Genomic DNA, 72,089 nt, shown 5'->3' on the forward strand with positions numbered 1-72,089 from the left:
ATTTCTTCCTTAAATTGTGTGGAGACTTCTTAATCCCTTTCAATTTTTTTGTATTTAATGATACAATTGATAATATTTCTGTTCTTGAAAATAATAAAAATAAAAATTTTTTTTTTCAAAAATAGTTTTTTTCTATTTATATTCTATAGAACAATTTTTGAATAAAATAACACGTTTGGTATCCACACAAAATCATTATTTTCAGAATAGAAAATAAAAAGAATAGGAATGTGTTTAGTACAAAACATTACAGAATAGAAAAAGAATTTTTTTGTGCCATAAAATTTCTTTTAATTTTTAATAATTTTTTTTTTTTTTTTTTTTTTCTTCATTTATTTCTCTTCTTTCTCCTCCTCTAACCGGAAGTAGCAGCGGCCGGCGGTGATGGGCAGCAAGTCTCCACCAATCGATTAGAAGACAAATAATAAGAAAAGGAAAAAAAAAGAAGAAGAAGAAGAAAGAAAATGATTTATTTCTAAAAATTGTTTTCTAGAATAAGAAACTACTTTCTTTTACTTTTTGTTTTCGTTCTAAATCTATTTCCTAACCACTTAATTAACTAACGTTACCAAATGGATTTTGATTTTTTTCTATTTCAAGGAACAAAAAACAGAAAAATTGAAACATTACCATGCATACCCTAATTTATGCGATTTGGTTCAATCTTAAGTCATCTAACAATTAATTCCTCTAACTTTCTCAATTTGTACAATCAAATCATTTGTTAAGTAAATTGTCAATTAATTACTACGCAGAAAAGAAAAGAAAAAACAAAAAAGTATTCATTATAGTGGGTATATCAAAGACAAACAATTGATTAAATAAATAAGGAAGTTAGAGGATTTAACTGCATACCACAAAACTTATTCAGAAAACTAAAGGACTCGATTGTGCAAAATAAATGCAAAAAATTCAAATCACACAAATTCTAAAACTCAAAGGACAGAATCTATATTGTACATATTTTTCTTTCTTTTATAATAATTGGCATAAATTCCACAAAGTCTTATGAATATCATAATACTAGCATCATGCAATACTAACCTCATATTTTTCATGGCCTTACCAGTACCGCGGAGCTTGACTTCTCCCCCTGAATCCTAATTAATAAAGTGAGGGTTTGGCAACAACAAACGCAGGAATTTTGAGCGCATGCTTGTTTGGCTCCTTGTTGGCGAGGTCGCTCTCATTGATGGAGGGGTAATCGACCATCCTAGTGCGTCTGCCTCCTAAGTATGCCCAACGCGAGTCCTAGCCATCATCATAATTGAGAGATGGTTCATGATTTCCATGATCAAATTGTTGAACAGTTGATGATTTAGGAGATGGGGCCCCCATGAGTGTGGAGCACGGAGCACACCCCTTCACAAAGCTTCGAGCGAGCAACTAAGACCTTTGTCTCGAAAGAAGGCTTGGAACAAGCGACATGGCCGAACGACATGGCCGAGCATTCTCGGAGTTAAGAATAATAATAATATGCTGAAGAGAAAACATGTGACCCAACTCAAGAACCAATTACATTGAACTCGAACCATGTTGGTTGGTTTGAATTTTCAATTTGTTCATTTCTTTTTATCCCATATAGCGGATATTGATTCAAAACAACTTTCCTCCTCCTCCACTTTGATAATTTACGCCTTCACTCACCAAATTCCTGAACTAAAAAGAGCAACATTCATACATTGTCCACCAAGACTCTCAACTGGATCAAGAGCTGGACAAGTTTAGAGGCCCCATTCCCATCTTTTCACAATCTTGATCTACATCATACCTCGCAAGTCTCCGTTTAACTTTGAAGTCAATATATATAAAATAATAATAAAAAATCCTAATTTTCTATTCAAGAAAGTGAGAAGCTCTCAACAATGTTATATATGCTTAAACGCTTGAATGATCTACATGTGAAGAGGGTACACGATCTCCTCATTTTAGGAGCATTGATTCCCTTTTTGATTTAATGGTGCAGCTCAAGTAATGTGGGATAATGGTGTCAAGACACTAGGTGATATCAAAGTTTGATTTTTCCTCACTGCGTAAGGGAAGTTCTGATACTATCTTTACCCTTTCTATCACTTTCTTTTTGTCTTTTTCACAATATTTATTCAATATTAATCTCTTCCATTATTATTATCATGTTATGCAGGAGGGGTAGTAACATACGTACAGATAATATCAATATAGCCAGAAGAGTAGCCTTTTTTGCTATGGAATCTTATCAGAATACTTTGCTCGTAAGAATTCAGAATTTTCATTATTCAATTTTAAGCTCTTAATGATTGAATGCCGCCTCCACCATCATCATCGGCTATTGTTCTTGTCATCATCAGCCCCAACCAACACTAATATCTTCTTTCCCTTTCTTTACATCAACGACGATTCCCCGTACTCAAGTTCTGTATCCCTGTTCAGCCTCCGATTGGTTAGTATGGGTTTTTGAATTCTCGTCCTGACAAAGAAGACCCCAAATATTCTCTATAAGTATTCTAGTTCACGTTGTTAATATTAACAGACTCACTGGATGTAGTGAATGGGTCATGGCCCAGCTTTGCGCTGGTATCGGGGCTCAGGAAAGTCCCCGGGCCGTGATCTGCAGAGATGCAGCCTCGAAGACGAGGAGAGACTTTGAGAGCCGGAGTTCCATTGCGCCCCGACGGCGCGTTGAGGCTGAGACGCGTGCGGAGCCTCCGTGAATCGTACCTCGAAAGTCCGACGGGCATTGAATCACTTATAAATATAATCTGAACTGTGAAATTGTCAAAATGGACCTTAGAGAAAAAGGAATCACAAAATAGGTGATTTGCTTCTGGTGCAAGGGGCGAATCGAATCGGTTTTCGATCATTGGACATGGTGTTAGGCTCGGGTAACGTGGGGGAGAGTTGGCGTAGAGACGCAGGATGGTGTCGGGTTTTGATTTCATTTCGTCTTCTTAGGACCACCACCAAAACCACGACGTTTTTTTTTTTTTCGCTGGGGGGAGGACTTGATTTCATGCCTGCCGATATCCATTACATTCTTCTTCGTCTTTTCTGCTATTTTTAATTGAATATTAATCTGTTGTTCATCGACGTTCTAATTGCCATTCTCCTCATTCGGCCCCGCACCTCTCTGCCCATTTTATTTTGTGCAGTGGATATATAAGAGAGAAATTATTTAATTAATCTTAAACCTATTCTGCAGATACTAATTCCGTTCCAAAATTTTCAATTTGATCAGTCTAATCCTAAATCTTTTCACGGGAACTTCTCTCTCTATGGACAAATGCGCACTTGGTTTTTCTTTATTCTTTTTTTGAGATGTAGCTTGTTGCGTTAGAGGACTGCTGGTCGCACTTATATTTCTTTTCCACTATATAAGTCCTCATAAATTAAGACAAGTAGAGGGCGCAAGTTTTTACAAGCGTAGGAGATAAGCTGTGACATCAGAAATGATCTCATCATATTTGAGGGAGGGTAAAGAACAATCCACTTGAGAAAAAGGAAACACTGGAAATGCTACTTCAATCAGAAGAGACGGGAAATCAATACCTTCTGTTTGTGCTTGTTTTTGCAGGCAAACGGTATCGATTCTACTGTTTCAGCCGAGACGGTATTTTTCCCAGGAATTGAAGAAGCTGCAGGCAGAGCAGTTCAAGCCTTTTGAGCAAGTTACTCTCGAGCCCTTTGAGCGAGACCAAGCCCTTTGAGCGAGACCAAGAGCCCTTTGAGCGAGACCATGCTTGTATTGTCGGTGGCTATAGCATGCCAAAGAAACAGAAAGCTGCTCCTGCATCATTAAAAGTCCCAGGCCACCTTTGCTGTTCAATCTTCACGTATGTCTTTATTAGATTGGAACTTCAATGTATTCAAGGTTTTGGTGGGCTCTTGTAATGGACCAATATTCTGAAATGGGTTCAGATTTATTTCACCTTAAGGCCGGTAATTCAGTCGAAACTTTTCAAGTCCAATTATCTGAAATGACAATTTACTGCATTGTTTGAATTATCAATTTCTAATTTTTTTTTTTGCTCTGACAACATCTAATTGAATAGACTTCACACTTGCATTTCAAATTAATGGATGCTTATCAAAATTTTCCAAAAAGGGCTAATGATACTCATGATTTTCTTTATATAAATGAGAACTTATTGATCAGTGTAAATCAAATCGAGATTGCAGAGGATGACTAGGTATGGTTATAATACTTGTGTTTCACAAGGTGTGTAGATGAGGGTAAGCAATAAACATGTCTGGGCTCAACGATAATTAATTTGAGCTTGTATGGAATGGAACACAATACACAACCCAATAAATTTTCTCAGATTTTTATCTTTTGCATCCAAATAAATTGCTTATAGACAGCAAAAAGGAATTCTTTTTGCAAAATTTCTAGTGAAAAGACAATGCCAAGCACCATGAAAATTTTTACGGATCATTTTTGTTGAAATACTTATTTTTATGCATGTTCATGATTAAAAGATACGCAAATCGAACTGGATGAGCTGGAAATTCAACTAGATATTTCATAATATAACAGAATAATCACGAAAGATTGCAATGAGCGCTTGGTACCCAGGAGATAGCTCCTTCCTATCCCTCCTTGTACAGGCAAGTCCAATTGTATCCTCAAAATGCTGTGAATATATATGTGATTGAAAACATATGTCAACAATTTTCAGTTGGTAAGGGGGCCAACTAAATTGCTCCAAATTATTGCCACACCATCGGCCTAGAGAGTTGTAACATTCTCAATTGAGGCACTTCACAACTCACATAAGAGTTCACTCTGCTTTCGTGTTCACAAGAATAATTGGAACTTATATTACATGTAATAAAGTAGTTGGTCTGCATGGATAAATTGTTCATAGTGACCGCAGTTACAAATATAACTTCGGGAGTCGGAAAGGATTATGTGATTTGCTTCTCAAATTCCTGCTCTGCCCCTGGATGCATTGTACATGAAACGGTTCACGGAAGAAGGAATGCATCGAGCTGTCGTCAATTTAAAAAGCTACTTGCAGTTCTTGCAAGCTGAAAATTGAGTTTTATTGAATGACAGACAAGATTGAGTCCTCATTTTGAGCCGTGGCCAGGATCGGAGAAACGTTGCCGTTCCCTGGATCTACTATACTAACATAGCATGCACCCCCACTCCCCTCCCCCTTTTCTAGGGCTAAGTATGGAAGAAGCAAAAGAAAAATTACTGGAATTGCAGAAACCAACGCCAAGAACTCCCGAGTTCATATAACCTGGAAGAGACATGTAGATTCATTCGTTCGTTCAGCAAAGTTGATATATTGTCTATTAAAAGCATACTCCTAATAAAGCTGCATAAATGTCCTAAAGCCATCGCAATTGGTGAGATTGCAAATGCATATGGCGAATATATTTAAGGTATGGGGTCTATGATTAGCCTCTCATCCGCTTTGATCACGATAATTTCTTGATCAGGAGAATTTCCTCATGCTGCCCATAGAGTTCTAACAATGATTCTACAGGTTTAATTCTCTAATTCCGTAATGGGATGCATGTAATTCAGTTGGTGGTCTCCTTTTTTTATTCACACAAAGCCGGAAAATTGAGGAATTGTGGGCGCATTTTTGAGTTTATCCACATAAGCAAGCACATGAATGCATGCTTATCGTTGCATATATGGCAATGATCTGGTCGTTGAAGGGAAAATAAAATGCAGAAAAGCCATTGATCTTATATATTACCTATCCTTGGAAACCGGCTGCATGAAGTTTATCCCTGATAAAATGTAGCTGAGCTTCGACTTTTGTGATGTTCATCCGCTCTCTGCGTGCTTGGACCGAGCAGGCGACTCCAATTCTATAAACCATCTCCAGAAAATCGCGAGCTGCATCACCTCTGCCCATGCCCTTGTGGCTCTCCATTTCTTGAAGTAGAAGAGGATCAGTAATCTCTAGGAGTTGTTCAGGCAAGGCTTCCTTGACGAACTTATGAAGGTTAAAATTTTCTCTGAACATTTCATTTGTTGGACTCACGCCTGTGAACATCTCAAGCAAGAGAATGCCATAACTATAAACATCACCTTCTCTTGAAGCCGTGCTTTCCATTCCATATTCTGCGCTTCATTCAAATTGCAAATAAAAGATAAATAATAATAGCAGAACCAGTTGAGGTAGATGGAAATAGCGCGCAAGACTTACCTGGAGCAGCATAGCCGATAGTTCCTCTTACACCAGCAGAGCTCATACTCGCTTTAGTGTCATTGGGAGATTCAATCATGATCTTCGCCAAACCAAAGTCTCCAACATGTCCAACCATTTCAGCATCTAGTAGGATGTTGCTTGGCTTCAAATCACAATGGATAACAGGGCTTTGTAGGTTGTTATGGAGATAATCTAATGCTGAAGCAACATCGATGGAAATATTTATCCTCTTGATGAGACTCAATTTTTGCACATTCCCATCTACATTAGCTGGTGATGGGCTTGGATGTAGCCAATCTTCTAGGCTACCATTAACCATGAACTCATAAACCAACGCCTTAAACTCATTGCCACTATAATCAGTGCTTGAGCATACTGTTAGGACTTTCAAAAGATTACGGTGTCGAATGTTCCTTAAAGCCTCGCACTCTGTTATGAAGCCCCTCACAGCACCATGAAGCATCAAATTAAGCACCTTCACAGCAATCACGGTTCCATTCTCATCAAGGACGCCCTTGTAAACAGATCAAAAACCACCAACCCCGATCAAGTTACTTGAAGAAAACCTGTCGGTTGCTTTAATGAGAGTTCGATAAGATAGACTCACTGATGAATCATCTTTGGAATTTGAAGGTAGCTCTGTTCTTTTCTTCTTCTTCAACCAACCAAAGTACATAAAAGCAAGAAGAAGAGCTATACCAAGAACGCCGAAGGAAATCAAGATGGTGAGCTTCCACTTAAGGAATAGTTTTCGGCCTGAGTTTCTAGAGTTGCATTTCAGGAGACGAAATTCGGGCAATCTTGCGCAAAGCTTGTCATTTCCAGAGACAAAAGTAGCGCTAACAATATTAAAGATTCCTTTAGTCGGCAATGTGCCTTCAAAGTTATTGTATGACAAATTTAGGTTCTCCAAGAAGTGAAAAGCCTCAAAAAACTTTGGAATCTGACCAGATAAATTATTGTGTGAAAGATCTATCTCATTGAGATTCCTCAACATACTCATAGATGAAGGAATGGTGCCTCGGAAAGAATTCTCTTGCATTTTGAGCACCTCCAATCCAACACAACTGCCAAGACTAGTCGGAATGTGGCCATCCAACATGTTTTTGGAGACATCCAGTCGAGCCAAAAGATTCAATTTCCCGATTTCCTCAGGTAGGACACCGGTGAGATGGTTTCGAGACAAGTTCAAAAGTATAGATAGTGATGAGAGGCCTATGGACTTTGGTGGTATAGTTCCATTTAAGTTGTTACTAGATAGATCAAGTTCCACCAAATTTCGGCACTCCGATAGACATGAAGGAATGTAGCCATGAAAGTTATTGTGATCGAGATGGAGTCGTGCTAGGTTTACTAGGTTTCCCAATGAAGAAGGAATTGCTCCGAAAAACTTGTTATACGATAGTTTCATTTCCACTAAATTATTAAGATTTCCCAGAACGGAGGGGAGCGTACCTGAAAACCTGTTGTGGTCCAAAAAAAGCCTTTGCAAGTTGATGAGATTTCCGACTATTTTGGGAATCATGCCAAATAGTAGATTCCTGCCCAGCCACAATTCTAAGAGAGTATTAGAGAAATTACCAATACACTCGGGCAACGTCCCGCCATAGCTATTGTTTTGTATAGACAACACCACTAGAAAGGTGGTGTTAGTCAATGAGCAAAAGAAGCTTGAATCACTATATCCTCCACTTCCAAGATAATTATTACCGACACTCAATATTTCGAGCATGTTTAAGCGGTCCAAAGGAGGCATTTTCCCCGAGAGTATGTTCCCATCTACTTGTAGCCACCTTAAAGTGGTTGCATTAGACATTGACTGAGGAATCAATCCAGTGAATCGGTTATCCCCAATGGTGAAAATCTCAATGTTTGGAAGAGCAAAGCCTATATTGGCAGGAAGATTCCCTCCTATATCATTAACACCGATTTCGAACACCTTTATGGAAGAAAGATTGAAGATAGATGGAGGAATTGTGCCTGACAACCTATTTACTTCAAATTGAAGCACTTTGAGTTTGGTTAATTTTCTCAGAGCTTGGGGTATGTTCCCACCCACCTCATTCCAAGCGAGACCAAGACGCTCTAACGATGACATGTTTCCAATGGATGAAGGAATAGTTCCCATTAGATAGTTCTTACCTAAGCCAAGAAGCTGAAGCTTCACTAAAGAACCGAACTCGATGGGAATTTCTCCAACCAGCCGGTTGTCAACAAGGCAGAGCAACCTAAGGTGAGAGCAACTCGACAAGTTTCTTGGGATTTTGCCTTCTAATGTGTTGATGGATAATTGCAAGACACGTAGACTATGCAAATGGCTGACTTGTTGTGGGATTTCATGATGAAAACTATTGTTGATGAGCATCAGGACTCTCAAGAAGCTCAAATTTCCAATATGAGGGGAGATGGATCCTGAAAGCTTTAAGGCTTGTAGGTCTAATCTTGTGACTCTGCGGTGTAGGCGACCACACATGACACCGTGCCATTGACAGTGGTCAGTTGTATAGTTCCATGAATTCAGTGCCCCAAAAGGGTCCATAGTTATTGCAGCCTTGAATGCAAGCAACGCGAGCTTATCCGTCATATTGTTAGCTGAAAGGACTTGGCTAATGCATGGCAAAAGCACTATGCAAGTGAAAAATAGACGACATGATGACGAGAACTCAAGAAAAGACAAGTTGGGAGGCTTCATAGTACTAGAGGTGAAATCTTAATTGGTACTTGAAGAATATAAGAAAATTGAAGAGAAGGAATTTTTGGAAGCACAAACAGGTTTTGTTGTAATTTGAACGTACATGCTCCGACGGAGAATATATATGTTAAGGAGGCCTTTGTAAGGTGAAAAGTCAAGAAAAAGAACCATCTTTTAACTTTTAAAAAAGAAACCCTCTTTTTGAAAAAGGTTTCTTTTTAACTATAAAAAATCTCATTATGATCTCACCTAATCTGTTTCTTTTTGACAATGGCTTAGTTTGGATAAAGTTTTAGTGCGGTCAATTGATTAATACATAGGAATTTATAGATACAAATATGTTAGTATTTCAAGGTAGAATAACAATTTGCAAATGGCGCAATATGTGGGTCCTAATAATCCCAGTATGTTTGTGGACAAAAATGATTTCATAGACCAATTTGGGCAATAATTTACGAAGAAGATGATCCACTAATCTTTAACTGACATTTATGTCTTGAAGAAATCAAGAATAGGGCCATACAAACATATCCCTATTCTCCGAAGGTGGGATTCTTGTCATAGATCAAGGCTCTTCTTCCCCTTAGTGTAGTTTGTAACACAAAACAATCGGAAAATTAGTCAACACCCGTTTTGGGTGTTTTGACCCCATTGTCGGTTAGTAGGTTATCTAATAACAAAACTGACAAAAAAAAAAAATCACGGAAATTTTAGTGAAGTACCGAAAACGCTTGAGCAAGTCCTATAGGGATTTGATAAATGTAAACAAAACATAAAGAAAAATAAGCACATGAATGAAGTCACCAATAAATTATGAAGTCATCCACTTAAAATAGACTCGTATTCCACTATCCACAAAAACATAATTAAATAGTTATCACTCTGGAAATGCACTATATGTACATAAGATATCAAGACAAAAAATAAAAATACCTTGAAAATCAAGAGGATTCCACATTGCACGTCGAAAATCATACCGCTCTAATGAATATGTCAACTCCAACTAATCACGCAAATTCAATAATCTGATTAGATAACTTAAAAGTTCAAATATTTGATAAGAAATCAACCTCATTTCCACCTACGTACGCGCCAAGAATTTGACCCTTCCAAATCCAACAAGCAGTTGTTTTCAACTAAAAGTTAAACTCATTGATGTGAAGTCAACCGACCTCGACTCCGCATTGGGAACTCACGGCCACTTTTTTAGCAAATACTTTTTATCAATCTAATTCACGATAAATTGGCTCAATCGCAGCCCTTGATAGAACCTTTCTTTCTCATCCACTCAGGAGGGGACAGACACACCGAGGCTACAGGTGACTATTATGTTTTCTATTTTTCAATTTCATTCGAAATAGAAGTATTAGGCAAGAAACTTTTGTTGAGATTTTCAAGATAGCCTTTTAATGAGAACTTGGGCTTTAAAAGTGAAAAGTTCCGTCTCAAAAGGTACCTTCAAAGATCACAAACGCTATCTTTCCAATCTGTCCGTTTATGTTTTCTACATTAGGATGGAGAAAAAGACTTAGATCATGCGTACCAAGAAGGAATTGATTGGGAATTTTCCAAACACTGGACAAGATATAATCAAAGTCCCCTCTTTGTTCCGTCACAACAAACAAACACATGAATTGTAGTGCCTATTTTATTTCATTCCTTCTTTTATTCCACTTCATTTTATCATACTAAATATAGTGCTATGCTACACATGATGTATACTTTCTTCCTCTCATATGTGACGCAGAGTTTGTCCATATTGGAATCAATAATTTTGCGATAGAAATGGAGTAAACTTGATTTACCTAATTGTTATTCTGCATCCAATTAGCAACTTGTACTACGCAATTTTATTGGAAATTATCAAAAACCACCATTAGTTTTGCCGCTATTACCAATAAACACCATTTTCCTAAATTACCACCTAGCCCCTAGTTTTTCATTGGATATGCCAATTGGCATGTCATAGTAGTCAACAAGCTCAACGTCCACGTTGGGCTGCAAGAAAGGGAGAGAATTAAAGAAAAAAGAAAGAGCACATAAAGCGAAAAATCAGAAATTGGAGTGGGAGGCGTGGTCAAGGGTAGCAGTGAGAGTGATGATAGAGCTCGATAACCATTGACGTTGTCCAAAGGTTGCCGGGTGGCATCCACCAGTAGCTGGTGGTGGTTGGTCGAGAGCACTAAAACTTAGTGGGTTGGGGGCTCATTGAGGGCTAACACATTTATTGGGTTAGTGTTTTTGGGAAGGGATGTGGGATTTTGTCATGATGTGCAAAGTAATATTTTTAAAATATAGAGGATGAAAAGTGATTAAAGAGACTGGCTCTCACTCATCAATGAGTAATTGACTATAATTTATTTATTTAGAAACGTAAATCACATTGTGGGTTGGGGGCTGATTGAGGGCTAGCACATTTATTGGGTTGGTGTTTTCTAGAATGGATGTTGGATTTTGTCATGATGTGCAAAGTAATATTTTTAAAATATAAAGGATGGAAAGTGATAAAAGAACTCATCAGTTTCAAAAGAGTAATTGATTGTAATTTGTTTAGAAACGTTAATCACTTTGTGAGTTGGGAGCTCATTGAGGGCTAGCACATTTATTGGGTTCGTGTTTTTTGGAAGGAATGTGAGATTTTGTCATGATGTGCAAAGTATATTTTGAAAATATAGGGGATGAAAAGTGATTAAAAAGACACCACCGCCCGCAGTGGCGCAGCTGACTTGGGCTATCTCCCCCTCACAAAGGGGAGAAGTTCGAATCCCATAAGCGTCATTAGGGGTGATGGGTCATGTAGTCGCTCCCTCAGGGTTTGCTCGCCGGCTATCAGCTTACGAGGTTTCCTAGGTTACCAAAAAAAAAAAGTGATTAAAAAGACCGGCTCTCACTCATTAGTGAGTAATTGACCGTAATTTATTTAGAAATGTAAATCACTTTGTGAGTTGGGGGCTTTTTGAGGGCTAGCACATTTATTGGGTTGGTGTTTTTTGAAGGGATGTGGGATTTTGTCATAATGTGCAAAATAATATTTTTAAAATATAGAGGATGGAAAGTGGTAAAAAAACTCATCAATTTCAAAAGAGTAATTGATTGTAATTTATTTAGAAACATAAATCACTTTGTGGGTTAGGAGCTCATTGAGGGCCGGTACATTTATTGGGTTGGTGTTTTCTGAAAGGGATGTGGGATTTTATCATGATGTGCAAAGTATATTTTTAAAATATAGGGGATGAAAAGTGATTAAAAAGACTGACTCTCACTCATCAATGAAAAATTGACCGTAATTTATTTAGAAACTTAAATCACTTTGTGGGTTGGGGACTTATTAAGGGCTAGCACATTTATTGGGTTGGTGTTTTTGGAAGGGATGTGGGATTTTGTCATGATGTGCAAAGTAATATTTTTAAAATATAGAGGATGGAAAGTGATCAAGAAAAACCTCACCAGTTTCAAAAGAGTAATTGATTGTAATTTGTTTAGAAATGTAAATCACTTTGTGGGTTGGGGGCTCATTGATGGCTAACATATTTATTGGGTTAGTGTTTTCCAGAAGATGGGATTTTATCATGGTGTGAAAAGTAATATTTTTAAAATATAGAGGATGAAAAGTGGTCAAAAAGATTGGCTCTCACTCATTTTCAAAAGAGCAATTGATTGTAATTTGTTTAGAAACGTAAATCACGTTTAGGAGATGAAACCGAAAATACCCGAAGAGTAATTTTGATGCGATTAAATGGTTTTCAACTATTAATTATTTTGTTGAGACTCCTTAATTCTTAACTGAATAAGATAGGTCATGGAGGTTAAATTTGATGGAGTAATGTTAATTGATTGGAGCTTCTTCTCATTTTAGTTCCAAAACCAAGAGGAACAATCATGGTGGGAGGTAAAAACAGAAGCAAGAAGTATCTCAGCTTTATTTTATTGTTCCACCTATCTACCTGCACTTCTACTCATATTAGGGTACAAAAATAACATTCTACTAGTTTCACAAATCTTCAAACTAATTTCCTCTACTTGATGTGAATCTTATTGATGGAAGGGATTGAGTTATCACAATGGTCTTGCTTAAAAGCAAGATCAATCTACCGGCTATTGATTCTGTCACAACCCCGACTCCACCTCTAAGGTCTTGAGCAGCAGAGGCTATTTTCGCGACGTCCCAGGCGCATCGCTGTCATGTTTCTTTTTATCTTTTCATCAAGCATATGTGGAAGCGTTACAAATAACACCTAGACAACAACCAGTAGCCAGGAAAACAGTAATTTACAAACACACAATTACATCAACTACGTTTACAAGCCATTTTATACAGGCCGTTATATTTACAACCACCATATTTTTTTAAAGGCCGAAGTAAACCTTAGCTCCTCTAGCGAGACTGCAACTTCCTTGTGCCTACAATTCTAAAAAATAACAGAGTGAGTCATGGACTCAGTAAGTAAAAATCCTTAATTCTCTACTAGGAGAATATCTTATCATCAAAATCTCTACTAGGAGAATATCTTATCATCCAAATCTAGTAAGTACAATACTTGCAATGCAATGTCGATGGCAGTCGATGGCAAATTAATAGCAAACTTATTGCTATCATCAACTATATGCAGATGTCCATTATCGCATACTTCAATGCATGCTTACTTTCAGCATATCAATGAACACATCAACATATTATGCTTATACATATACTGGCACTCATGCAAATTCATTTATCGCCGTCCTAACTCAACTAGTTCCTCTCGACTCAACTGAGGCATCCAGCTTCATGCTAAGTATCCTAGCTCAATTGGGACATCCCAGCTCAACCGAGACATCCTGGCACTAGCTCACCAAGGCATCTGGGCTCAACCTAGGCATCCTGGCTCAACCAAGGCATCTCGGAGCTAGCTTACCCGAGACATCCGAGCTCAAAGCTAAGTATCCTAACTTAACCAGGGCATCCCGTTCAATGAACGATGTATCGCCGCCAACGCTATGTGATGACATACGCTTTTTCCTCTTAAGTGAATTATATATGTGCATCACACAAGCCAGTTCTTCATCTTTCATTTTAGTTGATACATACAACGCCTGAGGGCGTGCTCATTCAAGTGAGTGTGCTATGACCCTCTATCACGCCCCAATCATCGGGCACGCACACATCCTTTTAATTGGTCGATTTTATAATGCAATATCTCAGGACTATGTATCGCCGACCCTTTACTCTTTAATAGCACATGCAGAAGCAGTTATAAATCCCCAAACAATAAAATAATGAGATAGAAAAGCAAGCCATATTTTTCATATTGAAATTCACAACCAAACTTTTATACAACCACACCTCAAAGTATTTTACCATACTATTAACAAATGTCTAGTCTCACACTCAACCACCTATAAACAAGGTTCACAAAAGGGGGTGTGATCTCAGTCCTCATCCAAGTCGTACTCGGGATCATCATCAGGGTTCTCCTCCAAGTACTCCTCTTCGGGTTATTTCTCCTCAGGCTCCTCATCAGGGTCCTAAAATATTGTCCCACAACCAGGATGAGACTACGTCTTAGCAAGTTCTATTCCCTAAGACCCGATTAATAAACTAATATGCTATCCGGGCTGCCTATGCACGCACGGGTCAAAGGACTTACCTTGGTCTCAGATTCCACCTGCATATTAGCACAATTCAATAGGCACCCAAGCAATCACCTCACAAATCGATATCTCGATCAATCAACCTAGTCAATTACTTGTCAATCAGACCATTCAAGGTCATTTATACTCAATCAGTCAATTCACGACAACGGATCAAATCATTGATCAATCAACCTAGTCGATTACATATCAGTCGAACCATTTCCAAGTCAAATCACTCCTCAATATAAAACCTCCAATTGTACTTTCAGTCACAGAGCTACAGTAATACTCTTGGGCGTCGTTTTCGCCAAAGTGACATATGCAATGGACAGCACTCATGCATTCTTTAAGGCACCGTTTTCACCAGTGATATCCTTAATCACCGAACCACGTATGTCCATAATGATGCGTGTAATAGACAGCACTCGTGCGTTCTTTAAGGCACTGTTTTCACCAGTGATTTCCTTATCACCGAACCACGTATGTCTATACTAATGCAGGTAATAGACAGCACTCTTGCGTTCTTTAAGGTGCCGTTTTCACCAATGATTTCCTCATCATCGAACCACGTATGTCTATACCTCGTACTTGATCGATCTTAGCTAAGAGAATTTCCAGTTTACTCTCGCAATTCTTTCCGATTTACAACTCATCAAAGCATTATAAATGCTAAATAACCATACTTGACCATCTACCGATCAATCATTTAATTTCACTCAATTTCAATCAATTTAGAAATAATTCCTCAAATTGCACAATTAATTTAATTCAGCACAACGTAGAGCTCAAATAAATAAACGGACTGCACCACGACAATTAGCACGAAAATCCGATCGTCGGCTATCCCTGCCTAATTTTCGAAAAATAAATAAATAATTAATTTCAAAAAATCATAAATAAATATTAAAAATCCAATTTAGGCTCGTAATGCCTAATTGAAGCTTGATAAGGATCGGGAAAAATTTCGAGATGCATTCAATAAATACTAGTACATGTCTACTTGCTAATTGCTCAATCCAATTGCCTAACATGCATCATAATTATCTAATAATCACTAATTTACACTAATCTAACCATCTAGTTGCACTTAATTAAATCTAATAAACCTTAAGCATAATTAGCAAACTAAGAAAGTATTAGTGAGTAAAACTCACTTGATTAAAAGCGGAGACCAAAACATTGCAACGGCGGCCGAATTCCAAAATTTTGGCAGCGACGATGAACTCTCAGGCCGGGCCTAAAATGGGCCCAACAAATCTCAGCCCAACTGAGATTTGTTCTTGATTTTAGGTTGGACCTAAGTTGGGTTGGGCCTGCTGAAGATAGGCTTCAAGTTGTGGGCTTGAAGATGGGCCGAAAACTAGGCTTGGGCTGTTGCGAACTAGGCTTGTGAAGAGTTAGGCTTGAAGATGCCAAACTATGGGCTGCTTGCTGGTCTCATGGACTTGCTACTGGGACGTGCTGGGCTTCTTGGTCTCATGGGCTTTGCTAGCCAAACCATGGATTGAGTGCTGGGCCAAGGACACACGGACGAAGGGAGCAGCAAAGGAAACAGATCGGCTAAATTGAACTGCCGCAGGTTTCGCTGGTCTTCGAGCTAGGGGATTCGGTAGCCTTCCGTTGGCGTGCACTGGCCACATGAAGCAGCTGCAAGGAGATGGGCTCGGAATTGGACAAATCGTTTTGTTGACTCCAGCTCGTTGGACTGAAGACGCGCGGTAGCTAGCGCACGAACGTTGGAGAAAGAGATGGGGATCGGTGGAGTTGTTTTGCTGGTTTGTTCAGTGAAGGCAGCAGCGAAGCTGAAGTTGGCGGTGATCGAACCGAATGAAGACTTGGGTAGCAGCTGCAAGAAGCAGCTTCGGTCTTGGCAACAAGAGGTGACAAGCGGCTCACAAAGGGAGATGCTCGGTCAAACAAGGGCTTTCGTGGGTGGAAATGTTGACCAAGCGTGAGCGTGCTAGTGCAGCTTCTTCGCTGCTGGCTTCGTGCAAAGAAACGGAGCGGTGGACGAAGCAGAACCGAGGAGGGGCAATCGCTAGATTTATGGTATTCTTCAGCTGTGGGCGTAGCATGAAATGGGGAGGGAGAGAGAAGGATGTCCGGTTGAGGTGAGAGGAAGAGAATGGGGAGAGAAGAGATAGAGATGAGGGGTGAGGGGTGAGGGCTCCGCATGGCCTTCTTTTTCCACAAAAAAATATCTTCCAAGCCTTGCCCAAGAAGTTTCATCACTTGGCTACAATTTGACCACATAAACACACTACACAACTCCTCAAATGGTCCAATTTTGATAGGCTTAAGGGGGGTTACGAATTTGAAGAATGAGGCTTCAATTGGAATTAATTCCCTCTTGATTCTCTCTCAATCGGCTCTCATAAAATCAATTGATGTTTCAATGCCTCAATTGTTATTTTTCCCCATCCAACAATCCCTCACGCTTCTCAATTTTACCACCAGAATTAATCCCCGGCTTCAATTGAACAAAAACGGCCTTAAACTAACTTTTTTTCCAAAAAGTCTCGGTTGTCAGAAAATTTTTCTAAGATTAAGTTGTGGATCCTAGAATTTATTGTGACATAACAGAATCGTCAATTTTTGAAATCAAACTTGAATCGGCAGTTAATCTCTAGTCAGCGCGTTTTTAGTGTAACCTAAACCACCGGGTAGTTTTCAAAACTTTTTAGGGCAAATGACTCGTGGTCGATTTTCTGCGAGCCACATTGGACCCATTCGGCACATTGACAACCCTCGGTTATTGTGAGAATCTCGAGGATTCAATTACGGACACAGGGTATCAAAACGACAGTAAAATTAGATTAATATCGATCGACGAGAATTTTCTAATTTAGTGGAGTCACTCACGATCGACCACGCATTTCAATCGAATAGATTTATCTCTAATCTCAAATTGATTTTTAACGGTGCTGTAACGGCTTCTAAAGATAAGCACGGTCGAGAAGCTAATTTTTGGTCGAATTCTCTAGTCTATTTGTCTTAAAATCCTTAATAACTTCCCTAAATAGTCTAGTTATTTCGAGAGTGATCAGCTCTGAGAATAGCCTTATAGACGTGTCAATGAAATGCACAATTACTTTAATAGAAAACGGATTTAAAAATTCAGGATGTCACACCATCAACATCATATTACAAAATATGTCAAAAACGATTCTTGGTTTGTGACTTGAGTCGCATGCTTAGGCCATCATGATTTGATGTCGATTCCAAGTCAAGCGAACCTTGACCTTGTCCTGGGGCATGAACACACTCAAGCATGCAAATATGAGCAAACACACAAAAGAACATTACATCATACATACGGCTTACAAAGGTGAGCACACCACTAAACTCGATGATGTAGGCTATCGTCCTAGCCAAGAGTTAAAAAGTCTACTTACTACTTTTGAGCCTAGCTCCAAAATGCTCCTTTAGTGACCGAACAACTCTTAAGGTGGCTTGGAGGAGAAGGACATGAAAGAGAGGAGAGAAAGGGAGAGGAAAAGAGAGAATATTTAAGCCTCCAAAATGTGAGGATGTCTTCTCCTATTTATATGCCTCCTCCTCTTCAATTATTGATGCTAATATCATGATTAAACCTAAGGAACAAGTTGGCCTATCTAGTCTCCTTAATTGGCGCCTATGCTTAGTCGCGTTTGATTGTGATTGATCAATTTATTTACTTACCCTCCAATGCTCACTTTAGGCTTATGATGTGCCTATGGCCCTAGGGGACACATAAGCCCCTTGATGCCTAATGTCTTCTCTTGATTGATTAGCTTTTGTCTTGTTCACCAAGGTTATCCTTTGGGCTCATCATAACCTAAGATTCTAGAGGATACCTAAACTTACGAGTCACCAACTTATTCTCCAAGGAAAATCTCAAGCCATCATTACCAAATCTTCGAGTGGACACCTAGGCTTATGAGGTGGAGATCTAATGACTTAGTGTCATCATTTAAGGCTTTGCTTGTCTCCATTTCATTGGACTACATTAGCACTTAACTCATTATTAAGGAGACAACTCATTATGGATAGGTGGAACTCTAAAAGGTATGGTGGCATCTAGGCTATAGATAGCCATAATTAGTTTCAATGTGTCCTATTTTATTGAAACACTTCGCTTGGATACATTGCTTAATCCCCAAAGTAAATCTTTGGTAATCATGACCATATCTGTAAAGAACTAAGTGGAATGATAAGTCAACCTCCTTCATGAAGAAGCTAGGGTGTTCTAGAGTTTTCTTCTCTTTTGTTCTTTTCTTCATTAAGAAGGCGGTCTAGAAAATTTCATCGTCTAAGTTAATTCCGGGGCTGGGAAAGTGATCATTAGGTACACCTTGAAAAATCGAATCACGTACACCTGAGGTTCGGCCATCACACCCCATGCTTGCCCGAACCATTTCCTTGGATAGTTGGTTAGCCTAAAGGGTCAGTTGTCCTTCGGTCAGTTCAAGGCCAATCTAAGGCTACTCATGATCTAGCACTAAGCCAAGACACTCATGGATATTAGAATTAGTGACGGAATAGCCAAGTCTATCCCCGAGCTTATTCCGATCGGCACCCAATCCATCCGTATGGCTCATGGTTGGTGTATTACGGATCCACAATCGGACATCACCAATTCAAGATTCCTTTTTGATCACTAAGAATTAAATAAGGAATGATGCATTTTTGGTAGGAAGACGATCATATTTGATTGCATCGGATCGTCCGTGTATCGGTACATAGCCGGGCAGAATCACCTGCGACCAGGCACTATGACCGATCATGACCATCTGCCGATTCAAGATCATCCCATGACCAATCGTCGTGATCAAAAAGTCATCTTATGAGCTGGTGATCCTGTCCTATTGGTATGGTTGGTAGAAATTCACGGCCGACACCTTGACCAGTCCGTGACCAGTTTGTCGATCAGTCGATCGGTCAGTCGAACCATGACCGATCCGTGATTCCTTATCGATCAAATTGATCAATCCATGGCCAATAGCCCATGATCAATCCTTTTAGGACCTTATGGCCAATCCTTACAAGCTCGAAATCGAGGATGTTACAGATTATGTGCTTAGCAAACTATTTATTATATGTTAAAGCAAAATGACCAATTGCCTACCAGTTAGTAACTCACCTACTTTGTCAATCAACATTACCCCAAAGAAGAACTCACCCATCTTTTAGATCATAATTCTCATTATCATAACTTTGTTTTTCTATTGATGTAATTACATTCTAATAAGACAAAGGGAAAAATACTTCCTTTTAGGGCATATTTGGTAACAATTATGTTTCCGGGAATAGATTCTGATAAGAAATGATTCTTTTTTATTATGTTCTTAGGAACAATTTCTAAGCATTTTAAATCGTTTGATAACTGTCTAAAATTTCTGATGTTGGAATAGAATTGTGTTTGGTACCGTGTTCATTGATTCTATTCCAAATCAATTTATTTTAATTTTTAAATATTTTTTTTTTTTTTACTTTTTCCTTTTTTTTTTTTTTTCTTTTTTTCCTTTTTCTCCTACTCTTCTTCTTCTTCTTCTTCTTCTTCTTCTTCTTCTTCAAGTGGCCGGTGACTTCACTGGAGCGTCGCCGGCCCTCGGCGAGGCCGGCCCTCGTCGGGGCTGGGCGAGGCCCACCTCATTGAACCTCACCCTAGCCTGGTGAGCCTCCGGCAAGCTCGCCGGACCAGTTGCTGGCGACCAACGGATGGCAAGCGCGTGATGGCGGTAGATGAAGAAGAAGAAAAGAGAAGAAGACTTGATTATTAGATTTGTTCCCGGGACAAGAATCATTTTTTTTTTATTCTTGATTCTACTCCAAATCTGTTCTTGGGAACAAAAATTTTACCAAACATGATTCTGTTCCCAAACTGCTCCCGGAAACAAAAAATCAAAATCAATTACTATTCGGAAGGTTACCAAACAAGGCCTTATAAGCTGGTTTAAACTTAGCTTTGATCTGAAAAGATGTGATTTGACCATATCACATAAGCTACAAAGGTCTTCAGTACATGGAGAACATATATTTGGAGCTAGATTGGTAGCCAAATGCAAGATGGATAGGAAGAACAATTTGTTCATGTGAAACATAAAAGAAAGAGAGAAAAATGAGACTCATTGGTTAGGGATGTCTCGGAGCACCTCATCTTTGTTAATAATATACACTAGGTGATTATCTACAAGATATGCCTCTATAGCTACCAATACCATAGACATAATATTCCTCAATAGTTTATGGCATCTAGTAGGAGTTTGCATGAGATACCATTGTCAATTGTCAAGTAAATTGCAGCTAAGTCTACATGCGAATATCTGTAGCTGCTTTGCAAGCAATTTGAAGTATTACTATCTTTGTTGAACTCAATCAAGTCTACGGGATAGTGCAAAATGGGCATCTTTTGTCTTCAATTTCAAGTGGGGGACTGTTCACCTATAGAACAGAGTCATGCTTTTAAAGGAAAAGATAACAAAAGGAGAAACCAAAAATTACAAGAGGAACAACAAATGACCTAAGTCAACACTGTTGAATTGGTGTCCCTAAGTTTATGTTTTCTGCAAATGACATGGCTTTGATAGAATTGAGGGACTAACTCCAAAGCTCAAAGTACGGGACATACTGGAAGATGAAAGTTTTATCTATATAGCGTGAAGAAGAAACTAAATTGTATATTTGGGAGGAAGAGGGTAGTAACAAAGCTTCAGTACAAACCAAGGATCAAGAAACAGCAACAACAAGCAAACTAGATACCTTCGCTTCATTTTGGCAAATGATAATGTATTGATCGAGATGTGACAATTGACATAGAAGTGTGATGGATGCAATGGAAAAAGTGTATCCAAGTTCGGTACGCTATATTGGTCAGCAGTAAGGTTGCATATGCTCAATATAACACAGTGTTAAGATGCTAAATGTTTTGATCTATAAGCTGGACATAAACACACACTCAACCACTTTAAGGATACTCAGGTGGAAGCTTATTCAAACCTATTCACAAAAAGAATGTCAATGACAACTTCCTTCTTCACAAAGTTTAGGATCACAAAATGAGAGATAAAATAGGTTGACATCATGACAAAAGTTCCGTATCAAGTATATAGCATACTACATCATTGAACTTGCATTGCATCCACATGTTCATTGATGCTCAAAGGAATATTTGGATCTAGATAACAAAAGTGCCGTTGATATTTCAGACTACTAATGCAAGCCACAACTCAAACTTTGGGAAATGGAAACCAATGATGATTTGTTTTCTATTCTATTATAAGTAAACGCATTCGACTAATGTGGTTCCTAGAGGATGCAAACCATTACAATGTCCTCTAAGATAAGTGGATAACAATTTTATAAAAAGCAAAAAAGACTTACTTTGCAATCTGACGTAATTGTATCAAGGCAAGAGCATAAAGGTCATTTCATATGCATATGACCTGTAATATGTGGATCATTCACTTTGAAATTGAATAAAAGAAATTTAGAAGAAATATGTCTAAGCACTGAACTAATAGGTCTCAATAGTGATGGAGTCTTCTGCCTCTTTTTTGAGATCTTTCCAGATTGTTCTTCCTTTGCAGCATTTTGCTTTCCTTCCTCAAATTTCCTTCCAGCAGAGACCTTATATATATTATGCATTAAAATGAGGATATTATAAGTTCGAGCAAAATAAAATACTTGATTTGATAAAAACCTAGTTCTGAACAAAATAAAGAAGAGTTTCCATGAGAATCTAATTAAACATAGAGTGCCCCTCTCTCTTTAATGTAGACATAAGAAAGGAAATCACGCATATAAAAGGAATCATGAATCCTCAAGCTTTTGATCATAAGGACTTGATTTTGGTAATACAGTCCTCGATTTTCAAGTTGCTTCTAATATTAGGATTGCGTGCATGCTCTTACCAAAGAAACCAAGACCTCACACTTCATCATTTTTTTTTTCATAGGTAAGAGGATAGACCATAGGCTAACAACTGGGTGCAACCCGTATAGAGAAGAGTTCAAATCACTAACGGCGTATATAAAGCAGTTCTCAAATTTGAGCCAGGTTTTTTGGTTATTGAGATAGGTGAATTCTTATAGATCTATCCTCCAAAGGAACTGGACAGGAGCTCCATAACAAGACGAATCATCAATTATATTGACCAAGACATTTACATCCTAAGCAAGTTTCCACTCCATCAAAAGCTCTCTTGTTCCGCTCCTCCCAATCAACCAAAAAGTGGAAAGAGGAGTTGAGGTAATCTGTCTTTTCTTATTGTGCTGTAAGTGAATGCCTTGCCAAGCCCAAATTTTTTGCTCAATAGAACTTCCCATAACCCAAGATAACCCGATGCAAGCAGAGGAAGCTGTCGAAACCCGTCTCATCCAAGAACAATAAAGGAGGAGATGCTTCTCTACCTCCTTTTCGCAGATGAAACACTAATTAACCAATACTTTGCTACTTTGTTGCAGGTTATCTTTTTGAGCAAAAAAAAGAAAACTCTTTTTGGAATTTTCACTTTCCAAATCGTTTTTCAAAGAAAATCCAATTTACCATGAAAGCCCTCCCTATCTAGCAGCTTTTAGTAAAATTTTGTAGAAATGTTTCTGCCTCTTCCACCGTTCTCCGCCAAAGTATCCCCAGAAGCAGTAGAAATCTTCGAATTGCACAAAACACTTAAATAAATAAATAAATAAACCCATTTCAAAAACCCAAACTTGGGCTTGCCTTAAAAAAATCAATAATGACCATATCATCGTTTAAACAATAACAATCTGGTAGCAAAGCCTCCATGTTCTGGTGATGTCAAAGACATCTAGGAACTGATCTTCCAAAGTTGTGTCCCCACGCCAAACGTCCTGTGTCCTATTTCCATGAAGAAAAACTTGCTTCGACATTCTCTAATCTTCCTTCGTACATTAGTCTGTGTAAAGCTCCCCTATCCTCACTGATTCAACCTGCCTTTTCAAGGCCAAAGTTTGCAACTACTATTTTTCTTCGAAGATGTTCATTTGCAACACTGAACCGCCAATGCAATTTGCCAAGAAAAGCCATGTTGATTAACAAGTACTTGATGACTAAACTGCCATTTCAAAAAGGTCATCTGATTGCTTTCCGATCCACTAAGTTGAACTTGTGAGCCTCCTTAATATCATCCCATGAAAATTCATTCTGAATGGCATCCAACCTTTTAGCCACCGAGGAAGGGATTAGAAAAGAAGAAATGAAATAAATAGGAAGATTGGGAATAGTGCTTTCAAAAAGACCTCTCTCTGCTTTGGAGAGGGAAGAACTTTTCCAACCAGATAATCACTTATCAAAAACAGGCTCCTAGGTATGCTTGTTCTTGGAACAAGAACCAAAAAGGGAGACCCAAAACCTATCTGTTACGGATTAGCAAAATTCCAGAACTCTTTCATAAAATCATGTCATTTCTCTCTAATGGAAAACTCCAAAATCAGTTCTTATTGGGGAGGGATTGGATTGCGGAGACTCATAAAGTTTGCATCGTTTAATCAAAGCCCTTTTGGGGAAATGGCAATGGAGATTTGCACACAGCTCGTGGGAAAGAAATATTTTTATAAGATAGAGCTAAAGGAAGCAAGGTCGGCATACCAAGGGATTTAAAGGTGCGGGGCACCTAATTATGGAAATCTGTCCGGAGAAATTGAATAACTTCTTGAGTTTATCCACTTCAATGTCGCCCATGGATGTAAGACACGATCTTGGATTGTTTTGTGTTGTGGTTAATTTGTGATAACATTTGCATGATAATTAGCCGCACTTTTGTGCCATAGCATTACATAAAAAGTGCTGCACTTTCTAAGACAAATAGTCATTCCATCCACTGGAATTCAAGGCTTGATTGGAACGTTGATTAGCTCAAGTCGGTTAGTTTAAATTCTGTATTATTGTAATTCTTCCTTGCCTTCTTTGGTTGTCATCTTAAACCTTTTTACCTATAGGAGAAAATGAGAGATGAAAAGAATTTCATAATTGACGGCATTTGAATTGAATTGGGATATATTCAGAAGTCCTAAAACTTGTTAAGAAAGTATAATTGAGTCATAAAACTTACAAAAAGTGTAATCAAGTCCTAAAACTTGTCAAGTTGGTTCAATTGAGTTCTAAATTTAACACCGTCAAGAAAGTTAACGGAATTGCTAACGTAGCACGACGTCACATTTTTAAATGAATTTTTTTTTTTTTATATGGCTTTTTTAAAAAAATTATTCAAAATTTTTAAAAATTAGATTAAAAACTCAAAAGGAAAAGCTAAATTTATTTTAAAAATAAAACTGTTCAAAAAAAAAAAAAAAAGGATGGGAGCTTCGGCTACCACCTATTGCCGACGGCCGGTGACGGTTGCGGACCTTAGGCGGGGTGGGCCCTCGCCCGGGCAAGGCCTCGCCGGCCCCAAGTGAAGGCCGGCCACCCCCGCCAGGTCGGGCGAGGATGCCCAAATCTGGGCACGTCGACCCTCGCGGGGTCGCGACCATCGCCCGCCCTAGGCGAGTAGGCGTCGTCCGACGAGGCCTTGTCGGACAGGTCCGAGGGGAGGAGCAGCCGCAACTCAACAAGCCGGTGGAGCAATCGAACCTCATGGTCCTCCTCCTCCTCGGCCTCGCCATTCTAGTCGGCGTCGTCGTCGGCGGTGGGGCGGCATCGTCCTCGTCGGCGAGCTGGTGGAGCGGGTGATGGCCTCGAGCTCCTCCTCATCCTCCTCATTGACTCGGCTCGTCGAGCTATGATTGCTCCTCCCCTCGGACTGTCCGACGGGGCCTTGTCGAACGACGCTTGCTCGCCCGAGATCTAGGCAAGCATCGCCGACCCCGGGCGAGGACCGGCGGGGCCTCGCCTGGGCGGGCAATGGTCACCAGCCCCCGCAAGGGCCGACGTGCCAGATCCGGGGGCGTCCTTGCCCCGATCGGCAAGGGTGGCCGGCCTCACACAGGGCGGCGAGGGCCGGCTACCCCGCCCAACCTCCGGCAACCATCGTCGGCCCCTCGCCGATGGGCAACGGTGGAAGCTCCGGTGCCTTTTTTTTTTTTTTAACAGTTTTATTTTTTAATAAATTTAGCTTTTCCTTTTTAGTTTTTAATCTAATTTTTAAAGATTTTGAATAAAAAATAATTTTAAAAAGCCATATAGAAAATAAAAATTCATTTAAAAATATGACGTCGGCGTCACGTCGGCAATTCCATTAACTTTCTTGACGATGTTAAATTTAAGACTCAATTGAACCAACTTGACAAGTTTTAGGGCTTGATTGCACTTTTTGTAAGTTTTAAGACTCAATTACACTTTCTTGACAAGTTTTAGGACTTCTGCTAAACATATCCCAATTGAATTTCCTTCTACTCAAAACACAAGTTAGATTAAAGAGAAATAGTAGAATTCTTAAAGTAAAATGACAAGTGCAGGTTAGGAAAAAAGCATAGCCCTATATTTTGCAGGAAACCAACGTGAGGGTCCAATCAAAATCAGTTATCTAATGTGGTAATATTAATAAATAAATAAATAAATAAAAGACTATGTAGGAACTTTGCACAAATATTTATAATTAAATTGGTGAATTAAAGAAAAATGTAAGACTTAATCGATATCTATATAATAAATATAAAATTATTTGGACTTCCTTTATATGTGTGTGTATATATATATATAAATACCAGAAGAGCAGCATTTTTGCTGACCGTAGAATACTTTGCTCGTAAGTACTAAGAATTTTCATTATTTAATTTGAAGCTCTAATGATTGAATTCCACCGTCGTCGTCATCGATTATTGTTACGGACACGCTGTCTTCTTTCCCTTTCTTTTTCACCATGAATTCCACACGCTCAAGTTCTCTTTCTTTTAATTTCTTTCAGTGGATTTTTTGTTCTTATCATCGTATTCAGGTTCGGATTGGGTTTCTTTCTTTTTATTTCTTCCTTGGATTGTGTAGAGTTCTTGATCCTTTTCAAGTTTTTAGCATTTAATGGTTTGTTTAGTAACTACACAATTTTTATTCTTAAAATAGAAAAAGAATAAAATTACATTTGGCACAATGCACAAATTTTTTTATGCCGTAATATTTCTTTTAATTTTTTAATAATTTGTTTAGATTTTTCTTTTTTTCTTTTCTTCATTTTTTTTCTCTTCTTTCTCCTCCTCTAGCCGGAGCCGATAGTGGTGACCCACGACGACAAGTGGCAAGTCTCCACAGACCGATTAGAAGAGGAAGAATAAGAAGAAAAGGAAAAAAAATGACTTGTTTCTAGAAATTTTTCCCAAAAATAAAAAATCATTTTTTTAAATTCTTATTTCTATTTCAAATTTATTCCTTAGCCACATTTCTATTCCGTGGAATGAAAATATTAATTGACGTTATCAAATGGATTTTTGTTCCTTTTTTTATTCTAGTGAACTAAAAAACAAAAAAACATAAAAATTGAAACGTTACCATGCAGACCCGAATTTATGCGGTTTGATTGTCAAATTCTTTATTTTGTCCAATCTTAAGTCGTCTAACAAATAATTCCTCTAACTTTCTTGATTCGTACAATCAAATCATTTACTAGCTAAATTGTCGATTAATGAATATGCAAAAAAAAAAAAAAAAAAAAAAAGAGAATTAATTACAATGGGTATATTAACACTTGATTAAATAAATAGGAAAATTAGAGGATTTAATTGCATACAACAAAACTTATTCAGAAAACTAAAGGACTCCATTGTTTAAAATAAACATTAAAAATTCAAATCACCCAAATTCTTAAACTCTCAACGGACATAATCTATATTGTACCCTTTTTTTTTTCTTTCTTTTAGAATAATTGGTACCGATTTCACAAAATCTTATAGATATCATAATACTAACATCATGCAACACTGGCCTCATATTTTTCATGGCCTTAGTAGTATCACGGACCTTGACTTCTCCCCTTGAATCCTAATTACGACGTAGAGGTTATGGCAATAGCAAACACAAGGAATTTTGAACGCATGGTTGTTTAGCTCCTCGTTGGCAAGGTCGTTCTCATTGATGGAGGGGTAATCGACCATCCTAATGCGTCTGCCTCAATGCGAGTCCTAGCCATCATTGGAATTGAGAGGTTGTTCGCGATTTCCATGATCAGATTGTTGAACAATTGATGTTGTAGGAGATGGGGTCCCGCGAGTGTGGAGCACGAAGCACACCCCTTCACAAAGCTTCGATCAAGCAATTGAGACCTTTGTCTCGAAGGAAGGCTTGGGACCAGCGACATGGCTGATTAGAGCATTCTCTGAGTTAAGAATAATAATACACTAAAATGTGACCCAACTCAAGAATCACTTACATTGAACCCAAACCGTGTTGCCTAGCTTGGGTTTTCGAATTGTTCATTTCTTTTAATCTCGGATAGTGGATATTGATTCAAAACAACTTTCCTCCATCTCCAATTTCATAACCTACGCCTTCAATCACCAAATTTCTGAACTAGAAAGAGCAACATTCGTACATTCTCCACCAATATTCTCAACTGGATCAAGAGCTAGACAAGTTAAAGGCCCCATTCTTGTCTTTTTACAAGCATGATCTACATCATACCTCGCAAGTCTCCCTTTGACTTTGAACTTTTCATATATATGCTTAAACACTTGAATAATCTACGGTTGCATTTGGTCATCCAGATTTGTGACAAAGATAGGACTAAATAAGATAGAATATAAAATCCAAGGATTTTGTTATATTCTAACTATTGTTTGGTTATTGTAGTAATAAAATCGGATATATTCACATAATAGCATACATATTATTTAGTATAAAATGCATATTAATATAAGTGAAACAAAAATTTTATAAATGGATATTGTAAAAATCTTCCGTAACATGCTTACCTACTTTATTTTTATTTTATTTTTTATTTTTTTCCTCCTTTTAAAATTAATTTATTTTTTATTTCTTTCTTCCCCTTCTATCATTCTCTAATAAAATTTTATTAAATAGTATTCTATACTAAGATACCTAAAATAGAATTAAAATATGTAATAAATATAAATATATTGAATTTATATGATGAAATAGAATTAAATTCGAATATATAAATAAAAATCAGATTAAATTAAAATAACTAAATTGTCATTTTTTGTTATTTTGAATTTCTTATATTAGAATTCAACTATTATTTATATGGAAATATAATTTTAATTTTGTTAATTTGAGAAGATTGTTATTCGATAAAAATAACTTTCCTATTATGGATGCTAAAAATTCTATCTACCTTTATCTCACATCCTTATGAAATAATTTTATATGATCTATATCCCCTTTCATATTTGACTTTATCTTATCTTGAGCAAACACTAAACAACAAACGTAGATAGGATAAATTTTATTATATCAGAAATTTTATCCCCACTGTTAAACACAACCTACATGTGAAGAGGGTACACGATTTCCTCTTTTTAGGAGCGTTGATTCCTTTTTTGATTTAATGGTGTGAAGACACATGGTGATATCAAAGCTTGATTTTTTTTTTTTCTCTTCTTCTAATCACCACCGTGTGCAGGAAGATTTGATACCATCTTTACCATTTCCATCATCGGCTATCGCTCTTATCATTATCAGCCCCAACCAACACTATTATCTTCTTTCCCTTTCTTTATATCAAAGATGATTCCCCGTACTCAAGTTTTGTATCCTATTCAGCCTCTGATTGGGTATTTTGGGATTTTGAATTCTTGTCCCACATCGGGACGCAAGGAACCAAATATTCTCGTTAAGTATCGTAGTCCAAGGAGGCAATTGGACGCGCCCACTGAATGTAGTGAATGGGCCCTGGCCTAGCTTTGCGCTGGGATTTGGGCTCAGGAAAGTCCCCGGGCCGTGATCTGCAGAGATGCAGTCTCGAAGATGAGAAGCGACTTTTGAGAACCGGAGTTCTAGGCTGAGACGCGTGCGGAGCCTCCGTAGACTCTGGCCCGAAGTTGCATTGGCCGACCGTCACAGTCATTCACTAGGCCCTTACATCATCGTATGGGCAAAACCGAACGGGGCTTACACTTCAGTGGTCACCCTTTTCTTCAAAGAAGCGACTATAAGTACAGGAAAATTACATTGACCAACCTCGATTTGATGAATTGGTACTCCACGTACGATTTATCAAAGAAAAGAAAATCCCACCTTTGCTTGTTTGGCCCTTCAGGCATCTCCTGATTTCGATGAATTGGTACTTTAGCGACGTGCTACACACGACTTGAGAAATAAATTAAGAGTATGATGCTTAATACATGTGCCTCACGTCTGTGTATTTTACTTGGTCGGTGTTTTAAAATTAATTGGACTCGTGAATTCTAGGATATGGAGTATTCAGCCATGTCAAGGTACTTGGAAAAGACGACAGAGCTTGTAGTCAAGTTACATTAACATGAAGCCCACATGTCGTGCGGATTAATGAAACGTGTTCCCCTGAAAGGGGCGTACAGCTTTGTACAAGGAATCACATGGGAACAGAGCAAGCAACCGGAACTCATTGACTTCTCCAAAACCTTTTTAAAAAAGATTGGCAGAATTAAGAATCTGATTCTCAGAATAGAAAGCTCAGGCAGAACTCACCCTACGCTTCATCGTGAAGTGATGAACATTCCTTTCACCAAGTCGTTCTGAGTTTCTGGGAATGGAGGTCCGACCACAATTGAGGCCATTTTAAATCAAGGATCAGGAAGGTTTCCAGCAGAAAGATTTTGCATACATAGGAAAAATCCTTTTGAGGTGGGAGGGGTAAAGGAAGATAAGTGTCTGTAAGCAACGATATATGACGACTATAATGAAGCACCACTGTTCTGGTGGTCAACAGCAGACAAGTAACTGAGAGTATCTGAAATGATACACAATGTTCAATACAGAACCAGATCACAGAATCAGACCTTGAACAGGCTCGTGCTTCGATGGCTTCGGCTCAGCAGAAGCAGTAGCCTTTGGAGACTCGGATAAATGAATCTGAGCAAAGTCATCCACTACTTTTCTCTTCTGTTCCTCTTCGGCCATTCCCACTTTCTCCTTTGTCTTCTGGCCGACTTCCCCAGCTGCCTTCGCAACTTTGTTAAAAGCGCCTGTTACCCACGATGCCCCCGTGAACACATAGCGGTTCTTCATAATGGCTGATCAAGAACTGCTAACTTTTTGCTCGGCTGCCACAAATGCTGACTTGGTTTTCTCCGAAACTTGAAATTTTCGATCCACTTCCCTGACCTTGCCGCCCACAACTGCAGTACCCACACTGATTTTCTCGGTCAGCCCAATCTTCTTATTGAAGGAAGTGACTTTTGATGAGGCGGTCGATGTCAACTGATGCTTCTCATCAAGGGACTTGGCTTTGTTCACTGCATCTTTGCCCAATATGAAGCCCTTAGCCAGCATGCTGGTAACTACATCCTCTGCTTTTCGCAAAGCGGAGTCACCACCAGATGGACTTTTGTTTTCAGTTACCTGCAAGAAGAGCAATAATCAGGTTCATTATGGTCCTAAATTTGTAGCTTAGTAGAAAATATTATGCGACAGGAGTCAGGAGACTCAGGACTTTTACTGGTGGTGCTATAGCATCAGCAGGCAGCTTGTAATCCGGAGCGAGAGCAATGCTGACAGACATATCAACGATAGTTGCACCCTGACATTCAAAGGAGTTCAAAGTAAACCTTGCTGTCACGATGCATAAATAACAAGTAGATGATTTAATTTCCAACTGTCATATCTGTCTTGTTAACTAATGAAATATGACTACTAGGCAAAAGAATCCAAATGTTACATATAAGAAAGACCACATAGAGACGGAGATTTCTCTTCATGCAAATTCATAAATATGCCATGCGAAAAAAAAAAAAAATGGTGACCAAGGGCTAATGATGAAGGACATTATAGGACAAGAACTAACCACGTTACCAACATATATGTTCGGCCAGAGTAAATTGGAAGCCCCTAGTGTGATGAATCCATTCTAAATATTGTCCCTTCTGTTAGCCGCAAGGATTTTAGTTCATCATGCAAGATAGATTATACTACAAGGTCTACAGGTGATTACCGTCTCAAATGCATCAGCTGATCAATCACAAGCACTATTACAAGGACAAGCAAAACCAAACAAAAAGAAACAAAACAATAGCTCAGGAAAGCCTCAAGAGCATCACTTCGTTGCTGCAACAATCCTAGACATAAATTCTTAATGATAATTAGGCTAATTAAATACTTTCCATAGTATACGGATTTTCCTTCTCCCAAAGTAGTGACTTTGCGCATGTAGAAAAGACTTAATGAATAGCTAGCCACTGTAGAAAGTATGGGATATTGGAAGGCCAAAATGAAATGACGCGAGTATGATGAACTGTACTACCGAAAGCATGATGGCAGTCCCTGCTCCTTGAGCATCCTTGAACGTGACATATGCAACTTGAGACCGCTCAGTGTCACTGTGTAATTAGAAGAAGAAAAACATAAGAAATGTCGCTGTGAAACCAAATGATTGAGCGAGCAAAGGAGTAGACTCAACTTGTGCATCTCAACATATGCAATATCACCGGAAAATGAGAAGAACTCCTTGAGGTCCCTCTCTGTTGCTCCTAGGGAGACATTGCTAACCTTAACAGTTGTTAGCTGCTGCAATGACATTTATATGGTAGTATTGACACCTAAATTTTGGCGACTCATTTAGTCATTTATCACATTAAAAAATTAGGAGTTAATTTTATCCATAAAATAAATTAATTACATAGCATATAGATTTAAGTGCATTTATTTTTAATTTGCGTTGTTTACATTTATTTCCTGGACCAGTGGCGGATGGGTCAAATTAGTGGTTTTGAGTTTTAAATTAACAGGTCGGATTAAGCCCATGAAAAGTGCAAATTGGCCCGAGCCTGTTTTCTGAAATTGAGATTTGAAATGAAGGTTTTTTGGAATTTAAGAAAATTGGGTTATAATCTTAACTTTAAAAATCAGTAAAAAATATTTAGGAAATAAGGAAAATAAGATGATTTTTATAATCGGGGAGATTATAAGAAAATTTCGTGTATATTGAAAAGTGGATGAAATATTGGATGAAATATTTCACGAAGATCACATCTTTATTTGCTTAAAAAGGGAGCCACGTACGATGAAAGAGGGGGGCTAGGGTTTTCTTTTGGTCGATCAAGGAAGAAAAACAAAAAAAGAAAAGTGAAAAGTGAAGAGAAAAAAAAAAGACACAAAGTACAATAACCGGGGGTGAGGGGCGTTTCTTGTTCATCATCGCAACCGGACGTCGTCCCCGACGGTCGCCCGCGCGGGCTCCTCTCCGCTCGTTCCCCCGAAGCCGCCGCGTTGCCCGAGCCGCTCTACCAACTTGAGCGAAGCCGCCGCCGTGCTGATCCGTGACGACCCCGACGCTGCCCCCGGTCCGTTCGTCGCCGGTTGCCTACCACCGTCCCCGACGCTCCTGCTCCGACGCCCAAAGCATCGCGCGCTGTGAGCCCTACGCGCCATCCTCTGCTCACCGCGCCATCACCGCTGCGGATCTCCACCAGATCTACACCAGATCTCGCAGCTCGGGCGTCGACACCTGCAGATCTGAACTCACCTCCGTCGCTCGTCACCCCTGCCCATTCGCCGCCGGAGCCCGACGTTGCCGACGCCGCGGCAACCCGAGATCATAAGACACCATCGCGTCTCGCCTCGCCGTAAGCCATTTCAACCCCCTTTTCGATTCCAGCAGCGAAGCCGCTTCTGTCCGCGACCCAGTAGCATCACCGAAGTTCGACGCCGTTGCTGCTTCCCTCCTGCCATCGCTCGCCCGCGGCAGCTGCCGGACCTCCTCGGCCTCCGTCCCTGCACTCGCTCAAAGCCCGATTTGCCGCGGCGGAACGCAAAGTACAATCGGTAGGGGTGAGGGGACGTTTCTTGTTCATCATCCGCAACCGGACGCCGCCCCGACGGTCGCGCCGCGCGCTCCCTCCGCTCGTTCCCGCGGCCGCCGCATGCCGAGCCGCTCTACCAGCCCGACGAAGCCGCCGCCGTGCTGATCCGTGACGACCCAGACGCGCCTCGGTCCGTTCGTTGCCGGTTTGCCTACCACCATCCCCGACGCTCCTGCTCCAACGCCCAGCATCGCCGCGCCTGTGAGCCCCTACGACGCCATCCCTCTGCTCACCGCGCCATCACCGCCTGCGGGATCTCCACCAGATCTCGCAGCTCGAGCGTCGACACCTGCAGATCTGAACTCACCTCCGTCGCTCGTCACCCCGCCCATTCGCCGCCGGAGTGCGACGTTGTCGACGCCACGACAACCCGAGATCAAAAGACACCATCGCGTCTCGCCTCGCGTAAGCCGTTCAACCCCCTTTTCGATTCCAGCCGGCGAAGCCGCTTCGTCCGCGACCCAAGTAGCATCACCGGAGTTCGACGCCGTTCTTGCTTCCCTCCCGCCATCGCTAGCCGCGCAGCTGCCGAACCTCCTCGGCCTCCGTCCCCGCACTCGCTCAAAGCCCGATTTGCCGCGGTGCAACGCAAAGTACAATCAGGCAGGAGTGAGGGGACGTTTTTGTTCATCATCTCGCAACCGGACGTCGTCTCGACGGTCGCCGGCGCCGGCTCCTCTCCGCTCGTTCCCCGCAAAGCCGCCGCTGTTGCCGAGCTGCTCTACCAGCCCGACGAAGCCGCCGCCGTGCTGATCCGTGACGACCCAAACGCTGCCCCGGGTCTGTTCGTCGCCGGTTTACCTACCACCGTCCTCGACGCACCTGCTCCGACGCCAAAGCATCGCCGCGCCCGTGAGCCCCTACGACGCCATCCCTCGCTCACCGCGCCATCACCGCTGCGGGATCTCCACCAGTCGCACCGGATCTCGCAAAGCACGGGCGTCGACACTGCAGATCGAACTCACCTCCGTCGCTCGTCACCCCTGCCCATTCGCCGCCGGAGCCCGACGTTGCCGACGCCGCGGCAACCCGAGATCATAAGACACCATCGCGTCTCGCCTCGCCAGAAGCTGTTCAACCCCCTTTTCGATTCCAGCAGCGAAGCCGCTTCTGTCCGCGACCCAGTAGCATCACCGAAGTTCGACGCCGTTCTTTGCTTCCCTCCCGCCATCGCTCGCCGCGGCAGCGCCGGACCTCCTCGGCCTCCGTCCCGCACTCGCTCAAAGCCCGATTTGCCGCGGCGGAACGCAAAGTACAATCGGCAGGGGTGAGGGGACGTTTACTGTTCATCATCTGCAACCGGACGCCGTCCCGACGGTCGCCAGCGCCGGCTCCTCTCCGCTCGTTCCCCGCGAAGCCGCCGCTGTTGCCGAGCCGCTCTACCAGCCCGACGAAGCCGCCGCCGTGCTGATCCGTGACGACCCCGACGCTGCCCCTGGTCCGTTCGTTGCCGGTTTGCCTACCACCGTCCCGATGCTCTCCCGCTCCGACGCCCGGCATCGCGCGCTGTGAGCCCCTACAACGCCATCCCTCGCTCCTTTGCGCCATCACCGCCTGCGGGATCTCCACCAGTCCGCACCGGATCTCGCGGCTCGAGCGTCGACACTGCAGATCGAACTCACCTCCGTCGCTCGTCACCCCCGCCCATTCGCCGCCGGAGCCCGGCGTTGCCGGACGCTGCGGCAACCCGAGATCAAAAGACACCATCGCGTCTCGCCGCGCCGTAAGTTTGTTCAACCCCTTTCGATTCCAGCGGCGGGCCGCTTCGTCCGCGACCCAGTAGCATCACCGGAGTTCGACGCCATTGCTGCTTGCCTCCTGCCATCGCTCGCCCGCAGCAGCTGCCGGACCTCCTCGGCCTCTGTCCCCGCACTCGCTTAGAGCCCGATTTGCCGCCGCGGAACGCAAAGTACAATCGGCAGGGGTGAGGGGACGTTTACTACTCATCATCGCAACCATACGCCGTCCCAACGGTCGCGGCGCGGCTCCTCTCCGCTCGTTCCCCGCGAAGCCGCCGGCGTGCCGAGCCGCTCTACCGGCCCGACGAAGCCGCCGCCGTCTTGATCCGTGACGACCCCGACGCCGCCCCGGTCCGTTCGTCGCCGGTTTGCCTACCACCGTCCCCCGACGCTCCTCCGACGCCCAAAGCATCGCCGCGCTGTGAGCCCCTACGACGCCATCCCTCTGCTCACCGCGCCATCACCGCCTGCGGGATCTCCACCAGATCTGCACCAGATCTCGCAGCTCGAGCGTCGACACCTGCAGATCTGAACTCACCTCCGTTGCTCGTCACCCCTGCCCATTCGCCGCCGGAGCCCGACGTTGCCGACGCTGCGGCAACCCGAGATCAAAAGACACCATCGCGTCTCGCCGCGCCAGAAGCTGTTCAACCCCCTTTTCGATTCCAGCAGCGTAGCCGCTTCTGTCCGCGACCCAGTAGCATCACCGGAGTTCGACGCCGTTGCTGCTTCCCTCCTGCCATCGCTCGCCCGCGGCAGCTGCAGGACCTCCTCGGCCTCCGTCCCTGCACTCGCTCAAAGCCCGATTTGCCGCCGCGGAACGCAAATTACAATCGGCAGGGGTGAGGGGACGTTTACTGTTCATCATATGCAACCGGACGCCGTCCCGACGGTCGCCGGCGCCGGCTCCTCTCCGCTCGTTCCCCGCGAAGCTGCCGCTGTTGCCGAGCCGCTCTACAAACTCGACGAAGCCGCCGCCGTGTTGATCCGTGACGACCTTGACGCTGCCCTTGGTCTTTTCGTTGCCAGTTTGCCTACCATCGTCCCTGACGCTCCTGCTCCGACGCCAAAGATCGCGCGCCCGTGAACCCCTACGACGCCATCCCTCGCTCACCGCGCCATCACCGCCTGCGGATCTCCACCCAGATCGCACCGGATCGGCGGCTCGAGCGTCGACACCTGCAGATCTCGAACTCACCTCCATCGCTCGTCACCCCGCCCATTCGCGCCGGAGCCCGACGTTGCCGACGCCGCGGCAACCCGAGATCAAAAGACACCATCGCGTCTTGCCTCACCGAAGTAAGCTGTTCAACCCCTTTTCGATTCCGAGCCGAAGCCGCTTCGTCGTCCGCGACCCGGTAGCATCACCGGAGTTCGACGCCGTTGCCGCTTCCCTCCGCCATCGCTCGCCGCGCGGCTGCCGGACCTCCTCGGCCTCCGTCCCCGCACTCACTCAGAGCCCGATTTGCCGCGGTTGAACGCAAAGTACAATCGGCAGGGGTGTGGGGAAGTTTCTTGTTCATCATCGCAACCGGACGCCGTCCCGACGATCGTCGGCGCGGCTCCTCTTCGCTCCTTCCCCGCGAAGCCGCCGCTGTTGCCGAGCCGCTCTACCAGCCCGACGAAGCCGCCGCCGTGCTGATCTGTGACGACCCCGACGCTGCCCCTGGTCCGTTCGTCGCCGGTTTGCCTACCACCGTCCCCGACGCTCCTGCTCCGACGCCCAGCATCGCCACGCCTGTGAGCCCCTACGACGCCATCCCTCTGCTCACCGCGCCATCACCGCCTGCGGGATCTCCACCAGATCTGCACCAGATCTCGCAGCTCGAGCGTCGACACTGCAGATCCGAACTCACCTCCGTTGCTCGTCACCTCTCGCCATTCGCCACCTCGGAGCGCGACATTGCCGACGCCGCGGCAACCCGAGATCGAAGACACCATCGCGTCTCGCCTCGCCGAAGCCGTTGAACCCCTTTTCGATTCCGGTAGCGAAGCCGCTTCGTCCGCGACCCAAGTAGCATCACCGAGTTCGACGCCGTTGCCGCTTCCCTCCCGCCATCGCTCGCCGCGGCAGCCGCCGAACCTCCTCGGCCTCCGTCCCCGCACTAGCTCGAGCCTCGATTTACCGCAGTGGAACGCCGATCTCGGCCCCGACTCGTCGCAACCCGCGCCGCTCTCCGCCGAGCTGGTCGTGCGCTCTCGCCCAACGCTTGCCGAAGCCGTGACGACCTCGACGCCCGCTGCTGCTCCGTCCGAAATCGCCCAGTGCTCTTCCGCTTTGCCTTGCGCACCTCTTTGTTGTCGACGCCGCGTCATCGCCCCAGCACTCGCTGGAGTCTCGACGGGTCCGTTTGGGAACCACTTCCCAAAGGAAGCCCTTTGGAGGCCTAAAGATCCTTGGCCAAATGCCAGGCCATTTGGCAAAAAATTTTGAACCCTCATTCTCCAAATGCCAGCCTTGTGAAGGCTAAAAGCCCAAGGTAGGATCCGCCTTGGGCTTTTGGCTTTTTCGGCATGCCCACGCCCCGCACTGTTCACATTTTTTTTTCCTAAAATTATCCTCACGAATTTTTTGATTTTTCGGGTGGTGCCTTGTCGAGCACTGTTCATCTTCTCTGGGCGTAGAGGGATGCTGCGACCTAGGCGATTGTCGTCGGAGATTCGGGGACCTGCGACATCTGGTGGCCAAACGCACGTGGTCACCGGCGACCATCGCCTACCGCACAGTGACCTCCGCACGAAGCTCACTGGGGCCGCGCGACCCATCTAGTCGCAGGTCTGGTCGCAACCAGATCTGGTGTCGGAGGCTCGAGTGGCGACCAGATTTGGGTCGCGCGATCTCGCCGCCCTCGGATTTGGGTCGCGACGGCATCGCGTAACCTCGCCGCCCCAGATTTGGGGTCGCCGGAGGTCGCAACGGCATCGCGTGACCTCACCGCCCTAGATCCGGGGTCGCCAGAGGTCGCGACAATGTCACAAGACCTCGCCGGCCTAGATTCGAGGTCGTTGGAGGTTGCAACGGCGTCGCGCGACGCTCGCGACCTCGCCGGCCCAAATCCGAGGTCGCCGAAGGTCGCCAAGGGTTGCGCCGGCCGCCGGATGCCGGATGCTGCCTGCCCTTGCCAGTTTTCATTTTTTCATTTTTTATTTTTCTTTTGATAATTTTTTTTTCACAAAAGTCCTTTGTCTTCTAAACACCATTTTGCTCAAAGTACTTCACAAAGGGTTTTTAAATTACAATTTACCAAACACATGCATTTTGGAAAACACCTTCAACTCAAATATCTTTACATTTTCCTAAAGACTTTCCCCAAAAGTCTTCCCAAACGCACCCGACGCCGGCCTTTGTCCGCCCGACGCCGACCAACCTCTTTGTCCCCATTTTCCTTAGGTTGCTCAATTTTTCATTAAAGTTTATCTTTCATTTTAGGTTATTTTACTTTGTTTTATTTCTTTAAGTTTTGCTATTATTGTACAAGTTTGCATATTGAGAGGTGATTTTCAGGTTATGAATATTATGGGCATTAACCGTAGGAGTTTGGTCCAAAATTTTTATAATTATTAATTTGATCCGTAAGACATCGGATCATTTTTTTAATTATATTAATTTTTGGGCATTTTGATAGTATTTTATTTATTAAGTCATTATAGTTATTAATTTGATCCGTAAGATTTCGGATCAGATTTTTAATGTTTAGGGTTAAAATAACCGTTAATTTAACCCGTGAGATGACAGATTATTTTTTTTCGATAATTTTAATCATTTATTTGTTGAATATCTTGATTGTTTAGATTTAATATTTATTTGATAATTACTTGTCTTGGAAAAACACTAAAAAAATCAAAAAATCAAAAGACATGTAAGATTAGGTTTATGAAATTTTCGTCATCTAGTGATTGTTACTAGGTTCATTTAGTTAGAAATTGCTCGTCATTAGAATTAGGTCATTTGATTAATTTAGATTCCATATTTAATTGTTGCATTTCTTTAATTTCGAAATTTATGGAAATGCAAAAAAAAAAAAATAGAATAAATTCATTTCATGCTTTAGGATAGATTGCGTGCTTATTCATGTTATATAGTTTAGGTCATATTGCCTTGCCATATCATTTCATGTTAAATTAGTAGCATGCATTGCATGATTCTCATTAAAATAAAGTGAAAACCAAAATTATGTGATTGCGTGTTAATTAGAAATCATATCTAAAATCGTCGATGTGAATTTTAATCTAACATTGTAGATGCTTTCGTTGCTATTATGAGGTAAGTCATGCAATTTATTCATTACTTCATTTGGGTGTTTAATTGGTGGTTTGCGTACCCACATGATCACCTCACATGTTAGGGAGGTAAATTAAAATCAATTCAAGCTGTCTGCAAAATATTTTTTTTAAAATAAAAAGGGAAAAGTACCGAAAGAGCGTTAGAGAAAGTTTTTTTTTTTTAAATAAAAAGGGAAAGGTATCGAAAGGGCGTTAGAGAAAGTTAACGTAACCAAGTCCCCGAACTCATAATCTCTGGTTCGTAGGAGTAAAGTAAATATCCCGTTACTTTACTTGGGTTTCTAATCGACCCACCAAAAATAGATTAGTGGCGACTCCTAATTAAAAAATCAATTGCATGTTAAAAACTTGAACCTAAGTCGCAAATTAGTATAGGTTTGGGAGAGCTCGAGCTAAGTTTAAGCTTAGTAATCGATTAGCCTAATTTTAGATGGTGCATCCGAAATTTAGGTCGCGACAGATAGTTAGAATTATACCCATAGACCAGTCACAATTTGATGTGAATAAAATATTACAACAAAGAAAGCTGATGGCAAAAAGTGAGCTAATGATAACAGCCTTGAAATAGGGTTTTAAGCCATTCCACGAGGCTACACCATGAATGATTGAGCCGAAGGGATCTCCTTAGCAAGACTTGCTCCTCTTTTTTGTCCAATAACTTGCTGAATGATATGTTCTTTTTCGTGGAACGTTTTGAAGGCAATTATGCGATATTTTAAACAAGAAAGCAAACAAACTATGCTAAAAAAAATAAATGTAGACATTCAGATACTTCCAATCTTTCACACTTTCACATTCGCATTGACCAGACTGATCCAAGATCTTCTCAAATCAAAGCAAAGGGCTCTTGGGCTAATTTGTCACTATTGAAGAACTAATTCACTTGGACTGCCAATGAAAGACATCAGCACCACATAAGTGCTCACCGCATCTAGTAGGGGCTTTCATCAATATGTTGAAAAAACGGGGGAAAAAGAAACCTCGATGGGACATGTCTAAATCCAATTTGAGGTCCAGTTAACGAACTTTTCGATTCAAGAAAGTGAGAAGTTCTAAAAATGTTATATTGCTTAAATGCTAGAATGATTTAAATGTGAAGAGTGAGTACCCCTATTTATGCACTATTTCCTCTTTTGAGGAGCATTGATTCTTTTTTGATTAAACGGTGTAGCTCAGGTAACGCGGTGTAACGGTGTAAAGACACATGGTGATATACAAGTTTGATTTATTCTCTTCTTTTGATGACCATTGCGTGCAGGAAGATTTGATACCATCTTTACCCTTTCCATTATTTTCTTTTGGTCTTTTTTACAATATTTATTCAATATCAATATGTTCATTATCATTATGATTATATTGTTATGATGATGATGATGATATGCAGGAGGGGTAGTTACATACATACATGTAATATTAATATAGCCAGAAGAGTAGCCATTTTTGCTATGGAATCTTATCATAATACTTTACTAGTAAGAATTCAGAATTTTCATTATTCAATTTAAAGCTCTTAATGATTGAATGCCGCCTCCATGACCATCATCGGCTATTGTTCTTGTCATCATCAGCCCCAACCAACACTAATATCTTCTTTCCCTTTCTTCATATCGACGATGATTCCCCGTACTCAAGTTCTGTATCCCTATTCAGCCTCCGATTGGTTAGTATGGGTTTCTGAATTCTCGTCCCCAGCAAAGAAGACACCAAATACTCTACAAGTACTCTAGTTCACGTTGTTAACACGCCCACTGGATGTAGTGAATGGGTCATAGGGTGCGTTTGGGAACCACTTTTGGGGAAAGTCTTTAGGAAAATGCAAATACTTTGACTTAAAGGTGTTTTCCAAAATGCAACCGTGTTTGGTAAATTGTACTTTGAAAGCTCTTTGTAAAGTATTTTGAGCAAAATAGCGTTTGGGGAATTACACTTACAAAAGATCTTTGTGGTAAAAAAAAAAATTATCAAAAGAAAAATTAAAAAAAATTGACCAAAGGGCAGTGGCCGCCGGCGACCTCCGGCGACCTCCGGCGACCTCCGGCGACGCCGGATCTGGGGCAGCGAGGTCGCGCGACGCCGTCGCGACCTCCGGCGACCTCCGGCGACGCCGGATCTAGGGCAGCGAGGTCGCGGGAGGACCTCGCCGCCCCGGATCCGGGTCGCGGCGGGGTCGTGCGACCGCGCCGCCCTCGGAACCGGGGGCGGCGAGGTCGCGGAGGTCGCGCGACGCCACCGCGACCCGATCCGGGGCCGCGAGGTCGCGCGACCCAGATCGGGCGGCAAGGTCCTCCCGCGACCCCCGCCGCCCCGGCATCCGGGTCGCGGTGACCCAGACCTTGCCGTGGGTCGCGGCGGTCACGCCATCGCTCGGCGTCACTCGTCTGGGCGACGTTCGCCGGCGACCGCTCGCGGAAGAAGAAGACCGTCTGCCGCCCCAGATCTGGGTTGCGGTGACCCAGCCCTCGGTCGCGCCACCTCCGGCGTCGGTTGCGCCACCTCCGGCGTCGGTCGCGCCACCCCCCGACGATCGCCGGCGTCCCTCTAGCAGTCGCCGGCCGCTCGCAGTCAGCCGGAACCGAACCCCCCGGAGAAGATGAACAGTAGCGACACAAGGGCAAGAACCGGAAAAACAAAACATTCGTGAGGACAATTTTGGAAAAAAAAATTATGAACAGTGCCCGCGTGGGCATGCCGAAAAAGCCGAAAGCCCAAGGCAGGTCCCCCCCTGCCTTGGGCTTTCGGCTTCACACATGCTGGCATTTCCGAAATGCGGGCTCAAAAAATTTTCCCAAACGGGCTGGCATTTGGCCAAGTACCTTTAGGCTTCAAAGGGGCTTTGGGAAGTGGTTCCCAAACGCACCCATAGCCCAGCTTTGTGCTGGGATCGGGGCTCAGGAAAGTCCCCGGGCCGTGATCTGCAAAGATGCAGCCTTGAAGATGACGAGAGACTTTGAGAGCCGGAGTTCCATTGCGACCCGACGGTGTGGTGAGGCTGAGACGCGTGCGGAGCCTCCGTGAATCGTACCTAGAAAATCCGACGGGCATTGAATCACTTATAAATATAATCTGTAATATATGGGCTAAAAAAGAGAGGAATAGAAAGGGTTTGAAAAGTCAACAAAAGAAGCTGAAGGAGAACGGTGGAAGCTTCGGTTGTTTTAAAGAGAGGAGACAGGGAGGCCTTCAGCGAGAGAAGAAAACAGGGGAAATAAAGAAACACGGGAGAGGAGAGAAAGAAGAGAAAGGAAAAAAGGGAAAAAGAGAAAATTTTGGCGCGCTCACAATCCGGACGCCTCATCAAGCCAACTCAAGTTTGTTTTGCAACGCTAGTAAGTGATCAAAGCCTTTAATCATCTATTTAAGCAATTGTCGTAATTAGGGCTCGAAATTCAGATTCCTTGGATATTTGTGTGATGAAGCCCGATTTTTGAGTTGTTGAGCCGTGTATTTTTGTAGAAATAGTGTTGTGAAGCTATAGCATCTTATGAATCATGATTTGAGCTTGCAGTTTATCCGGAACGAAATTTTAAAGTTGGGGGTGCATTCTGGAACTGTAGAGAACAGTAGCTTTGAGCTTGATTTTTGTCGTTTTCGGTGCTGTTTTGGGGCAGCTGAGTTGGGGGTTGTTGTAGTACGTTAGGAGAGCTTTCTAAGGACTATAAGATAGCTTGAAACGGAATTGTGTGGATGAAGTTATAGCACAACGAAGTTAGCGCGTGGGCCGCGCCTAGCGGAAAACAATGGGTTTCTACTAAATGCGAGCTTTCATGGTGCATAAGTGTCGTTTCATCGACAAATAGGCCTAGTATAAGCGAGTCGTTATATATCCTTTTTACTCGGCCTTTTGATATTATTTTTCCGTTAATTGTTAGGAATCCGAGTGCGTTGGTTCGAGTAAGCGTCGTAGTTGATTTTTGGTTTTTCCCAGGTGAGTAACACTATTTCTTCTTTGTATTTTATACTCATGTTTTGAGAAACATGGTTGATTATATATTCCATGAGTTGATAAAAAAACATCTTTTGCTGCATAAAACATGATCGAGCTATTACTATCATTTTGTTGTTTGAAATGAGTTATATTTCGAATTCGATTTGAATAGTTGTTTGAAAATTATTTGTGAAATTATTTGTGAAAGAATCCTGAAACATTTTGAAGAACGCTTTGATATTTATATATCAAATATTTGAGTTGTGATATGACTTTCATTCTGATGTTGGATTACTGGATATTATGATTGATGGTTGATGCTCAATATCTCTGTAAACCCTGAGGGGTGTGTGGATATGCACATACTAGTCTAGAATATCCTCGTGGGCCGAGCCACCAGCTAATAATAGGCGGAGACCTTGCCAAGGGGGAAATTTTGGTTGTTTTGTCACGGGTGTTACGCGTAACTATGGCTAGACATTTGAGCATGAGTTAGTCAATGGAGTGGACCATTGTCATGTGATTTGAGTTTGGTCGATGGAATAGATTATTGATGTGTGATTTTATGAGATTAATCAATGAAATAGACCATTGATACATGTTTTTATGAAATTGACCGATAGACTAGACCATCGATATCTTTGGTATTTGAGTTATGATTATATATTATGTTAAAGTGAATTATAATTGTGTTTTAAATGTGCATAGTAATTTCTCGATCTACTTAGAAGAAATGTATTACTCACTAAGCCGTGCAGCTCACTCATCTCATCTACTTATTTTTTAGGTTCTTTAGTGAGTCGCAAGTAAGCGTAAGCATTTGTTCGGCGAAGACTTTTGTGGTGGAAACTTTTTGGTTGACTTGTGCATAGTTGATAAGTTTGTGAGTTAGTCTTTGGATAAGGTATATGTTTTGGTTTGGTGAATTCTTTGGAGCCATGTTTGGATTTCTTTATCCAAAATTTCTTGTAGTGTTTCTTCTTCCGGGAATACTTGCCACATGTACCATCACTGTTTTTCTTGGAACATTTGATTTTTAACTTTTGGCGAGAACAGGCTGATTCAAGGCGCTTGTCGTCTGTGATGTAAGTACGGACCATCTGGCGCTTTAAACACAATTCTTCAAGACATAAATGAACTTCTTGTTGTATTTTGCCTAAGGGAACATCTTGTATTCTCCTTTGTTTTCCGAAGAAAGATCTTTCAACCATCTGGGATAGTTCTTTAGGGACGGAAGTAAGGAAAACATGCTTCAGATTTGGATCTGCTCCAACTTGGTAAAAAAGATGAAGCATTATTCGATAATGCTTATCAAGATGTTTTTGCTGGAGGGAGCAACCTCTTCTTTTCGAAAAAATCTCTTCTTTTTATCTCTATGAGATCGGTGGGTTTTCCACAAAGACATGATATAAGAGAGTGATAGCATGGCTGAAATTTAGTGACATCAAAAAATGGATCTGGTCTTGATCTAAAATTGATTGCCACCAGAGTTTGAGGCTTCCTGTGAACCTTGTAACAAAGTTGTACAGGACGTCATTCATATCATGGTTAGTGATAGACTGGGTATTCAACCAAGTATGAAATTCTTCAAGCCTCATTGGCCATTTGTGATAAGGAATATCATCAATGGTGAAGAATTGTTTTGATGCTATGGACACATGCTAAGCAGGATTGCTTATCTGACCAATTTCTAGGTCAGAATAATTTGATTCCATATCATCATCTGAGGGGTCAGCCATGAATATTGATGAAGTAACTGGTGCAATGGGGAGGGAATCAACTGTAGGAATTGAGAAGGATGAAGAGGAGGAGAGGGATCTTGAAGAATCGATTCAAGATATCATGAGAAGTTTGCTCTACTCGGAGCGAGCCTGCTTTTTTGGATTGACAGGATCGGGTTGTTTAGGCTATTGGATAACATAGTCAGGTTCCTGGGTGCCTAAATCCTTTAGAAAAGATTCTAATGGATTTGATAGCATCATCTGATCTGGCTTTTCTCTTATAACAATGGAACTTGATTCTGTAGGTGGTATTTTTTCTTTCCCATTTTCCTTCTGCAGGGCTTTGAGGCGATTTCGTATGTATGCCATATCCGGTTCTCTTCTGTAAGGATCTGTTGGAATAGTGGCAAAAATGGATGTTTGTGGCGGTGGGGGTAAATACCCGGTTTTAACAGAGGTGCCAATGGGTCAAACGGTCTGAACCTTCCTTCTTCAAGAAGCTGGATTTGCTTCTTGAGCTTCTCTATTTCTGGCTTTGGACTTTCAAGATAATGGTACCCAAGATGTTATCCTGATTCCAAGGCGTGAAGCCTTTTTTGGAATTCAGAAAGTATCTTTTTGGTACTTTCATCATACCTTCGGAGAACTTGTTGCACATTTCCAATTTTGGAGTTAATTGCCTTGAAGGCATTGTTTTGTGCCAACAGAGTCTCTGATTGCCAATTTAGAACAGCTTCAGCGGCAGAGGTTTTTTTTCTGTCTCCCATGTTCATCCACATCAATGGGAGTAGGGATTTTAGGAACATGGCGGTATCTGCCATGGGGATCAATAAACTCTTCTGCAGTAGGGAACGAGAGTTTAGAACTTTCCTTGACAAGAGGAGGAAAGTTGGTATCCTGGAACATAGCGATAGAAGCAGTGGGTGGTGCTTCTTCTGGGACTTCAAGGGGGTAAGAGTGCTTCTTAGCTCATTTGAGTATTGGCTTATAAAATGGAGAGAGGGCTTGCTTTTTCTGGGGAGGAGATGGTGGTGTTTTTGGTGGATCTGGTAAGGCTTGGGATGTAGTATTGGACTCTGGTGGATGAGGTGGTGCATAGGAAACCATGAATTGGTATTTGTCACATTCACCGAGAGTATCAACGGAAGAATCTCCGTCTAAGTACCTTTGGTATACCTTATCCTTTGGCCTTTTCCGTCGAGGTGGAGATCTTACAAATGGGTCTACCTCATCAGGAGAATTTGTACAATAAGAACATTGACAAAAGGGATCCCAAAAACAATGACCATAGTCATCTTTATAGTAATGAACAGGATGTCCATCACCATCGAAGTGCCGAACGTGTTTTTTTGGATCTGGCTCAGAAATAGATTGAGGAACACATGGTTTAATCATGAAGAGGGTTTGGAAGATAGAAGGACTTTCTTCCTTTTCCTTGCCAAATTTGATGGAAACAGTTCCATCTTTTTTCCGTACGAACTCTGAGTCCGTAGACTGGAAAGGCTTACTGTGCTGATGTAGCTTTTCATAGTTGGTAATCCAAGTTTTTGGAAGGAGCTTGGCCAATGTATCCTTCGGAATCTGTCTAGGAACATGGATACATGATGCTTGGTCATTCTGCGTGAAGATAAACAAAGCATCTTTATTGCCATTGTTGAAGTTGAGGTCAAGTGCATGATTCTGCACTCGATAGACCATCTGGTAATGTAGTGTTGCAGCTACAGAGTCAGTAGTTTGAGGGGCTCCAATAAGTTGGACTTGGACTTTCAGAAAAGAAAGTAAGGGGGGATCTGAAAGGGCAGTGTTGAAGTTTGGATATAGAGTCACAAAGACTGTTCCTGCATTCAAAGTAGTTTGAACAGTACCAATGCAAGCATGCTGGTATTGTAAAAATCTAGTATCTAACAACGCGATTCTTGCCACAACTGGCAAACCTTTACGACCATAGAAAGTGAGGGCAAGACGAACAGCTCCATAATGGACATGAGTGTATCCCTGTTGAGCCCATTGTCTGGGAAATTCAGGAGAGATCTGGAGAGTAACAAAGTACTCCTTTTCAGTAGCAGGAATAGAATGCTGGTCGAATTTGGAGGACTGGACGTACTCCTTTACTTGCTTTGGAGTTTGGTGGATAAGCTGGCGAATGGAGCGGATAGGTGAAAATGATGAGTTGGGTTTGGCAAAAGCAAAATAAGGATTCATAAGGGGGAGTTGGGTTTCAGAAATCTTGGTTTCATCGCTAAGAGAGACTTCATAAAGATAATCTATCTTAGAGGCGGTTGAAACACGAAACTCGAGGGAGTTGAGGATGCGAGATGAGGGAACAAGAGAAACCGGTGCTTCGAGGATTTCGGTTCTCAGACATAATGAGAAGAGATCTTCTCAGCTCTGGATTCACCTGTCAAGCACATGGAATGGATAATATCAAAAACAAAACCATGACTCTGATACCATAAATGGACCTAGACTGAGAACCAGGGAAGGAGAGTAAATTTCCTGCAGGTATGCATCCCACAGTAGGCGAACAACTCCCGTTCAAGCCCTTCAGGGACAGCCTTTTAGCAGAAAACCACTTAACCCTTTAGTTCAGAGCCTAGAGACACTCAGAGATGCCAGGATGGAAACGTTTCTAACCTACCCAAGCTGCATTTCTTGAAGGATCCTACCAGCTGGAGGAGAAGAAGAAGAATTTAGAAAGCCATGGAGAGATTTTCACAAAGCACACACTTTACTTCAGGTGACTCTGCCCAAAACAATACACCCTCCTTGCCTTATATAGGCAATAAGAGGTCACAAGGACTCACACACACACATAGGGACCTACTCACGGGTCTAGATACAAACAGAGGCACCGAAAACTTTCGGGAGGGAATTATTCGCACACTATGAACAAAGAATCGTACTGCGTGAAGGTACTTTCCCTAGCCTAGTGCTACAGTAAAAGTGAACAGTGTTTTGCTACAGTGAAAATGTACGGACTCAACGGTCTTGTCCGTCACGGGCATTGTAGCTACACACTGAGTCTTCCGAGCTGTCGTCTAGGAGATGTACTTCGTATTTCTGTTCAAGGGCTTCAAGGTCTTCAGGTGAGAGGATTTGGTTCAGCCTTCGTGATGAGGATGCTTCTTCATGAGCCCAATGTGATGCTTCTTCGCAGCCCGGTTGTATTTTCATCTTCTTGAGGGTCGGGAATTATTGCCGAGGCCAATTGGATGGTCAGTGCATAGAAAGATGTGTCCATGCTTTGGAATTGTTCATAGGGATCCCGGGACAAAGTGGTCCTCTAAAGCGTGCATAGGGGTCCTGGGTGGATTGGACAATGTCATCTTCGCTTGTCATTTCAGGCTCTTGGGATGATGTGGCTTGTCTGTATTGTCCGAGTGCTTACTTAGCTTCTGGTGCTAGGTCATAATGATCCCACGTAGTGGGTACATTATTCCAAACATCTTCGGGGATGGTCTTGTTTTCTTGGCATAGGATTCTCTGGAGTTCTCGATATTCATGTTCACAAAGTCGAACAGATCTAGGATAAGATTTGTAAATCTGAACTTCTCGGCTGTTCAAGTTAGGTTTATAGGATGTGGTTCCTATTTCTAGTGGTGCATCGAGAATACTTCCATTATTTCTGCAAAAATTCCATGGACGTCGGAAAAACAGGATGGTGTGGACCTCAGGATTCGGTGCCATGGATCTCAGTTCTTTTTCCAAGTCTTGTTTCCAACATGTAGGATGATAGAACCAATTTAGAAAATCTAAAAGATTTCTATCACATTCTTTTTCGATGTTTCTTCCGAGCAGGAATATCCTTGTGAGGTTGGCAATGAATCTTCTGGTTGGAATTTCAAAAGCTATTAGGTACTTATTGGTTAAGTACCACAATAACGTTTTGAGTTGTTCAGGGAAATCATCTTCCTTCCAGATAATAGGATGAATGAATGGATAATTCATATTTAACCCAAAAGGATAAAGAATCGAACCTCCATTGAATCTGAATAGGTTTGTGTGGCTTTGCCACATGAGGTTCTCCAGGTTCTCAGCAAGGCTGTCATTCTGGATTTGCTGAATAATCTCTTGGGGGTATTTCCAACTTTGTGAATCTTTGATGTTCTCAATTTTGTAATTTACTCCATGATTGAGCATATGGAAAGCAGGTCTCTTGATGTACATATTGATCTCGGCTGGTGCTTTTGGCCTTGATAAGAAGTCAGCAAGTACATTCTTCTTTCCAGGAATATGCTTAGTTTCAAAGGAGTATTTTGAGAACCATTCAGCCCATCGAAAGTTGGGAATTTGGAATCATTTTCGTTTAAACTTGGTCATCCGAGGGAAAGATTCCATGTCTAATTCCACCAGAAGTGGTGGCCGATGAGATGAAACTCAAACTTTTGATTCCATTTTTTTGTTAAGATTTCTTTGAAAGTGGAATGGTAATGCATTTCAACTTGAGAAAACTTTCCACTTTTATGAGCACAGAGGTGTCTCTTACCATCAATTTCTTCAAAAAGAACAGCTACCCAGTATTCGTCACTGGCGTCAGTTTGGAGAATCCTTTTGCTTGTTGATGGTATTTGTAATGGTGGGAGATTCTGCATAATCTCCTTAAATTCAACGACTGCTTTGGTCTGAGCTTTTCCCCAAGGTGGGGAATTCTTCTTGCATGGATTGCAAAGGAATCGAAGCTTTGCAATGTTTGGGACAAAAACCCTGAGATAATTAATTATCCCAAGAAATTGCTGAACTTGCTTTGTTGTGAAGTTGTCTTGAGGAAACTTCAATAATTCTTGAGCGATATGTGGCCCCGGGTAGTATATACCTTTGTTAAGGTGCATACCAAGAAATTCGATTTTTCTGGGCAATATTCATCTTCCTTTGAGAAAGCATAATACCATGCTTTTCACGATTTCTCGCAAATTTGCTCAAGGAGTTGACAGTGTGTTTGCTCATCGGGACTGTAGAGCGAGAATATCGTCAATGTATACGGCTGCACTTGATAAGATCGGTTGGAAGATACGACACATGGCCTTTTGGAAGAGGGATGGTGCTACCTTTAAGCCAAAAGGAAGAACTTTCCATTGGAAGTGCTTTGGTTCGGGATACGAGAATCTTGTTTTGGATCTGTCTTCGGATGGATGCCCAATTGCCAAAATCCGGCTTTGAGGTCGAATTTGGAATAGATGTGGGCCTTGGTTAAACCACTAAAAAGAGAATCTCTAGATGGTAAAGGGAACTTATCATCTTGGAGGAAAAGATTGAGAGGTTGATAGTTGATCACCAATCTCATTTTTCCTCTGTTTTGCTCGGTGCGCTTATTGACATAAAAGGCTTCACAAGCCCATTGTGAATCGGAGATTTCAATAAGACCTTGTTGTAATAGTTCCGAGCATTCCCTTTGAGCTAAAACCAGATGTTCTGGCTTCATTCCCATGTGGCTCACCCTGGTTGGGTTTATGTCTTCATTTTTTTTTAAAGGAAGGCGAACAAAGAACTCTGGATTTTCTCATAAAGGATGGGAACACTTTTGAGCGAATTTCGAATGGGATTCGAACAAGATTCTAACAACTTTTGCATAATTGGATCTAGTAGACTCATCTCGAATGGAAAAGAGTCTCGAATATTGACGAACTCGGAGAATTGATCTTTGTATCTAAGACCTTTTCCAGGAATGATGCGAAGCTGAGAGATTTGAGTCATGATGTCCCACCCAATTATCAGATCTTTATTGGGAAGGTTTGATCCAAAGATTTTTGCAGTTATGGAGCACTGTGGGAAGAACTGGACAGTTACGGGAGTGGTTATGACATTTGTGGAGAAAGTATCCCAGTAGAGCAAACTTCTCATGATACTGAATCAGATTCTTCAGTATCCCTCTCCTCCTCTTCATCCTCTCAATTCCTACAGTTGATTCCCTCCCCATTGCACCAGTTACTTCATCAATATTCATGGATGACCCCCCAAATGATGATATGGAATCAAATTATTCTGACCTAGGAATTGGTCAGACAAGCAATCCTGCTCAGCATGTGTCCATAGCATCAAAACAATTCTTCACCAATGATGATATTCCTTATCACAAATGGCCAATGAGGCTTGAAGAATTTCATACTTGGTTGAATACCCAGTCTATCACTAACCATGATATGAATGACGTCTTGTACAACTTTGTTACAAGGTTCACAGGAAGCCTCAAACTCTGGTGGCAATCAATTTCAGAACAAGACCAGATCCATTTTCTGATGTCACCAAATTTCAGCCATGCTATCACTCTCTTATATCATGTCTTTGTGGGAAAACCCACTGATCTCATAGAGATAAAAAGAAGAGAGTTTTTCGAAAGAAGATGCTGCTCCCTCCAGCAAAAACATCTTGATAAGCATTATCGAATAATGCTTGACTTTTACCAAGTTGGAGCAAATCCAAATCTGAAGCATGTTTTCCTTACTTCCATCCCTAAAGAACTATCCCAGATGGTTGAAAGATCTTTCTTCGGAAAACAAAGGAGAATACAAGATGTTCCCTTAGGCGAAATACAACAAGAAGTTCATTTATGTCTTGAAGAATTGTGCTTAAAGCGCCAGATGGTCTGTACTTACATCACAAACGACAAGCGCCTTGAATCAGCCTGTTCTCGCCAGAAGTTAAAAATCAAATGTTCCAAGAAAGACTGTGATGGTACATGTGGCACGTATTCCAGGAAGAAGAAACACTACAAGAAATTTTGGATAAAGAAATCCAAACATGGCTCCAAGCATTTCCGGAAAAAGAAGAAATGGCGATACCTACGCAAAAGGAAGGATCGCACAAGCCACAAAAAATCAAACCGTTTCTACATTTGCAATCAGAAAGGACATTTTGCCAAAAACTGTCATCATGCGAGAAAATGTTAGAATCATCTAATTCATCACATTGAGAATGAAACAGGTATTTCTCTTGAAAATGATGATATTGAATCCTTATTCTTTGCTGATGAAGAGCCATCTGAACAAACTCTTTGTGTCATTCCCTCTTACCAAACTTCCAGTGAGGCGAGTCGACTCGAGTCCGAAGATATTTTCCATATATCACCATCATCCCCGAGAACCAAACCTTGACATATTTTCAAGTCAAACTCACTTTGTCCCCATTTCACCGTAAAAATCCTCACTTCAAAGTTTGCCAAACCCATCACCATTATTGCTCTCATTGATACAGGAGCGAGTTGTTCAATATTAGACACCAAAGTTCTTCCTGAAGAATTTTGGACTCCTTATATCTGATATTTCAATTCTGCTTCAGGAGATACTTTCTCCACAAATGTCAGAACCACTCAGAATCGTCCAGTTCTTCCCATGATGCTCCATAACCGCAAAAATCTTTGGATCAAACCTTCCCAATAAAGATCGATAATTGGGTGGGACATCATGACTCAAATCTCTCGGCTTCGCATCATTCTTGGAAAAGGTCTTAGATACAAAGATCAATTCTCGAGTTTGTCAATATTCGAGACTCTTTTCCATTCAGATGAGTCTACTAGATCCAATTATGCAAAAGTTGTTAGAATCTTGTTCAGAATCCCATTCAGAATTTGCTCAAAAGTGTTCCCATCCTTTATGGGAAAATCCAGAGTTCTTTGTTTGCCTTCCTTTAAAAAAAATGAAGACATAAACCCAACCAGGGCGAGCCACATGGGAATGAAGCCAGAACATCTGGTTTTAGCTCAAAGGGAATGCTCGGAACTATTGCAACAAGGTCTTTTATGTCAATAAGCGCGCCGAGCAAAACAGAGGAAAAATGAGATTGGTGATCAACTATCAACCTCTCAATCTTTTCCTCCAAGATGATAAGTTCCTTTTACCATCTAGAGATTCTCTCTTTAGTGGTTTAACCAAGGCCCACATCTATTCCAAATTCGACCTCAAAGCCTCGATTTTGGCAATTGGGCATCCATCCCGAAGACAGATCCAAAACAGGATTACGTATCCTGAACTAGCACTTCCAATGGAAAGTTCTTCCTTTTGGCTTAAAGGTAGCACCATCCCTCTTCCAAAAGGCCATGTGTCGTATCTTCCAACCGATCTTATCAAGTGCAGCCGTATACATTGACGATATTCTGCTCTACGGTCCGATGGCTTGATCACACTATCAACTCCTTGAGCAGTTTGTAGAAATCGTGAAAAAGCATGGTATTATGCTTTCTCAAAGGAAGATGAATATTGCCCAGACAGAAATCGAATTTCTTGGTATGCACCTTAACAAAGGTACATACTACCCAGGGCCACATATCGCTCAAGAATTATTGAAGTTTCCTCAAGACAACTTCACAACAAAGCAAGTTCAGCAATTTCTTGGGATAATTAATTATCTCAGAGTTTTTGTCCCAAACATTGCAAAGCTTCTAATTCCTTTGCAATCCATGCTGAAGAAGAATTCCCCACCTTGGGGAAAAGCTCAGACCAAAGCAGTCGCTGAACTTAAGGAGATTATGCAGAATCTCCCACTATTACAAATACCATCAACAAGCAAAAGGATTCTCCAAACTGACGCTAGTGACGAATACTGGGCAGCTGTTCTTTTTGAAGAAATTGATGGTAAGAGACACCTCTGTGCTCATAAAAGTGGAAAGTTTTCCCAAGCTGAAATGCATTACCATTCCACTTTCAAAGAAATCTTAGCAGTTACTTAGTCAATCAACATTACCCCAAAGAAGAAATCACCCGTCTTTTATATCAGAATTCTCATTATCATAGCTTCATTTTACTATTGATGCAATTACATTCTATTAAGACAAGGGAAAAAATTTTCCTCTTATGAGCCAATTTAAGCTTAGCTTTGATATGAAAAGACACGATGTGACCATATCATATGAGCTACAAAGGTCTTCAGTACATGGAGAACATATATTTGGAGCTAGATTGGCAGCCAAATACAAGATGGACAGGAAGAACAATATGTTCATGTGAAACATAAGACAACGAGAAAAAAACGAGACTCAATGGTTAGGGATGTCTCAGAGCAGCCCATCTTTGTTAATAATATACATCGGGTGATTATCTAAAAGATATGCCTCTATAGCCACTAACACCTCAGCCATAATATTCCTCAACAGTTCATGGCATCTAGTAGGAGTTTGCATGAGATACAATTGTCAATTGTCAAGTGAACTGTAGCTAAGACTACATGTGAATATCTGCTATTGCTTTGAAAGCAGTTTGAAGTATTATTGTCTTTGTTGAACTCAGTCAAGTCTAGGGGATAGTCTAAAATGGGCGTCTTTTGTCTTCAATTTCAAGTAGGGGACAGTTCGCCTATAGAATTGAGGCATGCTTTTAAAGGAAACGATAACAAAAGGAGAAACCAAAAATTATAAGAGGAACAAAAAATGAGCTAAGTCAACATTGCTGAATTGGTGTCCCTACATTTATGTTTTCTGCAAATGACATGGCTTTGATAGAATTGAGGGAGTAACTCCAAAGCTCAAAGTACAGGACATACTGGAAGATGAAAGTTTCATCTATATAGCATGGAGAAAAAACTGGACTATATATTTGGGAGGAAGAGGGCAGCAACAAAACTTCAGCACAAACCAAGGATCAAGAAACAGCAACAACAGGCAAATTAGATACCTACACTTCACTTTGGCAAATGATAATGTATTGATCGAGATATTACAATTGACATAGAAGCGTGATGGATGCAATGGAAAAAGTGTATCCAAGTTCGGTATGCTGTATTGGTCGGTAGTAAGGTTGCAAATGCTCAATGTAATAGTGTAAGAAGCTAAATGTCTTGATCTCTAAGCTGGACATAAACACACGGTCAACCACCTTAAGGATACCTAGGTGGAAGCTTATTCAAACTTATTCACAAAAAGAATGTCGATGACAATTTCCTTCTTCACAAACTTTAGCATCACAAAATGTGAGATAAAATAGGTTGACATCATGATAGAAGTTCCTTACCAAGTACATAGCATACCACATCATCGAACTTGCATTGCATCCACATGTTCATTGATGCTCAAAGGAATATTTGGGTCTAGATAACGAGAGTGTGGTTGATATTTTAGGCTATTAATGCCAGCTACAAAACTCAAACTTTGAGAAATGGAAACCAATGATGATTTGTTTTCTATTCTTTTATAAGTAAACACACTCGACTAATGTGATTCCTAGAGGATTTAAACTGTTACAATGTCCTCTAAGATAAGTGGATAACAATTTAATAAAAAGCTGACGAGACTTACTTTGCAATCTTACGTAATTGTCTCAAGGCAGGAGCATAAAGGTCATTTCATATGCATATTAGCTGTAATATGTGGATCATTCACTTTGAAATTGAATAAAAGAAATTTAGAAGAAATATGTCTGAGCACTGAACTAACAGGTCTCAATAGTTATGGAGTCTTCTGTCTCCTTTTTAAGATCTTTCCAGATCGTTCTTCCTTTGCGGCATTTTGCGTTCCTTCCAGAAATTTCCTTCCAGCAGGGACCTTAATATATTATGCATTGAAATGACGATATTATAAGTTCGAGCAAAATAAAAGTTACTTAATTAACTAATATTACCAAATGGATTTCTGATTTTTTTTCTAATTTCGGAAAACAAAAGAACAGAAAAATTGGAACGTTATCATGTAAACCCTAATTCATGCGGTTTGATTCAATCTTAAGTCATCTAACAATTAATTCCTCTTAACTTTTTCTATTTGTACAATCAAATCATTTGTTAAGTAAATTGTCAATTAATTAATATGCAAAAAAGAAAAGGAAAAACAAAAAGTATTCATTATAGTTGGTATATCAAAGACTGACACTTGATTAAATAAATAAGAAAATTAGAGGATTTAACTGCATACCACAAAACTTATTCAGAAAACTAAAAGACTTGATTTTGCAAAATAAATGCAAAAAATTCAAATCAAACAAATTCTAAAACTCAAAGGACATAATCTATATTGTACATATTTTTCTTTCTTTTAGAATAATTGGCATAGATTCCACAAAATTTTACAAATATTATGCAAAACTAACCTCATATTTTTCATGGCCTTACCAGTACCGCGGAGCTTGACTTCTCCCCCGGAATCCTAATTACAACAGTGAGGTCTTGACAACAACAAACACAAAAGTTTCGAGCGCATGCTTGTTTAGCTCCTTGTTGGCGAGGTTGCACTCATTGATGGAGGGGTAACCAACCATCCTAATGCATCTGCCTTATAAGGTTTGCCCAATGCGAGTCCTAGCCATCATTAAAATTGAGAGATGGTTCGTGATTTCCATTATCAAATTGTTGAACAGTTGATGCTTTAGGAGATGGGGTCCCCATGTGTGTAAAGCACGGAGCGACATGGCCAAGAATCCTTCACAAAGCTTCAACCGAGCAACTAAGACCTTTGTCTCGAAAGAAGGCTTGGAACGAGCGACATGGCCAAGAATTCTCGGAATTAAGAATAATAATCATATACTGAGGAGAAAACATGTGACCCAACTCAAGACCCACTTACATTGAATCCGAGCCAAGTTGGTTGGTTTGGATTTTCAATTTGTTCATTTCTTTTTTTCCCAAATAGTGGATATTGATTCAAAACAACTTTCCACCTTCTCCAATTTGATAATCTACGCCTTCAATCACCAAATTCCTGAACTAGAAAGAGCAACATTCATACATTCTCCACCAAGACTCTCAACTGGATCAAGAGCTAGACAAGTTAAAAGGCCCCATTCCCATCTTTTCACAATCGTGATCTACATCATACCTCGCAAGTCTCCCTTTGACTTTGAACTCATTATATATAAAATAAACAAAAAATCCTAATTTCTCTATTCAAGAAAGTGAGAAGCTCTCAACAATGTTATATATGCTTAAACGCTTCAGTGATCTACATGTGAAGAGGGTACACGATCTCCTGAGCGTTGATTCCTTTTTTGATTTAATGGTGGAGCTCAACCAATGTGGGGTAATGTTGTAATGACATTAGGTGATATCAAAGTTTGATTTTTCCTCTGCGAAAAGTTCTAATACCATCTTTACCGTTGCCATTACTTTCTTTTTGTCTTTTTCACAATATTTATTCAATATCAATCTCTTCCTTATCATTATTATCATGTTATGCAGGAGGGGGTAGTTACATACATACAGATAATATCAATATAGCCAGAAGAGTAGCATTTTTTGCCATGGACTCTTTTCAGTATACTTTGCTCGTAAGAATTAAGAATTTTCGTTATTCAATTAAAGCTCTTAATGATCGAATACCGCCCCCGCCACCATCATCGGCTATTGTTCATGTCATCATCAGCCCCAACCAACACTATTATCTTCTTTCCCTTTCTTTATATCAACGATGATTCCCCGTACTCAAGTTCCGTATCCCTATTCAGCCTCCGATTGGTCAGTATGGGTTTTCGAATTCTCGTCCCGACAAAGAAGACACCTAATATTCTCTATAAGGATTCTAGTTCACGTTGTTAATATTAACACACTCACTGGATGTAGTGAATGGGTCATGGCCCAGCTTTGCGCTGGGATCGGGGCTCAGGAAAGTCCCGGGCCGTGATCTGCAGAGATGCAGCCTCGAAGACGAGGAGAGACTTTGAGAGCCGGAGTGCGCTGGGGCTGAGACGCGTGCGGAGCCTCCGTGAATCGTACCTCGAAAGGCCGACAGGCAATGAATCACTTATAAAATGTAATCTGAACTGTGAAATTGTCAGAATGGACCTTAGAGAAAGAGGAATCACGAAATAGGTGACTTCCTTCTGATGCAAGGGGGGGAATTGAATCGGTTTTTGATCATCGGACATGGTGCTAGGCTCGGGTAACGTCGGTGAGAGATGGCGTAGAGACGCAGGATGGTGTCGGGTTTTGATTTCTTTCCGTCTTCTTAGGACCACCGCCACCACCACCACCACCACGTGTGGGGGGAGACTTGATTCCATGCTTGCCCAACATCCTTTACATTCTTCTTCGTCTTTTCTGCTATTTTTAATTGAATATTAATCTGTTGTTCATCGACGTTCTAATTGCGATTCTCCTCATTCGCCCCGCACCTCTCTGCCCATTTTATTTTGTGCAGTGGATATATAAGAGAGAAATTATTTAATTAATCTTAAACCTATTGTGCGGATACTAATTCCATTCCAAAATTTTCAATTTGACCAGTCTAATTCACGAACTTCTCTTTGTGGACAGACGCGCACTTGGTTTTACTTTGTTCTTTTTTTTTTTCTTTTTTTTTTTTTGAGATGTAGCTTGTTGCATTAGAAGACTGCTGGTCACACTTATTTTTCTTTTCCACTTTGTAAGTCCTCATAAATTAAGACAAGTAGCTGGCGCAAGTTTTTACAAGCGTAGGAGATAAGCTGTGACATCAGAAATTATCTCATCATATTTGAGGGAGGGTAAAGACCAATCCCCTTAGGGAAAGGAAACACTGGAAATGTTACTTCAATGAGAAGAGACGGGAAATCAATACCTTCTGGTTGTGCTTGTTTTTGCAGGCAAACTGTATCGATTCTACTGTTCCAGCCGAGATAGTATTTTCCCAGGAAGTGAAGAAGCTGCAGGCAGAGCAGTTCAAGACTTTTGAGCAAGTTACTCTCAAGCCCTTCGAGCGAGACCATGCTTATATTGTCGGTGGCTATAGCATGCCAAAGAAACAGAAAGCTGCTCCCGCATCATAAAAAGTCCCAGGCCACCTTTGCTGTTGAATCTTCATGTATGTCTTTATTAGATTGGAAGTTGGAACTTCAATGTATTCAAGGTTTTGGTGGGCTCTTGTAATGGACCAATATTCTGAAATGAGTTCAGATTTTTTTTTCACCTTAAGGCCGGTAATTCAGTCGATAATTTTCATGTCCAATTATCTGAAACAACAATTTACTGCATTGTTTGAATTATCAACTTCTAATCTTTTTGCTATGACAACATCTAATTGAATAAACTTCACACTTGCATTTCAAATTAATGGATGCTTATCAAAATTTTCCAAAAAGGGCTAATGGTACACATAATTTTCTATATATAGAGGAGAACTTATTGATCAGTGTAAATCAAATTGAGATTGTAGAGGATGACCAGGTATGGTTATAAAATTTGAGTTTCACAAGGTGTGTATGATTGGACGTATTTTGTGCAAATTGTATGATTAATAGATCATGATAGGCTCAACGATAATTAATTTGAGTTTGTATAGAATGGAACACAATACACAACCCACTGAATTTTCCTAGATTTTTATCTTTTGCATCCAAATAAATTGCTTATAGACGGCAAAAAGGATTTTTTTTTTTTTTTTGGAAAATTTCTAACGAAAAGACAATACCAAGCACCATGAAAATTCTTTAAAAACCGTTTTTAGTGAAATACTCATATTTTTATGCATGTTCATGATTAAAAGATACGCAATCGAATTGGATGAGCTGGAAATTCAACTAGATATTTCATAATATAACATAATAATTATCATAAATTGTAATGAGGGCCGGGTAGCCAGGAGATAGCTCCTTCCTATCCCTCCTTGTATAGGCAAATCACCAATTGTATCCTCCAAATGCTGTGAATACATATGTGATTGAAAACATATGTCAACAATTTTCAGTTGGAGAGTGGGCCAACTAAATTGCTCCAAATTATTGCCACAACATCGGCCTAAAGAGTTGTAACACTCTCAATTGAGGTACTTCACAGCTCACGTAAAAGCTGATTCCGTGTTCACAAGAATAATTGGAACTTATATTACATGTAACGAAGTAGTTGGTTTGCATGGATAAATTGTTCACAGTGATCGCAGTTACAAATACAATTTCGGGAGTCGGATAGGATTATGTGATTTGCTTCTCAAATTCCTGCTCTGCCCCTGGATGCATTGTAAATGAAAAGGTTCACGGAAGAAGGAATGCATCGAACCGTCGTCAAATTTAAAAAGCTACTTGTAGTTCATGCAGCGATTGGGCTGAAACTCGAGTTTTATTGAATAACAGACAAGATTTAGTCCTCATTTCGAGCCGTGGCCGGGATCCGAGAACCGTTGCCGTTCCCTGGATCTACTATAATAACATAGCATGCACCCCCTTTTCTGGGACTAAGCATGGAAGAAAAAAAAACTACTGAAATTGCAGAAACCGACGCCAAGCACTCCTGAGTTCATATAACCTGGAAGAGATTTGTAGATTCATTCATTCATTCAGCAAAGTTGATATATTGTCTATTAAAAGCATACTCCTGATAAAGCTGCATAAAGGTCCTAAAGTCATTGCAATTTGGTGAAATTGCAAATGCATATGCCGAATATATTTAACGGATGGGGCTATGATTAGCCTCTCATCCGCTTTGATCATGAAAAATTCCTCATGCTGCCCTTAGAGTTCTAACAATGATTCTACAGGATGAATTCTCTATTTCTGTAATGGGATGCATGTAATTCAGTTGGCAGTCTTCTTTTTTGATTCACACAAAACTGGAAAATTGAGGAATTGTGGGTGCATTTTTGAGTTTATCCAGACAAGCAGGCACATGAATGCGTGCTTATCGTTGCATATATGGCAATGATCTAGTCGTCGAATGGAAAATAAAATGCAGAAAAGCCATTGATCTTATATATTACCTATCCTTGGAAACCAGCTGCATGAAGTTTATCCCTGATAAAACGTAGCTGAGCTTCGACTTTTGTGATGTTCATCCGCTCTCTGCGAGCTTGGACCGAGCAGGCGACTCCAATTCTATAAACCATCTCTAGACAATCGCAAGCTGCATCTCCTCTGCTGATGCCCATGTGGCTCTCCATTTCTTGAAGTAGAAGAGGATCGGTAATCTCTAGAAGTTGTTCGGGCAAGGCTTCCTTGACGAACTTATGAAGGTTAAAATTTTCTTTGAACATTTCATTCGTTGGACTCATGCCCGTGAACATCTCTAGCAAGAGAATGCCATAACTATAAATATCGCCTTCTCTTGGAGCCATGCTTTCCATTCCATATTCTGCACTTCATTCAAATTGCAAATAAAAGATAAATAATAGCAGCAGAACCAGTTGAGGCAGATGGAAATAGCGCGCAAATGCTTGCTGCTTTTTTATTGAATGTGATGTGTCCATTTGCCTTTAGGGGATAAAGAAGAGGAGACTTACCTGGAGCAGCATATCCAACAGTTCCTCTTACACCGGCAGAGCTCATACTCGCTTTAGTGTCATTGGGGATTCAATCATGATCTTCGCCAAACCAAAGTCTCCAACATGTCCAACCATTTCAGCATCTAGTAGGATGTTGCTTGGCTTCAAATCACAATGGATAACAGGGCTTTGTAGGTTGTTATGGAGATAATATAATGCTGAAGCAACATCAATGGAAATATTTATCCTTCGGATGAGACTCAATGTTTGCACCTTCCCATCTACATTAGCTGGTGATGGGCTTGGATGCAGCCAATCTTCTAGGCTGTCATTGACCATGAACTCATAAACCAAGGCCTTAAACTCATTGCCACTATAATCAATGCCCGAGCAAACTGTTAGGACTTTCAAAAGATTGCGGTGTCGGATGTTCCTTAAAGCCTCGCACTCGGTTATGAAGCTCTTCGCAGCACCGTGAAGCATCAAATTAAGTACCTTCACAGCGATGACAGTTCCATTCTCATCAAGGACTCCCTTGTAAACAGATCCAAAACCGCCCACCCCAATCAAGTTACTTGAAGAAAACCCGTCGGTTGCTTTAATGAGAGTTCGATAAGATAGACTCAATGATGAATCATCTTTGGAATTTGAAACTAGCTCTGTTCTTTTCTTCTTCTTCAACCGACCAAAGTACATAAGAGCAAGAACAAGAGCTATTCCAAGAATGCCGAAGAAAATCAAGATGGTGAGCTTCCACTTAAGGAATAGTTTTCGGCTTGACTTTCTAGAGCTGCATTTTGAGAGACGAAATTTGGGCAATCTTGCGCAAAGCTTGTCATTTCTAGAGACAAAAGTAGCGCTGACATTATTAAAGATTCCTATAGTCGGTAATGTGCCTTCAAAGTTATTGTATGACAAATTTAAGTTCTCCAAGAAGTGAAATGCCTTGAAAAACTCTGGAATCGGACCAGATAAATTGTTGTGTGAAAGATCTATCTCCTTGAGATTCCTCAACATACTCATAGATGAAGGAATGGTGCCTTGGAAAGAATTCTCTTGCATTTTGAGCACCTCCAATCCAACACAACTGCTAAGACTAGCCGGAAGGTCACCATCCAACATGTTTCTTGAGACATCCAGTTGAGCCAAAAGATACAATTTCCCGACTTCCTCAGGTAGGACACCGGTGATATGGTTTCGAGACAAGTTCAGAAGTATAGATAGTGATGAGAGGCCTATAAACTCTGGCGGTATAGTTCCATTTAAGTTGTTACTAGATAGATCAAGTTCCACCAAACTTCGGCACTCCGATAGACGTGAAGGAATGTAGCCGTGAAAGTGATTGTGATTGAGATAGAGTCGTGCTAGGTTTACTAGGTTTCCTAATGAAGAAGGAATTCCTCCGGAAAACTTGTTATATGATAGATCTATTTCCACTAAGTTATGAAGATTTCCTAGAGTGGAGGGGAGCGTTGAAAACCTGTTGTGTTCCAAACTAAGCCTTGTAAGTTGATGAGATTTCCAACTATTTTGGGAATCTTGCTAAACAGTAGATTCCTTGCTAGCCTCAAAGTGACGAGAGTATTAGAGAAATTACCAATGCACTCGGGCAACATCCTGCCAAAGCTGTTGTTTTGCATAGACAACACCACTAGAGAGGTGGCGTTAGTCAATGAGCAAAAGAAGCTTGAAGCACTGTACCCTCCGCTTCCAAGATAATTAGTACTTATTCCCAATATTTTGAGCATGTTTAAGCGGTCCAAAGGAGGCATATTCCCCGAGAATTTGTTGTCAAAGACTTGTAGCCACCTTAAAGTGGTTGCATTAGACATTGACCGAGGAATCACTCCAGTGAATCGGTTGAACCCAATGTTGAAAATCTCAATGTTTGGAAGAGCAAAGCCTATATTGGCAGGAAGATTCCCTCCTATTTCATTATGATTGATACTGAACCCCTTTATGGAAGAAAGATTGAAGATAGGTGGAGGAATTGTGCCTGACAACCTATTTTCATCTAATTGAAGCGCTTTGAGTTTGGTTAATTTTCCTAGAGCTTGGGGTATCTTCCCGCCCAACTCATTGAAAGAGAGACCAAGACCCTCTAACAATGACATGTTTCCGATGGATAAAGGAATACTTCCCGTTAGATGGTTAACACCTAAGGCAAGAAGCTGAAGCTTCACTAAAGAACCGAACTCAATGGGAATTTCTCCAACCAGCCGGTTGTAAGAAAGGAGGAGCTGTGTAAGGTGAGTGCAACTCGACAAGTTTCTCGGGATTTTGCCTTCCAATGTGTTGACGGATAATCGCAAGACACGTAGATTGTGCAAATGGCTGACTTGTTGTGGGATTTCATGATGAAAACTATTGTTGAAGAGCATCAGGACTCTCAAGAAACTCAAATTTCCAATTTGAGGGGAGATGGATCCCGAAAGCTTCAAGGCTTGTAGGTCTAGTCCTGTGACTCTGCGATGTAGGCGACCGCACATGACACCGTGCCATTGACAGTGGTCAGTCGTATGGTTCCATGAATTCAGCACCCCAAAAGGGTCCATAGTTATTGCGGCCTTGAACGCAAGCAAAGCAAGCTTATCCGTTATATTGTTAGCTGAAAGGACTTGGCTAATGCATGGCAAAAGCACTACACAAGTGAAAAATAGACGACATGATGATGAGAACTCAAGAAAAGACAAATTGGGAGGCTTCATAGTACTAGAGGTGAAATCTTAATTGATACTTGAAGAATGTAAGAAAATTGAAGAGAAGGAATTTTTGGAAGCATAAGCAGGTCTTGTTGGAATTTGAACGTACATGCTCCGATGGAGAATATATTTGTTAAGGAGGTCTTTGTAAGTCCAATCTCAGCCGTACACGCCAAGTTCATGAGCCATCCCGCTCCATATGTCACGGCAAAGTTTTAGTATAAGGTGAGAACTCAAGAAAAGACAAGTTGGGACGCTTCATAGTACTAGAGGTGAAATCTTAATTGATACTTGAAGAATGTGAGAAAATTGAAGAGAAGGATTTTTTGGAAGCATAAACTGGTTTTGTTGTAATTTGAACGTACATGCTCTGATGGAGAATATATTTGTTAAGGAGGTCTTTGTAAGTCAAATCTCAGCCGTACACGCCAAGTTCATGAGCCATCCCACTCCATATGTCACGGCAAAGTTTTAGTATAAGGAGAAAAGTCAAGAAAAAGAACCCTCTTTTTGAAAAAGGTTTCTTTTTAACTTAAAAAAATCTCATTATACCCTTTTATGTAACAATCTCACCTTATCTGTTTCATTTTCACAATGGCTTAGTTTGGATAAAGTTTTAGTGCAGTCAATTGATTAATACATAGGAATTTATAGACACAAATATGTTAGTATTTCAAGGTAGAATAACAATTTGCAAATGGCACAATATGTGGGTCCTAATAATCCCAGTATGTTTGTGGACAAAAATGATCTTCATAGATCAATTTGGGCAACAATTTACGAAGAAGATGATCCACTAATCTTTAACCGACATTTATGTCTTGAAGAAATCAAGAATAGGGCCATACAAACATATCCAAAGTGTGCATATTTCTCCATACAAAACATATAGACATTGCCTATTCTCCGAATGTGGGATTCTTGTCATAAATCAAGGCTTTTCTTCTCCTTAGTGTAGTTTAAAACACAAAACAATCGGAAGATTAGTCAACGCCCGTTTTGGGTGTTTTGACCCCGTTGCCGGTTAGTAGGTTATGTAATAACAAAACTGAAAAAATCACAGAAATTTTAGTTAAGTACCAAAAATGCTTGAGCAACCTCTATAGGGATTTGATAAATGTAAACAAAACATAAAGAAAAATAAGCACTTGAGTAAAGCCATCGATAAATTATGAAGTCATCCACTAAAATCAACTCGTATTGTACTATCCACGAAAACAGAATTAAATAGTCATCACTCTGGAAATGCACTATATCTACATAGCATATCATGATAACAAATTAAAATACCTTGAAAATCAAGAGGATTCCACATTGCACGTAAAAAATTCTAACATTCTAATGAATAAGTCAACTCCAACTAATCACGCAAATTCAACAACTTGATTAGATAATTTAAAAGTTCAAATATTTGATAAGAAATCAACTCTCATTTCCACCCACGTACACGCCAAGAATTTGACCCTTTTGCTTTCCCCGTTTATAAAGTGACTCAATTTTCTGGACCCAACAAGCAGTTGTTTTCAACGAAAAGGAAAAACTCAAGGACTGTCGAGTCAACCGACCTCGACTCGGAATGGGGAACTCACGGCCACTTTTTTAACAAATACTTTTTTATCAATCTAGTTCGCGATGAATCAGCTCAATCACAGCCCTTGATAGAACCTTTCTTTCTCATCCACTCAGGAGGGGACAGGCACACCAGGGCTACAGGTGACTATTATGTTTTCTATTTTTCAATTCCATTCGAAAAAGAAGAAGAAGCATTAGTCAAGCAATTTCTGTTGAGATTCACAAGATAGTTTTTTAAGTGAGAACATGGATTTCAAAAGTGAAAAGTTCCGTCTCAAAAGGTACCTTCAAAGACCACAAACGCAATCTTTCCAATCTGTCCATTTATGTTTTCTACATTGGGATGGAGAAAAAGACTTAGATAATGCGTAGCAAGAAGGAGTTGATTGGAAATTTTCTAAATGCTGTACAAGATATCATCAAAGTGTCCCCTCTTTGTTCCTTCACAACAAACAAACACACGAATTGTAGTGCCTATTTTATTTCATTCCTTCTTTTATTCCACTTCATTTCGTTGTACTAAATGTAGTGCTATGCTACACATTATACTTTGTTCCTCTCATATGTGATGAAGAATCTACCCACATTGGAATCAATAATTTTTTGATAGAAAAGGAGTAAACTTGATTTACCTAATTGTTGTTCTGCATCAAAATAGCGACTGGTACTACACATTGTCATTGGAAATTATCAAAAATCACCATTTGTTTTGCCACTATTACTGATAAACACCTTTTTTTCCTAAATTACCACCTTGCCTCCTAGTTTTTCATTGGGGATGCCAATTGGCATGTCACAGTAGTCAACAAGCTCAACGTCCGCGTTGGGATGCAAAAAAGGGAGAGAATTGGAGAAAAAGAAAGAGCACATAAAAAAAAAAATCAGAAATTGGAGTGGGAGGCGTGGTCAAGGGCAATAGTGTGAGTGATGACAGAGCTCGATAACCATTGGCATTGGCCGGGCGGTGTCCAACGGTGGCAGGTGGGGATTGGTGGAGAGGACTAAAACTTTGTGGGTTGGGGGCTTATTGGGGGCTACTTCATTTATGTGGTTGGTGTTTTCTAGAAGGGACATGGGATTTTGTCATGACGTGCAAAGTAATATTTTTAAAATATAGAGGATGAAAAATGGTAAAAAAGACTGGCTCTCACGCACCAGTTTCAAAAAAGTAATTGACTATAATTTGTTTAGAAACGTAAATCGCGTTTAGGAGATGAAACCGAAATAACTAAAAAATTAATTTTGATGCGATTAAATGGTTTTCCACTATTAATTATTTTGATGAGACTTCTTAATTCTTGACCGAATAAAATAGGTCATGGAGGTTAAATTTGATGGAATAATATTAATTGATTGGAACTTCTTCTCATTTTGGTTCCAAAATGGAGGGGAACAATAATGGTGGGAGGTAAAATAGAAGCATGAAGTACCTCAGCTTCATTTTATTGTTCCACCTATCTACCTGCGTTTCGACTCATATTAGGGTACAAAGATAACATTCTACTAGTTTTGTGACATCATGAATTTTCAACCTGTTTTCTATTAAATTAATCGGGCATTTCATCGATGCGCCTATAGGATTGTTCTCGAGCTGATCACTTTTGAGATAACTAGACTAACTGGGTAAGCCATTAAGGAAATTTAAGGCAATAGACTTGAGAATTCGACCGGGAATCGGCTTTCGATTTGTGCTCATCTTTAGAAGTCATTATGACACAGTTAAAAATCGAATTAAGATCAGAGATAGGTCGGTTCGACTGAGATGTGTGGCCAATTGTGAGTGACTCCACTAAATTGGGAAATTCTCGTCGACCGGCATTAACTTGATTTTACTGTCGTTTTGGTATCCTGTGTCTATATTTGAATCCTCGAGATTTTCATGACAACTGAGAGTCACCAATGTGTCGACTGGGTTCATTGTGGCTCGAAAAAAATCAACCACGGGTCATTTGCCCTAAAAAGTTCCAAAAACTACTCGGTAGCCTAGGTCACACTAAAAACGCATCGATTGGAAATTAACCACCAATTTGAGTTCGATTTCAGAAATTGAAGATTCTGTCATGTCACAATAAATTCTAGGACCCACGAGCCAGTCTCAGAAGATTTTTCTGACAATCGAGACTTTTTGAGAAAAAGTCGGTTTAGAACCGTTTTTGTTTAATTAAGGCCGGGGATTATTTTGATTTAAAATTTGAGATGCAAGATGGATTCTTGGGTGTGGAAAATTATCAATTTAGGCATCGAGGTATCAATTGATTTTGTATAGGCCAATTGAGATGGAATTGAAGTGGACCAAGCAATCAATTGAAGTCATCTCACTTCAAATTCGTGTACCCCCATGGCCTAGTCATTTTTGGACCATCTCAAGGGTTGTGAGGGGTGTGTGTGTGTGGCTGAATGAGAGCCAAGGAAGGGTGAGTGGTGTAGGGTGAAACTTGGAGGACAAGTGTGGAAAAATTGGCTTGGTGGAGCCCTCCATCCCTCTCATCTCTATCCTCTCCCTCACTCTCTCTCCTTTAGCCATCCAAGACCCCTCCTCTCTCTCCCCATTATGTGCGACGCTAGCTGAGGAGAAGAACGGGAGCAGCCGTCCGCTCCACCGCGCGCCACCCGTGCACGCGCTGCCAGCCCCGCGCGCTGTCGCCCCTTGGCCGCCTCCCTCTCGCCCATCAGTTGCTATTCGATTTTGTGGCAGCTCAGTCAAGGCTGTTCATAGCCATTTCTTCGCCGGTAACCCTCCCTCTAGGCCCGGTTTGGCCTATTCTTTCATTCCTGAACAAGTCCCGCCTAAACTAAGCTGTTTTCTCTCCATCTCCAGCCAAGAACAGAAGGTTCAGGTGTGGGTTTCCAACAGGCTTTGGTGGTTGTTTTGAGGTGTTTCCGGGCCCCGAACCGTAGGCTCGCTTTGGAGTTAAACGTCCCTTGCGACGTTCCCGACGTTTCAATTCGAGTGGATTGTAAAACGGGTGAGTTCAGCTCACTAATCCTCGCTTAGTAGACTAATGATGCTTAATGGTTGATTAGTATTAATTAAGTAGGATTAGGTGGTTAGATTAGAATAGATTAGTGATTATTAATTAATTGTGACGCATGTTAGGCATGTGGTTAGTGCAATTAGCTCGAGGATAGCCTATCGTATTTATTGAATGTCTCTCACGATTTTTCCCGACCCGTCTCGGGCTCTAATTAGGCATTACGGGCCTAAGTTGGATTTATTAGCATTTAATAATTAATTTTTATAATTAATTATTTATTTGTTTATTTTTCGGAAATAAGGTTGGGATAGCTGACGATCGAAATTTTATGCTAATTGTTGTGGTGTAGTCTGTTTATTTATTTGAGCTCTACGTTGTGCTGAATTAAATTGATTGTGGAATTTTAGGAATTACTCCTAAATTGAGTTGAAATTGAGTAATTGATTAGTAGATGGCCGAGTATGATTATATAGCACCAGTAATGCTTGATGGGCTATAATGTGGAGAAAATTGTGAGATTGAATTGAATATACTCTTGGTTAAGACCAATCGGGTACGATGTTATCGTGTAAGGTAAAGTTGGGAAATAATTATTTCATACGTGGCTCGGTGACTAAGTACGTCACTTTGGCGAATAGGCCGCCTGAGAGAATGCAAGTAAATTGTTTCTTATATATATCACCTAGAAAAGACACGTGGCTCAGCGATTAGTATGTCACCTTGGTGAAAACAGCGCCTTAGAGAATACACGTGGCTAGGTGATTTGGTATATCACTTTAGAGAATGCACGTGGCTAGGTGATTTGGTATATCACTTTAGAGAATGCACGTGTCTCGGTGATTGATATGTCACCTTGGCAAATAAGTTGCCTTAAAGAATGCACGGGGTCGGTGATTGGTATGTCACCTTAGCGAATTTGGCACCTTAGAGAATGCACGTGGCTCGGTGACTAAGTATGTCGCCTTGACGAATAGGTCGCCTTAGAGAATGCACGTTGCTCGGTGACTAGGTACACTATTTGGAAAAATTGAATAATAAGGATACAAATGTCCAAATGATGGTCCGACTGACATGTAATCGACTAGGTCGATTGATCAGTGACTTGATCCGATGTCGTGAATTGATTGATTAATTGATGTGATATATGAGGCATCTGTGTATAACTTTGAATTGCAGGTTGGGACTGAGGCCAAGGTAAGTTCTCTGACTCATGTTGTGCATAGGCAACCTTAAAGTGTATTGGTTTCCTAATCGAGTCTTAGAAGGGTAGAACTCACTGAGACGTAGTCTCATTGGTTATTGTATAACCAAGTTCAGGCCCTTAAATGGCAACGCTGGCAGCTCCCCCTTCTCCAGAGCAGTTCGGCATCCCAGTGGACATCACATAGAAGGAAACCCACTTCCACATTCATCCCCACCCAGAAGAGTTAGAGTATGTGTTGATAGAGTCTACCGTTTGGATCGATGTGGGTAAAGATGACTTGTTGCCTCATGAGTACCGATCTTGGTATTGTTATTATTTTGATGGGCGAAGAGTAGTACCCATTCCTGAGGAGGACGTACCACAACATGTCCTAGAGGAGGCTTTTGGAGCGGGGACTGCAGACCCCAATGATGGAGGGGTAGACAATGCCAAAAATCCCGCGCTCGGGAGTGAGCCGACTTCCCTAGTATACACGGTAGAGGATGCCAATTTTGAGGTAGAGGAAGGTGAGATCGTGGAACAGGAGGAGGAAGGACCGGAGGAGGACGAAGAGTGGGGAGTAGCAGAGGAGGAGCTTGTAGAAGAGGAACCTGAAGAGGACGAAGAACATAAAGAGAATGAGATTGATTCAGAAGAATCAGAGAAGGATCAGGATGATCCTAAGTACGACTTGGATGAGGACTGAGACTCCATCCCTTTTTGTGAACCCTGTATATGTGTAAATAGGTGTGAGACTAGAAAGTTGTGAATAGTATTGTAAAATATACTATGGGTTGTGCTGTGTATAAAGGTGTGGATGTGGATTTCAATATGAAAAATATGGCCATACTTTTCTATCCCATTGCTTTATTGTTTGGGGATTTATAATTGCTTCCGCATGTGCATACTTAAAATGAAAGGGTGGGCGATACATCCTGGGATATCGCGTTTAAAATCAACCAAGCTGAGAAGGATGGGCGCGTGTCCGATGATCGGAGCGTGACAAGTTTCGCGGATCTTCAAACTAATTTCCTTTGCTTGATGTGAGTCTTATTGATGAAAGGGATTAAATTATCACAACGGTCTAGCTCAAAAGCAAGATCAATCTACTGGCTGTTAATTCTGTGCTTAGCAAACTATTTATTATATGCTAAAGCAGAATGCCCAGTTGCCTACCAGCCAGTAACTCCCTAACTTAGTCAATCAACATTACCCCATAGAAGAAATCATCCATCTTTTAGATTAGAATTCTCATTATCATAGCTTCGTTTTTCTATTGATGTAATTACATTCTAATAAGACAAGAGAAAAAGTCTTCCTCTTATAAGCTGGTTTAAGCATAGCTTTGATATGAAAAGATGTGATTTGACCATATCACATAAGCTACAAAGGCCTTCTGTACATGGAGAACATATATTTGGAGCTAGATTGGTAGCCAAATACAAGATGGATAGAAAGAATAATTTGTTTGTGTGAAACATAAAACACGAGAAAAAAATGAGACTCAATGGTTAGGGATGTCTCATAGCACCCCATCTTTGTTAATAATATACACTACGCGATTATCTACAAGATATGCCTCTGTGGTCACTAACACCACAGACATAATATTCCTCAATAGTTCATGGCATCTTGTGGGAGTTTGCATGAAATACCATTGTCAATTGTCAAGTGAATTGCAACTAAGTCTACATGCGAATATCTATCGTTGCTTTGAAAGCAATTTGAAGTATCATTGTCTTTGTTGAACTCAATCAAGTCTAAGGGATAGTGCAAAAGGGGCGTCTTTTGTCTTCAATTTCACACGGAGGACAATTCGCCTATAGAACCAAGGCATACTTTTAAAGGAAAGGGATATGTTCACTAGAAATATTAAAACTTGTCGCAAAAGTGTAATTAAGTCCTAAAATTTGCAAAAAGTACAATCAAGTCCTTCCTTTAACACATTTATTTTATTAACAGAAAATACTAACGTGACTTTTTAAATTAAATTTTATTTCATATGTGGCATTTTTAATTGTTTTTAAAATTCTTATTTAAATTATATTAAAAACTAGAAAAGAAAACCTAAAATCTAATAAAAATAAAACTTTAAAAAAAAAAAAAAAAAAAGAAGAAGGGAGGGGCTGGCTGGTGGAGCTTCAGTCACCTCCGCCTATCATCGGAAGGGATGGCAAGGGAGGGTGGCCAACCCTTGCCCGGCCCTAGGCCAAGGTTGGCGACCCTCGCCAGGTGTAGGTGAGGGCATCCAGATCGCCTAGATTTGGGCAACGCCGACGACCAATGCCCGCCTTGAGTGAGGCCTCGCTAATGCTCGCTCTAGGTTGGCGAGGCCTCGCCCAGATTTGGCTGATGTTGGTCACCAACGCTCGCCTTGGGCGAGGTCTTGCTAGTGCTTGCTTGTGGCTAGCAAGCCTCACCGACGCCTTGCCTAGGGCATGCATTGGTCGCCGACCCCCTTGAAGGCCGGCGTCCCGCCTAGATTTGGGCGACGCAGCCCTCATGAGGCCCTAGTGACTCCTTGCCCTAGTCGAGGGAGGGCCGGCGGAGGTCGCCAACCATTCCATTG

The 72,089-nt window shown here is 41.2% G+C and overlaps 1 protein-coding gene, 1 non-coding gene and 1 pseudogene across 2 annotated transcripts; all 3 read right to left on the reverse strand.

The window, feature by feature from the left end:
* Positions 1-5,693: 5,693 nt before the first annotated feature.
* Positions 5,694-8,736, reverse strand: LOC104445930 (probable LRR receptor-like serine/threonine-protein kinase At3g47570). Its single transcript, XM_039312804.1, has 3 exons — positions 6,760-8,736; positions 6,150-6,666; positions 5,694-6,064 (listed from the first exon to the last, which is right to left on the reverse strand). The coding sequence occupies exons 1-3, from the start codon at positions 8,734-8,736 to the stop codon at positions 5,694-5,696; spliced, it is 2,865 nt and encodes a 954-aa protein (XP_039168738.1).
* A 21,483-nt stretch (positions 8,737-30,219) lies between these two features.
* Positions 30,220-32,073, reverse strand: LOC104445064. Its single transcript, XR_005551000.1, has 4 exons — positions 31,940-32,073; positions 31,784-31,859; positions 30,983-31,063; positions 30,220-30,885 (listed from the first exon to the last, which is right to left on the reverse strand). It is a non-coding gene; the product is annotated as a binding partner of ACD11 1 (transcript).
* A 28,514-nt stretch (positions 32,074-60,587) lies between these two features.
* Positions 60,588-63,643, reverse strand: LOC120293464 (annotated as a pseudogene).
* Between the last annotated feature and the right edge of the window lie 8,446 nt (positions 63,644-72,089).

Source organism: Eucalyptus grandis, chromosome 5 (assembly GCF_016545825.1).
Source record: "Eucalyptus grandis isolate ANBG69807.140 chromosome 5, ASM1654582v1, whole genome shotgun sequence".
Lineage (NCBI taxonomy): Eukaryota > Viridiplantae > Streptophyta > Magnoliopsida > Myrtales > Myrtaceae > Eucalyptus > Eucalyptus grandis.

Coding starts and splice junctions, on each gene's coding strand:
- LOC104445930 (XM_039312804.1), bottom strand. CDS start 8,736: ATGACGGATAAGCTCGCGTTGCTTGCATTCAAGGCTGCAATAACTATG. Junction 6,667..6,759: donor ATTCCAAAGATGATTCATCA/GTGAGTCTATCT, acceptor TCTGTTTACAAG/GGCGTCCTTGATGAGAATGG. Junction 6,065..6,149: donor TATCGGCTATGCTGCTCCAG/GTAAGTCTTGCG, acceptor AATGAAGCGCAG/AATATGGAATGGAAAGCACG.